Raw genomic sequence first — 72,089 nt, forward strand, 5'->3', positions numbered from 1 at the left:
TGAAGGTCCTCGTGGTGCATAAGTAGGAAGGCTTCAAGCCTTGGTAGTTTATCTCTTGAACAATTTTTTTCGCACTTTTGTGCTGCTGTTCCTTTCAGCTCATTTTCGAGATTTTGCTATAAACATTTTTGTGACATGGTTATTTTTTGAGTAATGGAGATAAATCTCACTTTGCACCAGCTCTGAGATTTTCATAGGAGGCTTTAGCTCTTGGGGTTGGGCCCAACCCAAGTGCTAGTACCTCCTTTGTGTACTATTATGTGTTTTCTTTGCATTCATAGAATAATTTCTGCTATTACTTAGGTTTCTTTTGATGATTAAAATAGCTTTTCATGCCTCAGGTTGAGTTGATAGTTTGATAATAGAAAATATTTGCAAAAAGGCCACCAAGCAATCCTTGATCTCATCTCTCCCTCCTTGGGACCATGAGTTGAGACCAAGGCATACTTGCTGCCACAAAAACATTGTTTTTCCTTTCAATGCAATTTCAAGTGTTGGATTTTTAGTTGGAAAAGTTGATACCAGTTGCACTTGCATATTTAGATCTATTCTTGCTTAGGTTTCCAAAGTTATCTTGCATGATTTCCTGTTCACAACTTGTTGTTCATCATGTTTCTGGTTTTTAGGTCAATTTAGGACAAGGTAGCTAGATCTATGATTTTTCTAGTATTTCTTTGATTAATTTTAAGAGATAGTGTGTAGATCACCTGTAATACATCCCTGCCTATCCCTCCTTCATCACGCAACTTGATCCAAACCTAAATTCTAGATTCATTCCCTTCATTTGCCACACTTTTCCAATTTGACCTAATTTCTACATTTTTGTGCAACATTGCCCCCTCCATCCTTGAACAAATCCAACCATATTAATCACTCCTTAGCCTCATTTATCAGGTCATATACCTCTTCAAATTATCATCCATCTTCCATTTCCACTTTCCCACCATTTTTCCTCCATCTACCCTCAAAATCCTCTCTCGGCTCTTCCTGTAGAACATCCTACAGAACCCCTGTAGACTTCCTGTAGAAGATCATGTGAGCAGTTTCTCGAGATCTGATCGATGTGAAACTCTCTGGAAGGGTGCTAGGGACCCCTTAGGCCCTCTTCTCACCTTCCCAACCTCCTGCAAATGCCCACTTCATTTCCTTTCACCAATAAACCCCTGCATAGTTAAAAATAGTTAAAGCACATGCATAATAATTCTGCAAAATTACTCAAAAATACAAAAAGATGTGTTTTCCATATTTTCCTTCAGAAGTATCTTAGTCACATGCATTTCACCTTTCCAAGGGTCAATCTCATCCATTTCTGCATCTTTCATCTCTTTTCTTGCACCAATAGGGTTAGTCGGTAAAACTAGGGTTTGCTAGGGTTTGCATTTCCTTTCAGCTTTCAGCTTCTTTTTGCAAGTAGATTAGCCTCCTTTGAGTTAGCTTTCATCCATCACAGTTAAAAGATTCTTCTAAGAGCTCATAGAGGTTGGCTTAAGCTCCTAGCGGACTTGTTCCAGCTGAACAAGTGATAGCCTGCGGCGAGAGCTAGTACTTGTGCATACAACACCGTCGCTTCCAAGTTTGTTACAAACTACCGGGTTGATAAAAGTAAAGAAGGGAGTCCCAAGAGTTGTAGCGTCATTGCTACAATATTGGACCCCACCAAAAACTATCCCTAGTTTAGATTTTTTATAGTATTAAGCTTTGTAATGATTCACTTTCATCCATGTCGGTAGAAAATTGTAAATGTGTAAGAAAATAAAGCTTTATATCTTTATCTCAAGTTTCATGCAAACTCTTTTAGCTATTTCCAAATGCTTGCCACATTACTTCAAGTCTTTTCTAGAAATGTTTGTAGGCTAATAATTCAAACAATTAATACTTACAATACATGGATGGAACACATTATTCATAAACATGTGCTTCTCATTTAAGGCAAAGGGATTTCGTGAACATTTACAATGCTACCTACTATAAAATATGCTTGAATGCTTAAGAAATAGAGTATCCTACATTATAAAATTCCAAGGAAGAAAACATAAAACTTCATTACTAGATTGATCTTTAAGATTTTATTAGTTTATCAACATTCGTTGCATGATGTCTTAATCATTATTATAATTTTAGACGAACAATATATAAAGAGTATATGCTAATTTCTATCTAAAAAACCTTGCTAGAGCTACACTGACATACTTTACAACTTCTTCATTGATTACATACTACAATAATAGTGCATGGATCTATGGAATGAAGTCTAGATTAGGAAGTTATTAGAGTATTTATATGTGCTAATAGGAATCATTGTTTTTGAGAACTATGCTAATGATGACAACATAACAAGACCATTGTTACTATTGAAAACATCAGTGGACAAGGCAGTCCAAGTAGACATTGACTTGGAGCTTTGAAATGTTATTACTTGGGTTGGTCACTCATCTCTTGATATTGAAATGATGATATCTCAACCACCTGAAGGAGAAACTAAAACAGGGGACCCTTTTTCTCAAAATACAAGCTTTATGTTTGTTGCACAAGACTCAAAAACAAGAGTGCCATGGGATCCATTGGAGACTAGAAATTTGACAAAGCATAACCTAGTAGTATGACTATTTACGATGGGTTTGCATACATGCCCTGACTGTCTTAGTAAAATTCTTGAATATAAGAAAGCCTGCAACTTGGAATAATTTTCATAATAGGGGAATGAACTAGGTAGGTAATACAGTTATGTTTGTATGGGCCATAAATGCAGCCTTTGTATTGATGAGACAAGGTCAAAAAGGCATTGACATATGAACTCTTCATTGGTCATTGAATTTTAAACATGTACAAAATGGGCAATAGATATATTGCATTCATCACTACTTTTGTATATCTTTGGTACACTGGGCATTGAATATTGTGTTATCACTTTCGTGACTCATTCTATAAATATTCTATCTTAGGGCCTAGACAGAATTAGGAGGGGAGCTGCAGGTCTGTCTATTATTTTTCCACAGATGTAGTAATCTTAAGGTTCGTAGTGGAGGCTTTCTAGGCTAGCTATGCAATCCTACTCTGACAATGGACATCAATGGAGTTGAATCTAGAAGACAAAGTACTCTTTTCATGAATGCAAACATTGAATGGCAGTAGAGGATCAACACTAAGTACATCGAATCTTAAATCTTGGAGACAAAAATATCTGAATGGAGTGGCATATCATGTTCTTTCAAAGACTTAATTATAGGTATCTTTGTAGATTCCATAGAACTCTTAGGTAGAGTTCCTCCATAATTTGCAACTCTTAAATCTCTCTGATCACTTTTAATGTATGTGACCAATCTCACTGGTACACTTTCAAGAGAGATTGGAGATTACAACAACTTAGTGTTGTTAGAGCTATGCAGAAATAGACTAATAGGAAGTATAACCTATGAAATTGGTAACCTTAAGAATCTCTAAGCCCTTATTCTCAACCACAATGAACTTGAAGGAAGCTTCCCTCCAAATCTTGGCAATTGCTCCAGTTTGGTCGATTTAATTATATATTATATTTGATAATAAACTGAGTGGAGAGAGTCAAGATACCACCAGATCTTGTTTGGATATAAAACTTGAAATTTATTTGTGGAGGTGGGTATTGAAACATTGAAGGTGAACTTCCTCTTGAACTTGGTAATTATAAGAATCTTACTATTTTGGGGCTTGAATAAATGAGGATTTCTAGAAAAATCCCTCCTTTGTTTGGAACATTAAGAAAACTAAAATCACTTGGATTTTACACAAATATACTATTAGGATCAATCCATTTGAGCTGAGCACTGTTTTGAACTTGTATATCTATATTTCTATGGAAATAGCCTGTCAGGTTTTCTACCTAAGGAGCTTCGTATGTTGCAAAAGCCGAAAAAGATTCTTCTATGGAAAAATAATTTAGTAGGAAGTATACCATTAGAGCTTGGCAATTGCACAAGCCTGGAGGTGATAGAACTGTCATTGAACACTTTTTCTAAAAGCATTCAGCTCATTGTTAACAATATTACTGGTTCAATCCCTTCTTCCCTTATTATTTGCACTAGTCATATGAAGCCATGTGAAGCAAGATTGAATCAAAGTTCATTGAAAAACTAATGTTATGAACATAGTTAGGTGTTTCTAACATGAAGAAAACCTTGTTTGATCCTTGTCATCCTTTTTACAGAAACCTCTTTTGGAATATAGTGAAATTTGCATGAAAAAGAGTGATGTCAAATTTCACTTTCAATAATGTTGAGGTTGATAAATGAATACATTTCTACAATACTAGGTGAAGAGGTCCAGGGATCAATAAGTGATAATCGTGGAATCAATAATTGTAAGGAATACTAGTAAACTATGGTACCACTAAAGTTTGAAACTTCTATAATGCTAATGAGTCCAACTGACTTGGGAAAAAGGACTTCTACAGAGTATAAGATGGAACAAAAATACTTCTAAAAAGTAAAAGATTATTCCATTTACCTAACCACATTCCAATGAAAATATCTATACTTATAAGGATGTAATATATCATACCCTTCCTAAGAGAATGATAAGAATCTAGATTTTATACCCATGATCTACTCTACATCCTCTAGTGTAGTTGTCATCTTTCTTAGTAGGAACACAAATGTGTGTATACTAAGATTCCAATATGAAATTACTTATACTAACTACATATGAGATGTATAGAGAGTTTGTACTTGGATGGCCCTCTCCTAGCCTATATTTTGTCTCATCTGTCATAGTGTGATCCTAATCAATTTTCTCCCTAATCTCCATATATTCTTTATAACCAGCCACTAGCAAAGATGGTGTTACCTCTCTACTTGGTTTCTCTTAGATTAGTGGAAAAAGAGGTAATGTCTCTATGAACTCTCTTGTTCTCTCAATTGTATCCTTTACTAGCTTGTCCTCCTATCTGCCAACCTCATCATCACCTCTCAAACTATCAACTGTAGGTATATCCCTCTCCATTAGCATGTCCCATAGCCAATCCAAAGACACTAATATTATTAGACTTGCCAACTCACACCTAGTAAACACTTCTGTTGGACATGACTTTTGTTTGCCATACTAGGCACCCTACCTTATTTACTGTCACCTCAACTGTAGGCATCAAAAGTTAACCCATAGATAAACCTGCCTTTGCTAGTGGTACCTCTGTATCTATCTCTGGAAATGTGGTTCTTCAACTATCTCTATATCAACCAAGATATGTTTTAAGACTGAAATTGAAAGGGAATAGATGGCCAATATTCCATATGTTGAGGTTTTAGGGTTTCTTACATAGGCCTGAAATTACACATTTAATGGGAGTTGTTAGTCTATTTATGTCTAATCCAAGGAAGGAGCATTGGGTCACTGTGAATTTTTTTTTTTTTTTTTTTATTATTTATTTATTTATTTTATTTTATTTTCTATTTTTTTTTAATTTTTATTTATTATTTATTTATTTTATTTTTTTTTTTTTCAGTATTTGAAGGAGAATAAGGAATATGTTTTATGTTAGAATAAAATAAAAATGAATAATTCTATTTACAATATCTTATAGATCTTGATTAGGCTAGAGATGTATCTAGCGGAAAGTCTATAGGTGTATTTGACTTTTTTTGGTGGAGCCATCAACTAGATGGCTAAGAAGTAGTCTATTGTTGCTTTGTCAAGTGTAGAGGATGAATATATTGCTACTATAGGGGCTACCAAGGAAGATATAAACAATATTATGTGAACATTTTTTGCTACAGTTAAAGTGCCATTAAATTTAGTCGATCATAGACATATCATGCAAGGACTAAACATATTATAGTTTAGATTCCTTTTCTTAGAGACATGATTGAGGTTGGTTTGGTGTAGCTGGTAAAGTGTGAGATTAAATAAAATGTGATATATTGTGTCATAAAGGTTGTCAAATCTATGCAATTCCAGTTTTGTCGCTAGACCATCCAATTACATGAATGTGACTATAATAGCCCTGGTCCCATTTCCCCGTTATCATAAACATTGAAAAAGAAAATTTAACTGAAAAAACAAGCTGAGTTAGAGACTGAGGTTCCTAGGCTGAGGTGGAGATGCTCTCTAGGATAGGTGGCAAGCCAATGGGTCAAGGACCAAATATCATGAAGAGCATTAGTTAGCAAGAATGGCTAGTAATGACTAAACCAACCACCATAAAAAAAAATCAAAGGATCAAGGACATCTCATAAGTTTTGGTGGGTCTTAAAAATATGGACCAAACAAGGCCTAAACAACTAACATAGTGGTATTTTCTTAAGGGGCCACCCATAATTATTAATTTCGCTAACTCATGAAGTTTTAAGTCCAATTTCGAATACATTGGAGGGACCTCAACCATCATGATGAAAGATGAGCCATATGAAATACTCAAGGTGGGGATCTACACTATTCAAAGCATAGTACACAACTATTATACATAACGAATCTCATCCATGGATAAGGGAACATAATATAGAGATCTATGTAGAAGGGAAGGGAATACTGAGACCTCATAAACCAGGGGATGCTTGTAAAGGAAATCCACACACAGCCAAGGATTCCTCGAGAACTCGCACATGGACATTTTTTTAGGGTTTTGGCACATGGTGGAAGGAACACTTGGGACACCTTGCCAAATTCTAGAAAAAACCCTCGGTAGAGGCCAAATGGGAGGAAACATGTTAGCCAGAGGAAAGGAGTTTCCAAGAGAAAGCCAGGAAGGCCAGGGGGCCTTCGGGGATCGGGCCAGTGAGGCAAGGCCTAACGAACCGGAAGGAGGATGTGAGCAGTAGAAAAGGGCGATATTAGGACTAGCAAGGGACAAGGAAAGCATGAGAGGAAGTGAGTGGGAGAAGAGGAAAGAGAGGAAGAAGGAGAATAATATGAGAAAGAAAGAGCCAATAGGAAGTGTGTGCAGTTTAGTCAAGGAATTGTGGCAAGGAAAGAGGAGACACAACTCAGCATTGCATGGTCGACACCATAAAGGAAATATGGGGACCTCTAGCAAAAAAAATCATTTATTAGGAACTTGCCAAGGCCGAGTGCAATAGTTCTATTATTCCCTGGATCAGAGGGCACTCATACTTACTGCACTAATAGTCACTTCCAATAAAAGGGGTTAGGAATAGTATGTGGATTGAAAATGATCAAACCTCGTGACGACAATGTCCTAATTTATTCATAGTTGGTTAATGGAAGAACACCTCAGTCATCTTCCAAGCCTTTAGTTAAATTTTTCAGGGTCCTCTAGCTCTCCGAAGTCCCTAAAGGCTGTAGAGGATTCCTGAAACTCTTGAGCCAGTGAGGGTGGAGAAATGATGTCTCTGGAACCCCTAAACAATGATTGGGTGGGGGATATTTCCTCTAGAATCTAGGTAAAGTCTTAAAGAGCGGTATAGGGCAGAGGCATTATGAACCTCTGGAATCCCTAGCTTGGTCCCATTCTCAAGGGTGGTAGTTGGATTAATGGCAGATTGTCAAAGGATAGGAGGATAACTAGGGACATTATGCTCACATAACCAAACATCGTAAGATTAGGGTCATGTTAAGAAGATCTATGCTAACGTGGTAACAATAATAATATGTGTTTCTTTTAGAAGACTATGCAATAGAAACCCTACCTACTTACAGTGGGCTATTGATGAATGGACTTCTATAATTACTTTGAATTTCCTTGCATACATAGAGTGAGACAACAAGTGAACCTTGTCGTATTAAAATTTTTGAAGCCCACCACCTATAACACACAGTCACAATGTGTAGGAATTTACAGGGTAAGTTCCTTAGAAAGAACACCAAAGGACACCGCTCACAAACAGATCACTAATCAATACACCAGTATTTTAACATGGTTAAAACCCTCAAAGAGGGAAACAGTCCACAGCCTGAGCCAACGCGGCCACTTCAGGCAATTTATTAATCAAAGAATGAAAATTTACATATGCTTCTCTCATAGACGGATTACCCTACAAATGACCCTCCATGCGCTTTAAATAGAAATCATGGACCAATCGGGTGTTAAGCCACAGATCAAGTGTCGGTAATACCGAGGAGAGAATGAACCGTCAGATCACTACATATCGTGACCGTCTGATTGTAAGTTAAAAAATGTACAAGGTAAAGAAACACACTTTACCTAACTCTATACTAGACCAAGTTGTACTTAACTATTTCCTATGTGTCGGAATATCCTAACATCCCCCCTTAAGAACAACTTGGGATAGGATTTACAAATAGGACACAATAGGAGAAGGAAGGAGGCACTAGAGCCTATCCCCCCTTAGTGACAACTTCCTGAACTCCAACCATAAATCGAAGTTTAGTGAACTTCGCCTCTGTGAGAGCGTTTGTAAAGATGTCTGCAACTTGATCATAAGTTGAACAATATTGCACTTCAAGAACATGGTCGTGAATGAGCTTTCTGATGAAGTGCATGTGCAGTTCAATGTGTTTGCTGCACTGATGTTGGAATGGATATTTGAATAGCTGAATGGCACTTTGATTATCACACCAAAGTGTAGTCGGATGCTACTGCTGAAAGCCAAACTCTGACAGGATCTGACAAAGCCACAAGGCTTCCTTACTAGCTTCTACGACACCACGATATTCTGCTTCTGCTGAAGAAAGAGAAATGGCACCTTGTTTCTTGCAAGCCCATGTAATAGGTCTTGAACCAAGAGTGAACACATAACCTGCAGTAGACTTCCGATCATCAGGGTCACCAGCCCAATCGGAATCAGTGAAACCAACCAGTAGAGGAGATGCTTCGGCACTGTAATGAATCCCAAACTGAACTGTACCTCGAACATAACGAAGTATTCTTTTAGCTGCTTTCCAATGACTTTCATGTGGGTTTTTCATAAACCAAGCAACAAGGCCAACGGCAAAGGAAAGGTCAGGACGAGTATGGGTTAGATACAAAAGTTTTCCTACAAGTTGACGGTATAAGGTAGCATCAACTTCAGGAGAAGTACAAGTGACTGAAAGTTTGACTCCAAAATGAAAGGGAGAAGGAGCTGGCTTACAGTCTTCCATGTAAAAATGACATAAAATATCACAGGCATACTTGTATTGGGAAAGGGAAATACCTTCCTTGGATTGCAAGACTTGAAGACCGAGAAAATAATGTAAGTGTCCTAAGTTTGTCATTTCAAACTTCCTTTTAAGGCTAGACTTCACATGGTTTATAAGAACAATGTAAACTTTGAAACGGGAACTGATACTGTTACCCGTTCCGTAGAGGTGGTAAAAGAATGACCCGATTTTCAAAAGTGGTGATGCAGAATACACATGTTTTTTTTAGAACATGGTTTTTGGAACTTTAATTTTTTTAAATTCTTGTTATGTACATTGCGTTTTAGAATGGTAGTGATTTTCATGCCGATTTAAAAAAGTGGTTATTCTGCATCAGACCCTTTTTTTAAAAAGCCTGTTTTCTTGACTTTAACTTTTCTAATGTATGAAATGTAAACAATTATTTTGTAAATTTAATGATTTTGGAAGTGGTCTTCCTCTTCATAGTTTTTTGTTTTTTGTTTTTTTTTTTTTTTTTTTAAGTGAGGTTTTTATTGATTTGCATATTTAAAGAAGAAGGTCGATATTTTTCATTTTCGATATTTTACATATTTATACATCGTTAATTAAATTTTCAATCCAAATGAAATAATTCTCTCTAAAAAACAAATAAAAAATTATATATAAAAAAAGACAAAAATAAAAAATAAAAAATGTTAAAAAAAATATCTTATAAACCATAAAACAATTTGGAAATAAAAAACAAAATTAATATAGATATATATAAGTCAACAAAAATTGAGAGAAAAGAAAACATGAACAAAAACTAGGGAAAAAAAATTAAAAAACAAACTAATTAAAAAAAAAAAATATTTAATGAAAAAAATTTAAAAAATAGTAAAATTAATATTTAAAAAAAAAAATCTTAAAAAAATTATCTCACAAACCATAAAAGGATTTGGAAAACAAAAAAAAATACAAAATTAAAATATATATATATATATATATATATATATATATATATATATATATATGTTAAGTAAGTAAACATAGAGAGAAAAAAAAAAAAAAAATTAGAAAAAACCAGAAAAAAATAAATTAAAAACAAACTAGTTTAAAAAAAAAAATCAAAATCTAATTAAAAAAAAAAAAAAAAAAAAAAATGTTTTTTTATTATTAAAAACAAATTTTACTTTTATTTCTACTTTTTATTAAAAAATAAAACTATTCAACACATCTTTTATATTAAAAAAAAAAATAACACTATATTTTATATTTAAAAAAAAAAATTTACTTTAAATATTTTATTTTAAACAATGTTTTTAAAATGGAATTTTTTTTTTTTTTTTAACAACAATTTTTTTTTAAAACATTTTTTTTTTTTTGTTATAATTAAGAATAGTTTTTTTTTTAAACCATTTTTTTTTTTTTTTTTTATAAATTTTAAAAAGTATTAAAAAAAAATAAAAATTTTAAAAATGAAATTGTTTTTTTTTTTTTTAAATTAAACATTTTAAAAATTCAAAATTTAAAAATTTAAAAAATTAAATAAAATTTAAAAAATTAAAATTTAAAAAAAAATAAATATCGTTTTTTTTTTTTTTTTTATATTATAAATTTTAAAATTTAAAATTTTTAAAATTAAACTTTTTATTTTTGCGTGGAATCGACGCCCGGCGGCCGGGCGGCCCGGGGCGGAGGGCCTGCACGCAGTCCCTCCGCCCCGGGCCGCGCCGCAGCGGGCCGCCCGATGGCCGTGCGTCGATTCCCAGAATCGACCCTCTGCCCGCCGGGCGGCCGGCGGCAGCGCGGCCCAGGGCGGGGATCCAATTTTTTTTTTTTTTAATTAATAAAAAAAAAAATTTAATTTTAAAAATTTTAAATTTTAAAATTTATAATATAAAAAAAAATACGATATTTATTTTTGAAATTAAATTTTTTTTTTTTTTAAATATAAAATATAGCTCTATTTTTTTTTTTAAATATAAAATATATGTTGAATAGTTTTATTTTTAAATAAAAAGTAGAAATAAAAGTAAAATTTGTTTTTAATAATAAAAAACGTTTTTTTTTTTTTTTTAATTAGATTTTGATTTTTTTTTTAAACAAGATATCTATTTTTAATAAAAATTAATTACATTTTTTTTTTTAAATAAAAAATACACTTTTTTTGGTTTTTTTTTTTATAATTTGAATATTTTTTTGTTCTTTTTTAATATTAATTTTATTAGTTTTTAAATTTTTTTCATTAATTTCTATTTTTTTTTAACTAGTTTGTTTTTAATATTTTATTTTTTTTTTTCCGGGTTTTTTCTAATGTTTTTTTTTTATTTCTCTATTTTTACTTACTTAATATATATATTTTAATTTTGTGTTTTTTTTGTTTTCCAAATCCTTTTATGGTTTGTGATATAATTTTTTTAACATTTTTTGTTTTTTTATTTTTGTCTTTTATATATATTTTTATATTTGTTTTTTAAGTAATTAACATTTTAATCTTAATTTTAATAGCTTATAATTTTTTTTTTTAATTTTCTATTTTTTTTTGAAATTTAGTTTGTTTTTAATTTTTTTGTTTTTTTGTTTTTTTTTTTTTTTTTTTCACCCACTAAATTTTTTGTTTCTTTTAAATGTTTTTTTTTTTTTTTTTTTTTTTTTTTTTTCCATATATATTTTATTTTGCCAATTTTTTTTGGTTTACAAGATTACTCATTTTTTCCCCATTTTTTTAAAATATTTTTTTTACTATTTAATTGTTTATAATTTTTTTTTTCTTTAATTTTTTAGTTCTTATCATTAATTTCGTTCTTTTTACATTTTATGATTGATTTTTTTTTCATTTTTTATTTTTGTTTTATATTTTTCTTTTAATAGATATTTTAATCTATGTTTTGTTTTTTTGGTTTTTATTTTATTTTATTTTTTCTGTTTTTTCATTGTTTTAATTTTTAATTTTATGTTTTCATTATTTTTTTAAATGTAATGTTTTTTCGGGGTCATGATAATTTTTTTTTTTTTTATTCATGCCATTATTTCGAGATGTTGAAATTTAGCTTTTGAAAAAAAAAATCTTCTTCCAGAATCAACCCTTTTCATTTTGAGGGTGTTTTTTGGATAATTTTTGCGCAAAAAATTGGTTTTCACCGGCATTTTTAAAACAGCCGCAAAATTGACACCTAAAAAAAAAAAACATCGTTCCAGTATACACACTTTTCGTTTTGAGCACTGTTTTTGTGGTTTTTTTGGGGTTTTTGGGCCAGAGTTCCCATTTTGAGTTTATAGTTCCCGTTTCAAAGTTTACATTGTTTAAGGTTGGGATCAATACCAGTCAGGATAATATCATCAACATAAAGAACAAGAATGATAAGAGATTTGCCCACTTTCTTGGTGTAGACAGTATTGTCAGAATGACACCTAGAAAAACCATTTTTAAAAGAACGTTATCCATTTTGGCATACCAAGCTCGAGGAGCTTGCTTGAGACCATAAAGGGATTTCTTAAGCCGACACAAAAGGCCGGAGTCTGTTTGTATAAAGCAAATAGGTTGTTCCATATAGATTTCTTCATGCAAGTCCCCATGCAAGAAGGCGAATTTAACATCCGTCTGATGGACTTCCCATTTGAAAGAGGCAGCAAGGGAAAGAACAAGGTGGATAGAGTTCATTTTGGCAACAGGGGAGAAGGTTTCAGTGTAGTCAATGCCTTCAACTTGTGAAAAACCCTTAGCAACAAAACGAGCTTTATGTTTATCAACTTCCCATCTGGTCCATACTTGGTTATGTAAACCCATTTGCATTTAACAAGTTTTCGTCCCTTTGGTAGAGGAACAAGATCCCATGTATCATTTGCAAATAATGAATGATATTCTTCATTCATAGCTACTTCCCAATATGGATGGCCTTAAGCTTCTGCAAAGGTGTCAGGATCATAATTCATTGAAGCTTGAGCTAGTAAAGAAGAGGCTCTATCAAACTAAGAACGTGTATGTCGCTGATCTGTAGGATCACCGGCAAGATCACCTGCTGCATCCCGAGTAGCACGGACCCATTTTGGAAGCTGAGGAGCTGAAGGAGGATCCTGAGAAGGTGGGGGAGGAGTTTCATCCTCGCTTTCATCATCTGAAGAAGAAATATTTTCAAAAGTAGAAGAGATAGGGAGAGGTGGCACATCTGCCGAACTAGGCTCGCAGGCCGATATATTTTCATCAAACTTTACATCTTTTCTAATGATAACATTTTTGGACATAAGTGGAATAAGTCTATATCCTTTGAAATCTTCAGAATATCCAACAAAAATACATTTTTCACTCTTAGGTTCTAAAGCTTTATGTTTCTCATCTGGAATATGGGCCCATGCTTCACTTCCAAAAACACGAAAGTGACTTACATTTGGATTGATTGAGCTCCATGCTTCTTCTGGAGTGATATTCTTTAAAACCTTAGTAGGAGTGTGATTTATTATGTAATTTGCACAGTTAATTGCTTCTACCCAATAATTAAGACTAAGTCCTTTAGATTGAAGCATACAATTAGCCATTTCCTTTAAGGTGTGATTCTTCCTTTCAGCTACACCATTTTGTTGTGGAGTATATGGAACAATATGTTGCATTTGAATTCCATTCTCAGTGCAAAAGTTGATGAATGTGTTTTTAAAATATTCTCTGCCATTATCAGATCTTAGCTTAAGAATTTGGTGTCCAGATTGTTTTTCAACAAAGGCCTTAAAGGCCAAGAACATGTTAAGTACTTCACTCTTGAGTTTTAAGAAGTATTCCCAAGTGCGTCTGGAGAAATCATCAATGAAAGTTAAGAAATACTTGTAGTGAGAGAATGAAGCAACTGGAAGTGGACCACATAAATCACTATGCACAAGCTGTAAAGGGGCTGAGGTGTGCCAAGAGGCACGATTTTCAAAACTGTCCCGATGATGTTTTCTGAGTACACATCTGGAACAAACACCATCTTTTCAAGATACCATTGGAAGACCTGTCACTATATTTTCTTTACATATATTCTGAAGAGAGTGATAGTTTAAGTGACCAAATTGCTCATGCCAAAGTTTGCTCACTTCATCATTATGAGCAACAAATACTGAGGGAAGATTTGATGACCCAAAGTTGTGAAACTTATGCAACTTTGTAGAATCATCAGCAATGCCAGTACTTAGCTAAAATCTGTCTAGGATCTCTTAGGTCCTTAATTACAACATCGTGAGGTGGAAATTCAATGATTTTACCTTCACCTGAATGGGTTATCTGATATACAGACAGAAGGTTGTAGGATAAGGTTGGAACACATAATACATCATTAAACTGACCAGTGTCTAGATGAACAGTTCCAGTCCCTACAACACTAAGAGATCTATCATCAACAACATATATATTTTTGGTGTTACAATCATTTAAAGAAGAAAACATGTCTTTGTTTTTGGCCATGTGATAAGAAGCTCCAGAATCAATGAGACACTCATGAGAATGAGAAGAAGAAGATACATTTAGTGCATAGCCAGACCGAGATGCTTGACAACCACATGAAGAAAGTGCCATTCCTGAAGATGCAGTTGAAGTTGAAGATTGCTCCAAATGGATGTTATGCTTCTTCATTGCTACTTCCAAGGCTTCCATCTTCTTAAAGCATTTGGATTCTATGTGGCCATATCGATTACAAAAGTTGCAATGTCTATCAGTCTTCTTCCCTTTGTTTTTATTTGTCTTATCATTTTGTTGAAATGATTTCTCATTTTCAGGCTGAAATTGCTTAGGACTCTTGTTTGGTTTAGGACCATTCTTTTTAGGATACAACTTCTTAGGATTCTTTGGATTTGGTTGCCGTTGGGCATCTAATGCTTTCTTAGAAGAGTTTCCAAGATGAAGAAGACCAAGGTGTAAGAGTTTTTCTCGTTCTCTTATTAAAGAATCACAAAAAGAATCAAAGGAAGGGGACTTGTAGGTTTGTCCTTGAGAAATGAAGGCTTCTCTTATAGAATGGAAGGTGGAAACAAACACAGAATAGGCTGGTCCCAACTTAGTAAGAATGGAGTAGATAAGGCTACTATCTTCTTTCTTAACCTTAACACCTTCCAAGAGAAGTCTAAGGGTCTTGAACTTGGACAAAAAATCTTCAATGCAAGAAAAATTATTGGGGTCCAATGTAGGCAATTTATTTTCAAGTTGATGGGCTTTAAGTTCATTTTTAATTCCAAAGACTTTAGTAATTTGTTGCAATGCTTCATCAGGAGTATCAAGTTCTGCAATATGGAATCTAAGATCTGGAGAAATAGAAATCCCTATCAACCCACGTGCTTGGTCTTGCCTATTTTCCCATTTAGCTGCTTTATCTTCATCTTTCGGTTTGGTCTCTTGGCCTATGACTATTATGTAAAGACCTTTACTTCTAGGTAAATCCACAATGTAGGGCCACCATTGGAAGTAGTTAGTGCTATCAAGAATGACTTGGGATGGAATTCCCATTTTTAACAGAAACTGAAGCTGTAGATGCTGAAACTAAGTTTACCAATAGAAAGATCTCAAAAAATTAGGCCGTTTGAAAAAAACGGCTTCCGGATGAAGAAGTTATGGCTTTTTGAAAAAAAATTGACGAAGTCGCCGACGAAGTGCGGGAATGTGTGGAAATGAAAAATCCGCCCCCACAAAATGGAGACTTGAACCCAAGACCTCTACTCTCATAAATTAGCTTTGCACCAAGTGAGCTATACAAAAAGTTTGAGAGAGAGAGAGAGGGGGGGGGGGGGGGGGGTGTTGATGCTTTGGGTTGCGTGCTTGCTTTGAGAAAGCTCTTTTTCCCTACAAAACAAAAAAAAACACAAAACCCAATACGGACATACAAAAAAAAACGAACCTTGCGGCTCGAAGTTAGCTTTAGCTGGAAACTAAATATTTTTAAAAATGAACCTTGCGGCTTGAAATTAGCTTTAGTCGGAAACTAAATATTTTCCTCAATGTTTCTGATTTTCCGAGATCACACTAAGGCGTAGTGGAAAAGAGCATACGCATTAGAAAAATCCTTCCTTTCTGTTTCTGATTTGCCCAGATCGCACAGAATCACAGGGCAAAGAGCATACGCAGAAATGAAAGGTATAGATTCGGTAATAAAAAAGTTAAATAAACTGAAACCGAAATAAACAGAGAGAAAATAACTGTAAACTACAAATAAACACTGTATACCTCCAGATCTTAAAAATGACGCAGCTAGGGCTACTAGAAACCTTTTCTCGTGAAACGAAAGGGTTTCCTCACTGGAAAAGATGCTCCCAACACAACAGAGCAGTCCTTTCGTCCCAAAAGCAGTCAGAAACAGTAGATCTAGGAAACAACAGTCGGATGTAGTTCTACCGGCTTCAGATTTGGATCGCCAATGGACGCGGCCCTCAAATAGCTCTGATACCATGTAGGAATTTACAGGGTAAGTACCTCAGACATAACACCAAAGGACACCACTCAAAAACAGATCACAGATCAATACACCAGTATTTTGACGTGGTTAAAACCCTCAAATAGGGAAACAGTCCACGCCCTGAGCCAACGCGGCCACTTCAGGCAATTTATTAATCAAAGAATGAAAATTTACATATTCTTCTCTCATAGACGGATTACCCTACAAATGACCCTCCATGCGCTTTAAATAGAAATCATGGACCAATCGGGTGTTAAGCCACGGATCAAGTGTCGGTAATACCGAGGAGAGAATGAACCATCAAATCACTACATATCGTGACCGTCGGATTGTAAGTTACAAAATGTGCAAGGTAAAGAAACACACTTTACCTAACTCTATACCTAACTCTATACTAGACCAAGTTGTACTTAACTATTTCCTATGTGTCGGAATATCCTAACACAATGAACTATAGATATAATTTGTTGAATAATAACTATTGTAATAAGAATTTTACATGAGATTCTACTACATCTCCTATATCCATAGTCTCTACGCATATTTGTCACCTAATACTATGATAGTGGTTGATGAACAAATGCTACTCGTAAACTATATGTAGAACTACCAATAAGGGTTGCATTCAATTCATGTAGTAGTTCCATAATAGACCACCATGCTTGGATGTGAAATTTGCCTAAGTTTTCCCTTATTCAGTGACAAAGCTTAAGAGAATCACTTTTGTACTAGTCCCTAGTGTCACTTGGGAGGTGAAATTTGAAGTGTATAGTATGTGGGGTAAACATGTTATAGTTTTACATGAGGGATATATTGTCATTACTGTCATAGGAGTTCTAGCATGGGTACGTTCACTCGATAAATCTATATATTTTGGAGGCCATTGCCTTCAATAATTTATCCTCCTTGGCCATACGTTATACCTAGTTTATAGATGATGAAAGTTTTCCCACATGGTGGGTGACTCCTTCTTGTTGAACTAGTGTAGTAAGTAATGCAAATGATGAGTCCAAGAAAGACCTATTGGGTTTGTGACACATTCACTGCATGATTTGGAAATCCATTAATTATTACATTCACTACATAGTTTCTTATAAGACCTTATACTCTCATAAATACCAAATTTCATCACACTAATAATTTCTCCTAAGAATGAGACCATATGAATAAGATAGAGAATACCTAATAGTGCTTACACTACTTCAAGAAGTTTTGCTAATAATACATTAACCCTAGTGGGCAAATATCTTTAACATGTAAAGCTAATACAGGTATTGGAGTTCTGTCTATCATAACCAATTAATGAGACCCAATGGGACTAGAAGAGTGCATAGTTGGACTACTAACTCACTATGGCCAATACAAGGTTAATAAAATGTTTAGGTCACCATGATTCTTACCTACAGATAATGTGTTATTAGAATTGTGAGAATAAGTGAAAATGCAATGGGATGGGACATACACTATGGATCTTGTCCAATAAGGCATCAATAACCCAAGTATCCATGAAAACAAATAATAATCATGTTTAGTTAATGTTACAGATTGGTCTTCTACTTCTATCATCCTAGATTAGAATCCCTATCAATATCACGGTCAATTATCATAGACTATAACAAAGGTGACCGGATCTGAAAACAAGTTTTCTTCTTGTCTTAGTATTTGTACACCATTCTCTCAATCAATATCCCATCGAGTTGCTAGTTCTTGTAAAATTTCATGTGTCTTCCTGTGGTGAAGTTGTAAGGCACTATCTATTACAATGAGCTACATATATTTACATATTAGGCTACTTTACTAAAACGTATGACACAACAACTTGATTTCACTCATTAGATATAACTTTTATAATAAAAAATATGTAAATATGCATATTTAATTACATACAACGAAAAATTCTACATTGAATAGAACTATTATAGATCCTGTTGTGATAGTTCATGTACATATATCTACATAGTAGACTACAACATACATTTCAAACACGTTATTCTTTCTATATTTTTTACGATATAATAGACTCTTAACAGAAATTTCTTCTAAAATTTATCCAATGATGTTGTTGCTTCAGAAATAAGTAATAATACTAATATTAACGATGAACTAGCCTCACTTCAGGTACTCCAATGTTGCATCCAGCACATAAAACAAAATCACCAAATTGTTTAGTGCAAGGAGAGTCAATGAAATTAGTAATCAATCATATGAAACTTAATGACAATGAACTAAGAGTTTCAAGCTCTTTTTGAATTGTCGGTCTATTCTAAGAATCTACCTTAAGTATCCAATCCTAATCTCCTGTCATATCGACCCAATCTTTAACAATTGATATTTTTTTTGAATGAGTTATTATCCACATAACTATCTTTTCATACATGTATAAAGTGAGGACAGCAATTTCACCCATAAAAGATGTTGAAATGTCTCGACAACTAGGGCTTCACATGTATGTTGTTTGTATTTATCAAATACATTATTTATAAGAATCCTTTCCCTAAAAAGATCAGGTGGAGATAAGGCTTTTAGCAATAAAATCAATTTGAGTGACCCCACAGCTAGGATGTAACATGCTTTCTATTTCTATTTATTAAATACAATATTCATAAGTGTCCTGGGGAGTTGGTTCAAGGCTCTCTGAGAAGAAACTTCACATCGAACCCCAAAGTCATCATTGGATTAGGGACCACCTTCACCCTAGAGAATCAGTAATCTCTTTGGAAGTGGTTATTATTATGATCACCCCCTTGTGGTCTATTGGAAACATCGAGAGTTATACTGATTGAATAGTGAATATGAACCTACATTGAAGTGATTAAAAGAGATTTTGACAAAACATATTCCCTTTGAGTGGTCCATGACTTGTGATGAAAAATATTACCTAGTTTTGAAGAAAATATAATAAAAATGTTACATAGTTCTTTGGAGGAATTTCAAGAGTGTTCTACATTTGACCATTGGTATTTTCATACAATCTCCGCAGAATTTTCAAACTGCATGAAAATATGAGTGCTTAATCTCTTTGGAAGTGGTTATTATTATGATCACTCCCTTGTGGTCTATTGGAAACATCGAGAATTATACTGATTGAATAGTGAATATGAACCTACATTGAAGTGATTAAAAGCGATTTTGACAAAACATATTCCCTTTGAGTGGTCCATGACTTGTGATGAAAAATATTACCTAGTGATGAAGAAAATATAATCAAAAGGTTACATAGTTCTTTGGAGGACTTTCAAGAGTGTTCTACATTTGACCATTGATATTTTCACACAATCTCCGCAGAATTTTCAAACTGCATGAAAATATGAGTGCTCCTCTAGTTTAATAGTAATTCTAGTCTCAATACATTTCTTATTGATCAAGTTCTTCATTCTTCTTCCTCAAGGAGAATACTTGCTCCTTCAACTCACTGATTTGTTCAACTTTCTTCTTGCACACAATTCATCTCCTCTGGCAACTGTGATGCCTTTTTCTTAGTGGTTCTATATTTTGTAATTGTTTCATTCACCTGATTTGCACCCCACAACTTTGTAGCTTCCCCTCCATCCTATGCCTCTTCAAAAGATAGTCTAGCCGTATTACACATCTGGATTTGTGATTTCTTTTGTTCTTCATAAGTTTTTTTTTATAATTTCATCAGCATCAAGATGACTCAATCAGTTATGCTATTGAATTTGGTTTGAAAATGCCTCTACCATGGTATAATGCATTTGGCACAGTTCCCTAGATATGTGGTGACATCATTCTTCTAAAGCTCAATATGCTCTATAAAACTCTTCGACCAAATGTACAAGCTCTGGTCACTTTTTGTAGAACTTCTCTGCACATTTGGCAAATTAATCTAGATCCTCTTGAATCAGCTTCAACATGGCTTGGATCTTCATATCCATATCTATTAGGTTTTCTTAAAGCCATTTTGAATTTTTAGGGCTCACATGGCTATCCCACCACCAAGAGTAAGGACAACAAGATTCTGATTGCAACATAGCTAGTTTTATTAGGCCACAATATACAATATGTTGAGCTTATAAAATTGTTTCTCGATGAGGCCACTTCAGTCGAAATTTTTATGCGATAAGAAAAGCACCAGGCCTTGCTGCTACATGACTACTAATACTTGTACATGTTGTAGCTCCCACAAGCTATTGCAATATTCCACTCATTTAGAAAACAAAAGGAACCTTGAGGAGACATAGCTAAATCCATTGATGCTTCGTCCACCATTGTCAATTTACAAGTAAATCATAGTCATGCTCACTTGTAATAACGATGAATCAAGATTGCCAAAAGCTCTAGATATTCTCTTTCATATTAAACTCACTCAATTAATCCACACAAAATTTTCATATGAACTAAACTTCTTCTCATATGCATCATCACTATCATTTTATGAGTTCCTTTCTCGCATTCTCCAGGATTTCCTCACATACAAAACTATATATTCAAGTTCTCAACTTGAAACTTAGATTCTTACTCTTCCCATAATAGAGTTCCTCCCCTCACTTAATTCTTCCAATTTTTATAGGCTTCATCTTTTAAATAAGACATATTCATTCTAAACCACCATTGATTCTGATACACACACAAACTAGAACTTATCAATTACATATACCCAAATACAATATCAAATAACATCAAATTCTGCACATACTCATTAAGCTGAATACTTGTTTGAATTTATGAATGTGCCTGAATTCATGTGTTTGAGACACGATGTTTAAACCTGACTTGAGAAAGACATATAGTTGTTATTTTTATTTGTTTATGTATTATTATTGTTTATTTGAAATATGTTTTTAGATTCCAAAGAAGGTAGTAGCTGAAAAGTACATGTATGTGGATATGCTAGAACTCTTAGTGACATAGTTATAATGAATTTCTAGTTTTGTCATCCTTACCATAGGAATGGTGGGTTATCCCTATCCTTACATTCCAAAAATGGGAATGGTGTTGATTTGTGATCTTCTCAACTACTGATGTATTATTGTACTCATGCTCCTAGTCTCTAGTCATTTGAGAGCAACCGAGTTACTGATTGTTACTCCTAGTGGTAGCGAAGATATAAAAGACACCTTTGTGACTAAGATATTTAGAGTTCTGACTTATGAGAATTTAGATAGAGGCACTTGCCTGAATTGAGTCCTGATCAAGTGATTGAACTCCTGGCCCTAATGATGCTAGATAATTTGCTTTGCTTAGATTCTTTCATGCAATCAGTTTTGATTATTGAATGTTTCATTCTTTGGTAGTTGTTGGACACTAATTCCCAACTCAATTTGAGGTAAATTGGAAGGTTGTCGATGCTTTATTGGTCATATTTTTATTGAATTTGTTGATGAGTGAATTTTGTATCTTTTCATTAGTGGACATTTTCTTTTGTAGGCATTTCTAAAATTTATGAGGGAAAGAACTTTATTTGATGTATCAATGACTTATTAGGAACTCCAGTCCAATGTTCTAGATCTATTGTGAACCTTTGTTTGGAGACAACTGCAATATTCTTCAAAGTATTTTTTTGTGATTTGTGGAGTTGTTTAAGCATGAATCACACTATCTTGTTTCACTTTGTAACTTTTAGGTTTTCTAGGTTCTTCAAGCTATTGTGGGCCAATTAGCGTCATGAGATCTTGTAGAGGAAATGAAATGATTACATTTTGCAACTGCCTGTGTCAAACCCCACTTATTCAGTGTTGGGTGCTTCAAAGCAATGATCATTGAGGTTTTTGTAGCTAATTTCAAGGAATAGGGAAACTCTTATTTTCAACAAAAATATGTTGGACATTTTATGATGTTGTGATGAGAAATCTTGCACATTTCAAGTAGTAATCTAAGAAGAGGTATCTTGCTTTCTAACTAGTAAGTTAAGCTAATAATATTCTTAGTTATTAAAGAACTTGTTGAATATTTTGTCTCTAGACATTGGAGGTTTTCTATTATGAGCTATTTATATTTGATCTCTTTATAATAGTGGCTGCCACATCCTTGGAAATTTAATAAACATGCAGGTTGTACTTTAGCTATATGTTTATTTTGTTATTGATAACTAGAAAAGCAAGGTCTCAGAAAAATATCACTAGAGTTCAATAGTATTAGCTTAGTTTTTCATCATCTCTAATTATAATTGCTTGAAAACAAGTCCATTTCTGGATTGAGAAGTTCTCTTGTCATTATTTTTGTTTCCCTATTCGTTTCCTACTTCCAAGTCTTATCTCCTATAACTGTCTTGTATCTGGTTGATTTACAGCTTATTTGAAAATGTGTATCTCTACTTGAATGTTAATATTATGGTTTTCTTGGTTAGTCTTACAGGGAAAAGGAAATATTTTCTTGCATGATACAAAAAGCCTATTTGATGAATATTTTTCTTTTCCCAAGGTATCCAGAGAGAGAATTGGAGATTACTGCGATTCTCTTTGGTATGTTTTCTAGTGCTGAGAAGAAATTATTCTACATAAATTGTGAAGAGGAAGAAGAAAAGGAGCAAGAAAGGTCAAAAGAAGAGGATATACTCCAGGAACAAAGCCTAGATGAAGAACAATTAAATCCGACCATATCTTGTAATGCATTGGTGGGAATTACCACTCCTCAAACCATAAAGATAGAAGGAAATATCAAGAAGAAAAAGGTGCAAGAAGTGAAAGATCACATCAAGAAAGAAGAAATGAATCCAACCATATCTTGTAATTCACTGGTCAGAATTACCACTCCTCAAACTATCAAGACAGAAGGACATATCAAGAAGAAAAATGTTCAAGAAGTGAAAGATCACAACGAGCGTCAAGAAATGAATTCGATCATATCTTGTAAAGGATTGGAAGAAATTACCACTCCTCAAACTCTAAATATAGAAGGACATATCAAGAAGAAAAAGGCTCAAGGAGTGAAAGATCACATCAAGCATCAACAACAAGTTCTCCAACTTTTAAAGGATAGCGCCACTTCGGTGCAAAATCAAATAAAACAATAGGTAGATCAACATCATAGTGAAATTGTTTTTGATGTAGGCGATTGGGTATTTTTACTGCTACATCTAAAGCAAGCTATTTATGAGAAGGAATGTTGGCAATACTACATGCACTTAAAAAATGGCGACCTTACCAAATGGGAAGACTCTTCAAGGATGAGGATGCGGAAGCATTGTTTTGTGCTATTTCTATTATCCAACCAGATTGGATAAACGAAACAAGGGATGAATGGAAGAAGGACAAAGAAGTATGGCCACTTATTCAAAAGTTGCAAAAGATCCAAATTCAGAAAATATTGCTAGATATTGAAAAGGAAGGAAAAATCATATTGGAACCTAGAACAATCACAGAAACAAGAACCCGACAGCTACGAAATTGATCAATTTCAGAGTATCTCATCAAGTGGAAGAACTTACCCTCTGGAGATTCCACATGGGAGGACAAGAATTTTATACAGAAGCATCAAGAACTACTCAAGCGTTGAGGACAACGCTTTTTGAAGGAGAGGGGCATGTTAGGCCCCTATACTACTAGTGTAACCCCTTATTGTTATTAGTACAACCCACTTATTATATTGATGTACCCATGTAGTGCCCATATTGTTACTAATGTGCCCCATAGAAGCCCACTATTGTTATTATTGTGCCCTTACATTATTATTGTTATGTCAGCTCTGATTATGTTATGGCCCCTTAGACTCCTATATATAGAAAGGAGGTCTTTTCATTTGTATCATCAAAGAATTGTTCATTTATGTAATGTAAAGGAGGTTTCCCCCTCGAAGAGGCTGAATTCTAAGGCGTTGATCTATCTTTTCTATCTTTTTTTGAGCTGGTTTCATAACATGCTTCTTTCTGAGTGAATCCCTTAGCAACAAGTCTTGCCTTGTATCTCTTAATGTTGCCCAATGAGTCTTTCTTTGTCTTAAAGACCCATTTACATCCAATGGATTTTGCACCATTAGGCAACTCAACAAGATCCCAGGCTTCATTACTCTTTATAGAATTCATCTCTTCCTTCATGGAATCATACCATAATTCTAATTCTTTGCAACTCATGGCTTGTGAAAAGAACTCGGGATTATTTTCGGCTCCATTGTTGTAGTCAGATTCTTGTAGATACACAACATAATCATCAGGAATTGCTGATCTCTTTGGTCTAATAGATCTTCTAAATGTTGTACCATCATCTTCCTTAGAAGTATGTGGTTCAACTCATTGTTCAAATGTTTTTGGTAACTCTTGAACTACCTGATCTACTGAAATGTCGTCAGTAGCTTGTGGAACTTCAACAATTGGTTGTTCAACACCAGTTTGTACTTGAGGGGTGCTATGAACAATAACCAATATATCACTTGAGGTGGAAGGTTGAGATTCTGAATTATCCTTCTTAGAAACTATGTTCCTCATTTGATTGCTCCCACTGATCAATTCATTTTCAAGAAATTTTACATTTCTTGATTCCACAATCCTAGTGCTATGAGATGGACAATAAAATCTATAACCTTTAGACCTTTCAACATATCCAATGAAATACCCACTAATGGTCCTTGGGTCCAGCTTCTTCTCTTGTGGATTATATATTCTCACTTCATATGGGCATCCCCAAACGCGCATATGTCGTAAACTCGGTTTCCAACCTTTCCATAATTCAAATGGAATTTTAGGAACAAACTTGGTTGGAACTTGGTTTAATATATACGCTGTCATCTTAAGTGCTTCAGTCCATAAGGATTTAGGAATATTGGAGCTGCTAAGCATACTCCGTACCATGTCCAATGATGTTCAGTTTCTTCTCTCTGCTACACCATTCTAGTCGGGTGAACCAGGCATGGTGTATTGAGCAACAATCCCATGCTCTTGAAGAAATTTTGCGAATGGCTCAAGTGCTTGTCCATCTTCTATATATCTACCATAATATTCTCCACCTCTATATGATCTCACGATCTTAATTTGCTTGTCACATTATTTCTCTACTTCATCCTTAAAGATCTTAAAGGCATCTAATGCTTCGTTCTTTTTATGAAGCATGTAGAGATACATATATCGTGAGTAATCATATATAAAAGAGATGAAGCATCTCTGACCATGTGAGTCCATGTCTGGACTACATATGTCAGTATGTATGATCTCTAATATGTCTGAAATCCTATTGACACCTTTATTTGACTTGTTAGTCTGCTTTCCTTTTATGCAGTCCACACAAGTCCCAAAATTAGTAAAATCCAGAGTATTAAGTACCAGTTCATTTACCAATCTTTTAATTCTTTCTATGGTGATATGACCTAATCTTCGGTGCCATAATTTAGAGGAATCTTCATTAATAACACATCTTTTAGTGCCAGTGTGAACATGCATTGAATCATAAGTGACATTGTTTTGTAAATTAATGCAGTAAAGACAATTAGATAAAATACCATTCCCAACACAATCAGATTTATAAAATAAATTGAAGGATGTTTCTGAAAAGTTAAAGGAATATCCAAAAGGTACAAGCCTTGAAACTGAAATCAAGTTTCTAGAAAAACTTGGGACATAAAATGTATTTTCTAATTCTAAAACAACGCCACTACTTAAAGTTAAATAGCATGTTCCTATAGCTTCCACATGCAAGCCCATCTTGTTTCCTCATAGGATGCTTTGCTCACTTCCCACTGGCTTCTTTAGGTTTTGAAAACCATGCAAGGAATTCAAAATATGAATTGTTGCTCCAGAATCAATCCACCAAGTGTTAATATTGACATTAGCCATATTAGATTCATAACAAACAAACGAGATTGGATTACCTTTGTCTGCAAGCCATTTCTGAAATTTGGTGCATTCCTTCTTCATGTGTCCCTTATTTTTATAGAGGAAACACTTGGAATCCTTCTTGATATTAGCTTAGGAAGGTACTTTACCTTTCCCTTTTTCATTGGCTTGAGATTTTCCCTTTCTACATGTTGCCAGCATTGCACTTTCTCCCAGTTCCATCACTAGTCTCGATTCCTCTTGAACACACATGGTCATGAGTTCATTAATTGACCATTTATCCTTATATGTGTTGTATGAGATTTTGAAGGGTCCGTATTGGTGTAGAAGGGTGTTTAGGATGTAGTGCACCAGGAAGGACTCTGATATTTCAGCCTCGAGTTTCTTCAATTGATACACAGTGTCTCTCATTTGCATGATGTGCTCACGTACACCTTTTACACTGGTGAGCCTTAGGGATGAGAACTGCATGATTAGGGTGCTTGCTAATTCCTTGTCTGAAGTGATGAATTGATCATCAATGGCTTTTAGCAAGTCCCATACCTTTTCATGCTGATCAATGGAACCACGAATATGAGCTGAAATTTTAGTCTTAATGAACATCATGCTTAGGTGATTAGATTGCTCCCATCGTTCATAAAGTGTGATGTCTACTGCAGTGTTGGTATCAGTGAGTGCCAGTGGTTCATCTTTTCTAATAGCAGAGTTGATCTGATAATCACCCTATGAGTGACCTCAGTTGAAGATTTATTAAACAAAAAGGTATTACAGACCCATGTGATGGTGTGTGTGTTCTGTGTTATTTAAGCAACAGATCGATTAGATTTCTAGTGTACAGAAAATAAATGGAAAGACAAAAGATAACTACAGTAAGCAACAAAAAGAGACAAAGACTTTTTAATAAGGAGTTCACCCTATTCTCTAGGGCTACTTCTTCGGTCAAGCTTCAGTGGTGGCCTTGTTTTATTGTGTCTTTCTGCAGAGAAATTACAATACAGGGATTCAATATGAGTTCTTCTGAAGTAGATTTTGCTTGGTGGGGTGGTTTTTCGATTTCCTAAGCCACTCGAAGTACACAGACTCTTATTCTTCCTACCAAATTTGTTACTGTTGGTATACAGTGGAAAGAGCCAACTACGGTGCTCAATCCGGATAGATTCCTCTATGGGAAGGCTTGATTCTTCAAGCTCTCTGGTGCTCGATGCTGCCTGTGGTCAGCTCGGCCCTCTGTCTCCTCTGCTTGGCTTTACTGCTCTCTGTGCTTAGTCCTCCTCTCAGGGTTCACTGTTCACTGTCTCTCTTGGTTGCTTGGACTCTTCTCTCTTTTTCTCTTCCTCTTCTCCATTCATGGCTTTAACCATTCGATCTCCATGCCTGTTCGTGTTCCTCTCCCGCCTATGTAGATTCGCCTGCAGCCTGTGTGCTTGGAGTTCCCTATTCGGCATTAGCATGAATGCTCAGGTAGTAGCCACACGTACCCATCAGAACAGCACTAGCCTGCTCGTCGATTTGTTTCTTCGATTATGTCGTGGATACGTTCTTTCTCCACCATGGTGGTCAACAGATTCCAAATCCCCTTAAATCGCGGCTTAATTCCCTGTCGATTCCGCTTTTGTCTATTGGGCGCAATCTTAGCCATCCGATCTGGGCTCCTCCCGATCCAACGTCATACGCATGTCAAATGCGGTTGACTTGCTCGACCGATAATGCGCGATCACAGTGGTTTTTCTTTCAACTTCGCTACCATGCGTCGATCACTGAGTAGGATCCCTCCGCTCTCCTCCAAAACCTCTTACCATTCAAGGGCTCCCCGATCAAAACTGCCATTTTCTGGGTTGTGGGTCCCACCTTCGTACGCTGGTGCTTTTTATTTCTCCGCCCGCGGTTCTTCGGCTCCCCACGTGACCAAGGGCTTAAGGCCCCTCCATTTCGGTTCTGTTTTCCTAGTGATGCATGATAATCGCGCATCGAAAACTAGCTCCTTTTTCCATTCCGGGGCTCGCAGGGGATACATCGATCTCCTGCGTAGTCTCCATGGGCCTCGGTGAGCGCACTTTGACCGAGGTCCTCATCGTTTCGCACTGGCTGCCATGGCCACTAGTTCAGGGTGTTTTCAATTACTGTTTTGGATTTCATTCGAGATTTGTTCAACCTGATTTAGTCACGGTTCTTTGATAGTCATTTATGGATTCGATTTGGATCACAGCCTCCCTACTGAAAAGCAGCTGGTTTTCTTCAAGCATCGACTAAGTGAGGAAACTGTTGTCTCACTTGTCCAATCTCAATCCATTTCACACTGCTCGGCTTTGAACATTTAAGCCCAATCCTAAGGTATTCCACCTGTCCACTATGCGTCGTCCTTACCTTCCTATCCAGCACTGTATCTTCTTGCAACTGATTAAGATATTCAGGTAGCAGGTCATCAAAAGAAGGCAATTGACTCTGCTCTTCAGGGTCCTCAATCATTGAAGGTTCAAACAACCTCAAGCAATCTGAGTTCACGACTGAGTAGATGTGCATGTAAGCTAGCAGATCAAGGTGAAAAGCATTTTCACCAATCTTCTCAAGTATCCTAAAGGGTCCATAACTGATAGTTTTTAGCTTCTTACCTTCACCATGCATCATGTCCTTGCTGATATATAGCCAGACTTGGTATCCAACTTGAAAACTATGCTCCATCTGATGCTTATCATGCCTAGCCTTGTATTTGGTCTGGCTCTTTTCTAGCTATTCTTGTACTGCCTGGTGGATCTCCTGGATCTGTTCAATGAACCTATTTGCCCTGTCCACATCAATGTGTCCATCAACCATGGTATATTTACCAAAGACAAAATCCAAGGGAGACCTTGGTATGAAACCAAAGCAAGTCTCAAAAGGATATCTCTGGGTAGAAGAGTGTTTGGCTCTATTGTAAGCATGCTGCGCATAACACAAGTGTTCATCCCAAAGCTTGGGGTGTTTGCTGCAATATCCTCTGAGTAACTGGATCACTATCCTGTTACTACTTTTGTCTGGCCATCTGTTTGTGGATGAAAAGTTGTGCTTTTCTTTAATTTGGTGTCCATTAGTTCCCACAGACGGGACCAAAACATCCCCACAAATCGGGTGTCTCAATCAAATACAATAGAACTGGGTAATCCAAAATGAACCCATACATGTTCAAAGAATAATTTTGCAGTTTGTTCAATTGTAATCTGTTTACTACAGGGTATCAAAATACACGTTTTACTGAACCTATCCACAACAAAATATAGATAGTCATGACCTTTCCTATATTTGGGCAGTCCTCAAACAAAATCCATGGAAATGCTTTCCCAAGGGTGAGAAGGAACTGGAAATGGAGTGTACAACCCTAGTTTTCTGTTGCTGGGCTTGCTTTTAGCACACATAGCACACCCCTTTACATATCTAGAAATTGTCTCACTCATTCTTGGCCAATAGCAGAACCTTTGCAGCTGTGCAACTGTTTTACTTACCCCAAAGTGACCTGATATCAGAGAAGTTTGTGCTTCCCTAATTATCATTGCTCTCTCAGTTTGTGGAATGCAAAGTTTCCCACAATGATATAAGTGTCGGTCCTTCACATGATAGTCCAATTCTTCTACTCTTTTGCCTTGACTCAAAATTGCATATACCTCTTTAAAGTCCATATCCTAAGCATACTGTTCTATGTAGCTTTCATGCAGCAAAAAATTATGTTTAAGTATGGTAGATGCATTTATAATGGGTCTAGATAACATGTCTGCAACCTTGTTATGTATGCCCTTTTTATATCTGATGACTAAATGAAACTATTGTAGAAAACCCATCCATCTATAATGTCTTGAATGTTGCAACTTAGTTTGGGAGTGTAGATATTGAAGTGGCTGATGATCAGTATGTATTACTGTTTCTTTGCCCATTAAATATTGTTTCCACTTTTTCACACTCTAAACTAATGCATACAATTCCTTATCATATGTAGGATAGTTAACTACTACAGGATTGAAAGTCTCAAAATGATAACATATGGGTTTACCGTGCTGTGCCAACACTACTCCCATGGCATAGTCACTGGCATCAGCTTGGATCTCAAATGGTCTTTGTAGATCTGGTAGTGCTAGTACAGGTGTTGTACTAATTTTTTCTTTCAAGGTGTCGAAGGCTTTTTGTTGTTTGCCTCCCCACTGAAACACCTTGTTCAATCCTGTCAAATCATGTAAGGGAGTTTCAATTGAGAAAAAATTTGAAATGAACTTCCTCCAATACTATTCTGCTCCTAAGAAGCTTCTCACTTCTGTAGCAGACTTGGGTTTAGGCCAGTTTACAATCACTGCAACTTTAGAGGGATCTATTTTCAATTCACCTCCCCCTACTATATGACCCAAATAATTTAGAGAGGTTTGGCCAAATTCACATTTGGAGAGTTTAACATAAGTTTTTTCTCTTTTCAAAACATCTAATGTCTTCTTAACATGCTTTAAATGTTCTTCCCATGTTTTACAAAAAATCAAAATGTCATCCAGATACACAATAACAAAATCATCAAGAAAAGGTCTGAGTACATCATTCATTAATCTGATGAAAGTAGCAGGGGCATTGGTCAAGCCAAAAGGCATAACCAGCCATTCATACAATCCCTGCTTTGTTTTGAAAGCAGTCTTCCATGCATCTTGTTCTGCAACTCTGACCTGATGGTATCCACTATGAAAATCCAGCTTGGTCAAATAAACAACTTCCTTCAGTTGATCTAAGAGATCATCTATGCGAGGAAGGGGATAACGATTTTTTATTGTTATTTTATTCAGTGCTCGATAATCAATGCACATTCTCCATGATCCATCTTTCTTTCTCACCAAAACAATTGGTGACCCACATGGTGATGTGCTAGGCCTGATGAACCCTTGCTCGAGAAACTCCTGCACCCGCTTCTTGATTTTAGCATTCTCTAAAGTAGATAACCTGTACATCCCAATGTTAGGAAAAGGAACATCTTGCTGTAAAATAATATCATGTACTATTCCCTTTTTGGGTGGCAGACCTTGAGGTTCTTGAAACAAGACATCATACTCTGAAACAATCTCTTCTATATCAGCTTGCTGATCAGAATTACAGGCTTCAAATACATTGGTTTTATCAGTTTTCTTTTCCTTTACAACCATTAGTAACAACTGTTTGCATGAATTTATCATTCTTTTCATCTGCCCTGAGTTTATGAGAGTATAATTATTCTTGAGCTTATGAGCTCTTACAAAGTATTCGATTCCATCTTTAACAAGTAGATACTTGTTCACGGCTCTATAGAAAATAGCCTTTCTATCATACAAGTAAGGACTTCCTAAAACAATTCCACATATATCCAAAGGAATTACATCTAACTCAACCTCATCTACAAATGCTGACCCAAAAGAAAACTTGAGTTTGCACTATCTAGTCACTTGTAGTTGTGCTTTATCATTCAACCATGCTAATGGGTATGGCTTCTTATGAGGTGTAGTTTCTAATCCCAATTTATTTACAATTGCTTCAGAAATCAGATTTACTTGTGAGCCACTATCAAACAAAGTATCAATATTTTGATTTTTGGAAACAACTCGAATACGGAAAATCTCATGCCTTTTTCTCTCATGTTCTTCATCAATAATAGATTGAGCAGAATTACTAGTAGATGCTTAAGAATTCTTACCTTTTATACTTGTGGCTGCAATGATTGTTTCATCTCCCGAGTCTGACCCCAAATCCTTCTGAATAGCTGCAACAACCTTCTTCTTCTTTCCCTCGAACTTCTTAGGCCTCAGCTCTGGATGCAGAATCCAACAATGCTCATCATCATGCCCCTTCTTTTTACATTGAGTGCATGAAGCTTTGCCTTTCTGTGTAGTGTTAGCCTTCCTTGCTTTCCACTTCTGCTTTCTTTTCTCCTTGCTCTTGCTTATAGTGGGTTAGGATGGTCCCCCAACTTCTAGATTTCCATTCTTTCCTTTAGCCTCTAGATGAGTAGCTTGCACAGATACCTCATCTATACTAGTGTGATTAAACATGAGGATGGTATGCCTCATGTAGCTGTGTAGACCACCAATGTACTTCAAAGAGTTTCTCGTGAGTCTAATGAAATACCCAACATCAATGCTCTCTTTCTGAACTCTTGAGTATACCCTTGTACACTTTGCCCTTTCAACTGCCGAAGAGTTTGCCAACTCACCATGGCTTGTTTCATGTAGGCCAATGTATAGAACTGCTTTTTGATTGCAGTAACAAATTCACTCCAGATAGAGATGGTCTTACCATGCTTCCTCATATCAGCTTAGGTTCTGCCTTCCCACCAAACCAAGGTAGTGCCTGCTAGGCGAAGGCAAATACACATAAATTTGTCTAATCCAATTGTCCAACTTTTCAGCATTCAGCTTTCCATCATATATAGGCAAATCAAATTTAACATCTCACTTAATCAAAGATGCCTTCTTATTATGCACACGGCTACTAGGAGGTGTAGGGAAGCTTTCTTCTTTTCCCTTTCTTTTGGAGTGGTCATGGGAATGAGATTCATCTTCTTCTTTATCTTGCTTAGAGCCTGATGAATCTTCACCTTTATGCTTTCTAAAGTCCCTATACATTTCTTCTACCCATAGACTTTATAGCTAGGAAACTTTCTATGAATTGAGAGTCTGGCCGTATAGAACCTTCCTCTAACATCATCTTCCGAGAATAGACTCTCCCAATTTCAGGATTAGTTTCCACCAACTCTCCTTCTCATAATTTGAGCTTTGATCTAGTGAGTATTCACAACTAAACCAACACAAGCTTGTCTAACCTTACAACCTAGAGCTCTGATACCACTTGATCTGATAATCATCCTATGAGTGACCTTAGTTGAAGATTTATTTAACAAAAAAGTTTTACAGACCCATGTGATGGTGTGTGTGTTCTTTGTTATTTATGCAACAGATCAATCAGATTGCTAATACATAGAAAATAAATGGAAAGACAGCAGAGAAATATAGTAAGCAACATAAAGACAAAAACACTTTTTAATAAGGATTTCACCCTATTCTCCAGGGCTATGTCTCCAGTCCAGCTTCAGTGGTGGCCTTGTTTTATTTTGTCTTCCAGCAAAGAAATTACAATACAGGGACTCAATATGAGTTCTCCTGAAGCAGATTTTGCTTGGCAGGGTGGTTCTTGGATTCCCCAAGCCACTCGGAGTACACAGACTCTTTTTCTTCCTACCAGCTCTGTGACCCTTGGTCTATAGTGGAAAGAGCCAACTATGGTGCTCAATCTGGATTGATTCCTCTATGGGAAGGCTTGATTCTTCAAGCTCTCTGGTGCTTGATGTTGCCTGTGGTCAGCTCGACCCTCTGTCTCCTCTGCTTGGCTTTACTACTCTTTGTCCTTAGTCCTTCTCTCAGGGTTCACTGTTCACTGTCTCTCTTGGTCGCTTGGACTCTTCTCTATTTTTTTCTTCCTCTTCTCCGTTCATGGCTTTAACCATTCGATCTCCAGGCCTGTTCGTTTCCTCTCCCACCTATGTCGATTCGCCTACCACTTGTGTGCTTGGAGTTCCATCTTCGGCGTTAGCATGAATGCTCAGGTAGTAGCCACACGTCCCCATCAGAACATCGCTAGCCTACTCGTCGATTCGTTTCTTCGATTATGTCGTGGATACATTCTTTCTCCACCATGGCGGTCAACGGATTCCAAATCCCCTTAAATCGCGGCTTAATTCCCTGTCGATTCCGCTTCTATCTATCGGGCGCAATCTTAGCCGTCCGATCTAGGCTCCTCCCGATCCAACGTCATACGCACGTCAAGCGTGGTTGACTTGCTTGATCGATAACCCGTGATCACAACGGTTTTTCTCTCACCTCCACTACCATGCGTCGATCATTGAGTGGGATCGCTCCGCTCTCCTCCAAAAACTCTTACCGTTCAAGGGCTCCTCAATCAAAACCGCTGATTTCTAGGTTGTGGGTCCCACCTTCGTACATTGGTGCTTTTCATTTCTCCGCCCGCAGTTCTCCGGCTCCCCACATGACCAAGTGCTTAAGGCCCCTCCATTTCGGCCCTGTTTGCTCAGCGATGCGCGATTAGCGCTAGGCGCGCATTGAAAAAGAGCTCATTTTCCCACTTCGGGGCTCCCAGGGGCTACATCGACCTCCTGTGCAGTCTCCATGGGCCTCGGTCAGCGCTTTGATCGAGGCCCTCGTCGTTCCGCACCGGCTACCATGGCCACTGGTTGAGGGTGTTTTCGATTGCTGTTTTGGATTTCATTCAAGATTTGTTCGACTTGATTTAGTCACGGTTCTTTGATAGTCGTTTATGGATCTGATTCGGATCAAGAGTCTATGTCCATCCACCCCAAATGAAGGAGAACTCTCTCCTTCTAGACCTTATAGTTATCTCCCTTAAGTTTAGGGATATCACAATGAGTACCAAAGAAATTTGCAGGTTGTACAATTGCATAAAATTAAAGATTACATGATTATGTTAAAATTGAGGCCTAAATAAAATTTCATGCTTTACTAATGTAAATCATGCTTAAAATTGAATCTAATGATATAAAAATTGTCTGTGAACTAAATTTTCAATTCAAGCAGATTCAATTATTCTTTATGATAGAATTTATCAAATTATTTACTTAATTCATAATTCTAAAGGGTATATTATGATTATAATTTGATATAAATTCTATCTTAGATTTGAACTTTATGATAAAACTATTAATTCATAATTCCTATGGGTAAGTTATGAATAATTTGATATTTTATCCTATTTAATTATATAAATATAATAAAAATTCCTATGGGATAAATTTTATTATATCTAGTATAATTAATTACAATTAATGTCTAAATATTCTTTATGTGATCCTAATCAATCGTAATATATAATATTCTTTAATTAGAGATGTTGCCGCTATTCTCTAATCAATTAAAAGTTATATGGATCACTAGACATTATTTATTTCATGCATAAAAATTAACCTGATATGAGAATAATTATAAATTGCATAAGCAAAACTATAATATTCATGCATAACATTCAACGATGGATCTCATATACTTATCCAAAATAGCATGTATTAATTATAGCAGATATAGTCAATTCATGCAAATTAAATATGAGCATAGTTAATAAAATTTCACAACAATTATCCAAATTGCTTTAAAGCAAATAAATATTATAAGCATAAAAATTGAGCAAAATTAGACATATTTCCAAATAAATGCCTTAATTCAGAAAATTCTCAAAATATGGCATTGAGCCAAACAGAGCATGTCTATAAACACCAAGGCAGAGATAACAAATTGCTCTGATACCAAATGACAGCATATAATGCGGAATAAACACTTAAAAGAATTAAAATCTTGAATACCCAAGAAAATCATACCTTTGGCCATTGATGCTTGCTCACACTCTGATACTATTTACCTAAACTCAAAGCTCATGCAATACCAGACTTTCTGCTATGCTTCGAGGCAGTCCCTTCCCTTTTGTTTGCAAAGACGAAGTATTCCTCTAGAAATCGCTGCTTCCTGGGCCTGCTGCAGTTATTGCAGTAGCTATTATTCCATCAGAAAATGGCATGGAAAAATCTTTGTGAATGGAGATATTGGGTCCTTGAACGTTGTTGGAATCCTTGGGGGAGAGTATAATGATCAGAGCTCCTGCAAAGCCATTCAAAACACATACAAATAATAATGCTAATGCCAAACAGTATAGTGCACAACACAATGTATTTGACTACTCAAAGACACAAGGCCATTCACCCTCTGCAGAGATTTTCTCTCATCTGCGTGGCACTTCCAAGCTTTGCTCACTCTGACCTGATGGTGTAAGGCTGAAGGAGATTGAGTAGTGAGTTTGGGACCAAATAGAAGTATTTATAGCCAAAATTCCATCAAGATTTTGTTGGCTATGTGTCAAGTGTTCCACATAACATGGTAGAGAACTCTAGAGGGAGTAATGGACCACTCTAGGAGCTCCCAACAAGAAATTAATCAATGACAGATGGTTTTTGTAATTATTGAAATAGGTGGCAGACGGTTTCCAAATCATCGGTGGCAGTGAAGGGAGCTAACATGGGGTTTTTCCATTGATTTCTTGCTCCTCGATCGGGTAGTTTTCCCCTTGATATTTGGTATTGGGATGTCTTTTTTTTGTACCTTGCTACAATGTTTATGGTCGTATTATGAGAAAAAAGACTTTGACTTTGGTCTTTTGTTTTGACTGATAATGAAAGAGTTTTTTGTATTAAAAAAAAAGTTAAAAACAAAAACTTGGAAACTTATTTTTGGCAATTACACGTTTGTTTTTTTACCCTAATCTTTTCAAAATTCAATTGCATTCATTTCAGGATTTGCTTAGAGAAATTATAAATATAATTTATGATAGTGAGATGAAACTGGTAAAAATAAATATTAAAAGTCATATAAGTGATTGAGTGATTGAGTCAAGTTGAGTTAAATGATAGACGACTTTTAGTCTGTGGTACCATGTAGTCGCATGTCAAGATATTTTAGTCAAGTCGCTAGTTGGAAAAGGATAAATACCCTTCACTGAGTTTATTGTAATCATCACGTTTTGTGTAATCAATACAAGAGAAAAAATTAATGTTTTATGTGTGAATTCATGTTTTATCTCTTACGCCTTTTCAACAAATTGGTATCAAAGTGAAAAAAAACAGATTTGCAGCAATCCGTATGATAAGATAATTTTTTTTTTTTTTAGTGTGGTTTGAACATTAACGCATCCTACAATTATACACAAGGTGCTATAACAAATTCAAGCTAAGAAAGAGCCGCGGTTATAGTAAAAAACTGCCCGTGATTTGCATGCATGCGAGTTACGTAAATTTTTGGAGCGTTAAAGCATTAACGTGCTGCTCCCTATCATGCACTCTATTTAATCGCATGCCATTCTCATGAGATACTCGTTATTGTAGTTTTAAAAATTACAATCAAACATTTTAAAAATCGTTGACTTCATATATGTTGGGAAGATATATTAAAAAGGAGCCATGTTCATATACATTGAGTGGGAAGATTTATTAAAAACGAGCCACATTGGATTGGTTATATAAAGGTGAGAGTGAGCTTTTTAAGGTTTTATATTAAACTGGTTGGGCTTTACGATAAAAGTTTCTTTTTCAATGTATTGAAATTTTTGAAAAAGATGGTTTGAAAAAGGTTTTTTTTTTTCTTAATAAAAAATTGGGGTTTTATTGAAAAGAACATTTAAAAGAAAAGGAAAAAGTTTTGCAAAGATTATAAAAAGAGAAATTTTTTATTTAAAGATTTTTTTTTTGAAGAAATATGGCTTTTTCAAATTTTCACCCTCACTTTCTATTGTTTACAAGGAAAGATTATGATGTGTGGGTCATTAAGATGGCGACCACGTGGCGGGCACATGATGTGGGCACATGATGTCTCGGATTATGTTCAATTTGAGTTTTCAGAACCTATGGATGAAGCAGAAGCACGAGCTCTCAGTAATGTAGAGAGAATAATGGAATATAGACAACAAGAAGAATGAATAAGTGTTGCAACTTATTTAACAGGGAGTGGACCGAGCAGTGTTCCAGAAGATTATAATCACCTCTTCAGCAAAAGTAGCATGGGATACTTTGGCAACAAAATATACAGGTATGCCCAAAGTCAATATTGTTAAGTTGCAGAATACTAGGAGAGATTTTGAAAGTCTATAGATGAAGGAGACAGAGGACATATATGCTTTCATGAATCAGGTCATAACTATCGTAAATCAGTTCAAGATTTATGGTGAAGAAATTAAAGATCAAACAGTGGTTGAGAAGGTCCTTAGGTCTTTGTCTACCAAATTTGATGTTGTTCTAGTAGCCATAGAAGAAGCCAAGGATTTGGCATCATTGGTAGTTGATGAGTTGATGGGATCACTTCTATAGAATAAGGCAAGGATAGACAGAAATAAGGATTCCACTATAGAGATCGCTTTGAAAAGTCAGGTTTCTATTTTAAGAGACAAAGGTCGAGGAAGAAGTAGAACGGGAGGCATAGGACGAAGCAGAAGATATGGTGGTCAGAGAGATGGCCTAGAAGAACATGAACATGAAAGTGGAAGCAATTACAGAAGCTTCAACAATAATCAAAGAGTTGAAAAATGAAACATGAGATGTTATAATTGCAATAAATTTGGTCACTATGCTCGTGATTTCAGGAAGAAGATAGTTGATCAATGGAACGAGAGAGCTAATGTCCCTACATAGAGTAATAACTCCATGTTCCTAGCTTGTCATACCATGCATGAACCTTTTGCTAGTCTATGGTTGTTAGACAGTGGTTGCAGTAACCACATGACAGGCAACACGAATTTGGTTGCAAATTTTGATCAATCTGTGAAAATAGAGGTAAAGTTGGGCACTAACAACACTGTGGAAGTAGATGGAAAAGGAGTGGTCAACATTTTGACCAAGAACGGGGAGCCAAAGACAATTTCAGAGTTATATTATGTTCCTAGTTTCAAATATAATTTGTTAAGTGTTGGTAAATTAACACAGAAAGGATACAAAGTTATCTTTCAAGGTCAAGAATGTGTTATATATGAAAATCCCCCAAGCAAGTAGTTGATAGAAAAGGTGCAGATAATGAGGAAAAAACTCTTTCCTCTAATTATGAATTACAATGATCAAGTCAGTTCGTTTACAGTTGCATGCTCTGATGATTATTTGTTATGGAACTTTCAGTTTGGACACCTGCACTTTTTTGGTTTAAAACTGTTGTAGCAGAAACAGATGGTCATAGGATTACCTCCCACCAAAGAACTTGCTAGTACTTGTGAGTGTTGCATCTTTGGAAAGCAACACCGTGAAATTTTTCCAAAAAGAGTTGCATATAGGGCAAAGCAACCTCTTGAGCTAGTGCATATAGACTTGTGTGGACCTATGAGGACACAGTCAATTGGTGGAAGTTGTTACTTCCTCACTTTCATTGATGACTACAACAGAAAGACTTGGGTTTACTACTTGAAGGAGAAGTCTAAAACTTTTGCAAATTTCAAAGAATTCAAAGCTTTAACAGAGAACCAAAGTTATCGACAGATCAAGGAATTGAGGTCAGATTGTGGTGGAGAATATGACTCAAAGGCATTTCATGATCACTCCAAACAACATGGGATCAGAACATAGTTTACAACCAGGTACCAACCACAACAAAATGGTGTAGCAGAGAGAAAGAACAGGGAAATTATGAACATGGTAAGAAGCATGTTGAAATGGAGGAAACGTGTCAAATGAGTATTGGGCAGAAGTAGTTGCATGTGTTATTTATATGATCAACAGATCTCCTACAAAGAGTGTGATGAACAGAGTACCAAAAAAATCATGGTCGGGTATGTATTGCACTGTATTTCACTTCAGAGTATTTGGATGTGTAGCTTATGCACATGTTCCTAAGGAGAAAATAGGAAAATTGGATGATAAAAATGAAAAATGCATATTCATTCATTATAGTGAGGAATCAGAAGCTTACAAATTGTATAACCCTGTCACAAAGAAGACCATAATTAGCAAAGATGTGTTCAAAGAACAAGAGTCATGGAATGGAACTATAGACAAAACAGTTGATGCACAAGTGCCACTGATGGAAGAAGATGATGTAGCAAAAAGGGAGCAACAAGAATCACATGTGAAGACACCAAACATAGACACACCAATAAGGACTCCAAGATTTTCAGAGCATCGTGGATCTTCAAGCAGATCAACAGATCAAGATTCTCCCAACAGCGAATTAGGTGATGAATCAAGCAATGGTAAGAGAAAGATGAGAATTCTGAAAGATATTTATGATGATTTGGATGTTAGTTCAAAATTTTCCTTTGTTTTCATTCCAATCTTCTTCGTTTGACGAAGCAATCAGAGATGAAAATTAGATGCAAGTCATGGATGAAGAAATTCAAGCTATTAGAGAGAATGATACATGAGATTTGGTTGATTTACCAAAGGACAAAAATCTCATTGGTGTGAAGTGGGTGTACAAGAGAAAGTTGAATAAAAAAGTTGAAATTGACATATTTAAAGCTAGACTTGTAGCAAAAGGATTCTCACAGCAACTGGCAATAGGTTTTCAAGAAACATTTGCTCCAGTAGCCAGATTGGATATTGTAAGAGCGGTTCTAGCCACAGTAGCTCAAAACAAGTGGAAAGTATATCAGATGGATGTGCAATTAGCCTTCTTGAATGGAATTCTAGAAGAAGAAATTTATGTGCAATAGCCTCCAGGAAATGAATTTTTAGAGTAATGAAGAGAAAGTTTACAAGTTGAAGAAAGCACTCTATGGACTGAAGTAAGTGCCTAGGGCTTGGTATAGAAGAATTGGTAGCTACATGATCAAGAATGGATTTTTGAGAAGCAACATTGAACCTACCTTGTATAGAAAGGTAAATGAGGATGGGAAAATTTTGATTGTTTGCTTATATTTTGATGACATGATTTTTACAGGCGGTTTTGAGATAGATGAATTTAAAGCGGCCATGCTGAAAGAATTTGAGATGAGAGATCTTGGTCTCATGAAATATTTTCTTGGAATAGAAGTTGAGAAATCTGAAAAGGGAATTTTTATTTGTTAAAATAAGTATGCAAAATATTTGTTGAAAATATTCAAGATGGAAAATTGCAAACTTGTCCCTACAGCAGTTGCAATAGGTACAAATTTAAGCAAAGGATGATGAAGGATCAAATTTCAATCCAACTTTATTCAAAAGATTAGTTGGCAGCCTCATGTATCTCATAGATACAAGACCGGATATCATGCAAGGAGTGAGTTTTATTTCCAGATTTATGGAGACTCCAAAAGAAACACATTGGAGTGCAGGAAAAAAAATTATGAGATACATAGCAAGAATTAGAGAATGTTGAATAATGTATGAAATCACAGGAAAGAAAGATTTTATTTGGTACACAGATAGTGATTTTGAAGGTAGTTTTGATGATAGGAAGAGAGCCTCTGGTTTTGTGTTCCATATTGGTTTAGGTGTGATTTCATGGGCATCTAAGAAGTAGCCCATTGTGACAATTTCGTCAGTAGAAGCAAAATATGTAGCAGCAAGATCAGCAGCATGTCAAGCAGTCTGGTTAAGAAGAGTATTTGATGGAATCAAGCAAAAACAAAAAGGATCAACAACAATATATTGTGACAACACCTCAGCGTTTGCACTATCCAAGCATAGTGTGTTTCATCAAAAGAGCAAGCATATTGATACTAGATATCACTTTATTAGAGAACTTGTGACCAATGGAGAAGTTCACTTAAAGCCTTCTAAATCTAGTGATCAACTAGCTGATATATTTACTAAGTGATTAGAAAAATATGTGTTTGGGTTTCATAGAAGAAACTTGGGTGTTGTAAGCCTATGTGAGACATAGACGAGCAAACATGTTTGATTTGCCATGAGTCATGTTTTAGTTTACTAGTCGTAATTAAGGGGGAGTGTTAAAATAAGATAATTACTCCTGCATGAGGAGTTGGATAAACATAGAAAGTCAGTTAACTGAGTGATTGAATATTTGAGTGTTGAGTCAAGTCATGTTAAGTGATAGATGACTTTTAGTGTGTGGTTACATGTCAAGATAGTTTAGGTGAGCCACTAGTTGGAAAAATATAAATACCCTCCACCAAGTTCATTGTAACCATCATGTTTTCTGTGATCAATAGAAGAGCAGTAACTCATGTTTTAAGTGTGAATTCATGCTTTGTGTCCTCCGACTTCCAACAAGGGGACCCGTGGGAAGTGTTGGTTTCTCGATTCTTACCATTCCAAGCTAGCATGGAAATGTTCCAAGTTAGAGTTGGAATGAGTTGTTTTCCGCATATTTAGGTCTCTCCTATACATAAATGACCGAGACGATGAATTTGAGACTCGTAATTGGAGTACAATCTAGGTCACAATGAATATTTTAAGTGCCAAATAATACTTATGTCACACATTTTATATTTTAGTTTTAAGCAGAGTAGGAAATATAAAGATGATTTTTAAGATTTTATATCATATAAATTTAGTTTAGGTATGTAACCTATGAGTTAAGTTGTTTGTAATGTATGTATTCAAACACTTCATAATATATTACAAATTTTAAAAATAGTGAATTATAGGTTTATTTTAAATTATTATTATTATTGTTAATTATAAAAATCATTTATATACATAGACATATACATACACACACACAGACACACACACACACACACACACACACATATATATATATATATAAAATAAGTGGAACAAATTCTTATTCATGGAGATTTATTTTGATTAAATATACTTTGTTACAATATCGTGAATTAATACCAGCATTTATCAATACACATGCTCAAAAAACCATAACTCATTCCATGTAACATTTTTTTAATTAATCAACTTAATTTGATTTGTGTAAACTACTAAGAATATTCATCTACCATCCATCTTAATAATTATTGATAATTAAATAAAATTCCGAAAAAGTATAACACAATAAACATGCCTATTAACATAATTAAGTGGTTGGTAAACTATAAACTACAATCAATTTCAAGACACTTATTTCAATATACATATCACATTGCTAAAAAATAAATCGTAAAAACTATCTAAATTATATTATTATTATTATTTATAAAAAATAATGTAACTTAAACACACATACATTTAAGAAAACAAGAAACAATAAAAATTAGCGAAATTATTATTTTATTTCAAATTAATATTACTATCTTTGTTACTTTAAAAAAATTTAATATATAAATTGAACATATATACATTTAAAAAAGCACGGAACACAATTATTAATTATGGAAGCTTATTTCCACTTTACCATAGAGATTCTTACTTCTGAATAGGATTTATTTCAACATTATGGATAATTACCATGACCTATTAAAATGTTATACCCAAAAACAATAATTCACTTCATGTAACTCTCATATATATATATATATATATATAAAGTGAAAAAAATAGCATACCTATAAATCTCAACATTTAGTTTCGTATACTACTATGAATATTCTAGAAATTAAAATTATGGAAGCCTTATTCCAAACAGGATGGGCTTATCAAGGTGATTATAATTTTTAACCGAAAATATGGAGTTATTTTTATTGTTATTTTTATTTGATTGTCTTACGATTGTAAATGTTAATATTTATAGAAAAGTCTAACTGATAGATCGAATGAGTTTTTTTTTTTGGTCCAAGTAAGGCAATACAATTTCGGGAAAGATTGTGATCCTCTTTCATCTCATGGTAATTTGGAAATTTAACAATGCTTTTCAACCATCTTAATATCACAAAGGTGACCAAGTAAGCTCATGAGAATTAATCAATTGGTAGTTCATGAGTGCCTAGTTTCATTTTGAAGCTCCTAGTTTCATTTTAAAGCCCATGAGAATTAATATTTTGGTTGATTATCTAGTTATAATATCTTAGTTTCCTTTTATTTTCTAACTCTTTATTACATGTAATATTTTTTTAATATTACATTTATTTTATAAAAATAATTTCATTTAATATTTTAATTAATATTAAAGATATTTTTCTTTTTGTAAGTTTGGTAGGACTACATCTTCACCATTTCCAACTTCTCACATGGATAACACAAGATATTTCATCCAACTTTTCACATGGGATAGCACAAGATTTAAACCCGAGACTTCCAGTTTAGTAAGACTTCATTCCAAATCCATTACCAATTAAGCTACTCCAAATAGACAATACTAAATATCTTTGAATTGTAGATAATTAAAAGTTATTTTATTTTATATATATATAATCTCATATTTTGTTTAATATAATCGTTATTTTATTTTATTTGATTATATTTAAAATATCTGATCATAAATGTACTTTCTTTGAGTGAAGAATAACTCGATTCAATGGAAATGGGATAAGACACCAACAAAGAATATAATGTAGAATAATAATAAAATTAAACTAAAAACTGAACGCATATCAGTGCAAAGTGAAGAATAACTTGATTAAATGGAAATGAGATAAGACAGCAACAAAGAATATAATGTAGAATAATAATAAAACAAACTAAAAACTCAATAAAAACAATGAAAACCTTAAGTGCCATATAAAATATTGTTTGATATGTAGAATAGTTGGTTGTGATATAATGAATATGATTTTAAGTACCCAAAATACGAAAATTTAAGGTTTTTTCTTCTTCTTTATCTTTTTCTGGTATATAAATGTTTCACTGTTATAAATAATTAATATGAAAGTAAAAAATCATTAAGTATTAATAATGGGTATAAAGTAAAATTAAATAATTCATATTTACTTATTTTTAAAATAAAATAATTTTAAATTTACAAAATTTAAATAAACAAATTAAATAAAATCTTATGAATTTATCTCTACCTACCTTGAAAGTTACATAAACTATATAAAATTTTAGATTAAATAGATTAATAAAAAATAAAAAGAATGATTCTGATAGAAAACAAAAATTTCTCAGAAATTTATTTTTTGTGGCCAATGCCACCCCTACTAAGAGTGAAATATTATGTATTTTTTGAAAGAATAAGATTCTTCGTATCTCTCCATAAGATGGGTTATCATAAATGACCTCATCAAGAAAATACCTAGGAAGATTCTAACATATCATAATGTTAGATTGAGTAAGATGAGAAATTTCTTCGATCAACACTATGCATAGCATAAACAAACACCGAGGAGAAGGAGATTGCTTTCCAAGTATAAAATGTTTCTGACAATTCCAAACTCTCCATACAAAAGAGGGTGGAATAGAATTATATTTTTAGATCTTTGAATGTTAAATTAGGAATTGAGAGCATCTTCACTATGCATAGCATAAACAAACACCGAGGAGAAGGAGATTGCTTTCCAAGTATATAATGTTTATGACCATTCCAAACTCTCCATACAAAAGAGGGTGGAATAGCATTATATTTTTAGATCTTTGAATGTTAAATTAGGAATTGAGAGCATCTTCACTATGCATAGCATAAACAAACACCGAGGAGAAGGAGATTGCTTTCCAAGTATAGAATGTTTATGACCATTCCAGACTCTCCATACAAAAGAGGGTGGAATAGCATTATATTTTTAGATATTTGAATGTTAAATTAGGAATTGAGAGCATCTTCGATTGTGTCACCTTCCTAAATGAAGGAGTCTCCTAGAAATTTTTAGATTTCCTTCCAAACATCAGAAAAGGTGGGACATTGAATTTTTTTAGTAGATTTTTTAGAAACTAACTGAAGGTATGTCTTCTTCTCATAAAAAATGTGATTTCAAAAACAAATCACTTGAATACTAAGTCAAATGAGTAAGATACACTACTTTGAAATTCTTCTCTCTTTTAAGAGATTTTTTATGATGGTCACATGTATTATAGAACATATATTTTTTAAAGAATGTTTAGATTTGACCTAGACCAACATTATTTGACAGATAAATTTTAGGGTTTTCATTTGATACATTATATGATAATTTTTTTTTATCATATTCAAAATGTTATATCTCTTGAAAGTCATTTCCCCCAACCACTATTGGAATCATACATGGATATAAAGAATCTTTATAAAGTGTTAGAGATATTTGAGAAGATGGAGATACTAGTAACCATTGAAGGGGAGTATACCAATTACCTACATGATTGGTGTGATTTAGGGGAGCATTTGTTGGGGAGGTGGTTTTCACCCACATTGGGTTTCAAAACAGGTGACCTGGGGAAAATCGTCATAACTCTCTCTCTGAGGATCGGATTGAAATTTCGTAAAAAGGTACAGAAAGAGGACGAACTGTAGTTTCTTGTATGTGTGTTTCAGATTCAAAGGTTGAAACAGTGACTCGTGGCACGTCGTACAAGTTTGCTCTACTGAACCAGTCTAAAAGCAAGTCACTGTGGGCGATTTCGCATAACTCTTACTTGGAGAATCCAATTTGGCTCAGACTTGTGGCATTGGAAAGAGGACGCAGAAGGCTACTACAGGTAGCAATTTCAGAACTGGATGATCCGAAATTACAGAGATACATCAGATTCAATATCAGGCTTCTATAAAGTGAAAAAAGGTGTGTAGTTTTTTTTTAATTTTTTATCTAAGCTTGGTTTAACGGAATTCAAAGGGCATAGTAAAGCATTATTATCGGTAACTGATGCCCCGAGGAAAGAAAATGCAAACACCTAGTAAGGAACCTGAAAGCTCTAGCATGACTCATGAAGAAGAGGAAGAAATGCTACATGATATATCAAAATTACAAGAACAAGTGCAACAAATGTCACGCTCACAAAAGCTAACAGAAGCTAAGATAAGTGGCGTGGAATCTAAGATAAATGGCATGGAATCTAAGATAAATGGCATGGAATCTAAGATAAAGGGCATGGAAGCTAAGGTGGAGGATTCGATGGTAAATTTGAAGGTAGATTTGAAGACAGACATGGAAGAATTGAAGAACTTGCTACAAGAAAGGGTCACTAATGGTGAAAAGGTAGTAAAGGAAACTCATGATGAGAACAAAAGAAATGTTAATCATGATTCCATAGACTCTAATGTTGGATCGAAGACTCACCATGTTCCAAAAATCGATATGAGGAAGTTTGATGGCAAGGATCCCGCCACATGGATATTACAGATGGAGCAATTCTTCGATCTCAATAATGTGCAAAACACACAAAAGGTACGTATGGCAACTTTATATTTGGAACCAAATCAGTTTGTATGGTATCAATGGCTTTGTTCTCGTAAAAAAATTATCACTTGGGCAATTTTTACGGAAGAATTGATAGCACATTATGAGGATACAAAAAGCAACACTTTTTTTAGCCAATTGATAAGTCTCAAACAAAAGGGTTCAATAATGGAGCACATTGAGGAGTTCCAAAAATTGAACATAAGGGTAAAAGATATTCCAGAGGAGCATAGGATTGATGTGTTCATAGGGTCTTTAAAGGATAATATCCAACATGATGTGTGCCTTTGGGAACCTGATTCATTAGAGAAGGCATTCAGGTTAGCAAGAAAAATGGAAAGCAAAATTATGGCAACTAGGAAGCATACCATTCACAACTATAAAGATGGAAGTGTTGTTGCCCATAGTCTTCCACAACCTACAAGGTTGACACCACAACAATTGGAAGAAAAAAGAGCAAAAGGGCTTTGTTACAATTGTGATAGCAAATACACAAAAGGTCATAAGTGTGTTGAGAAGAAATTATTCTACATAGATTGTGAAGAGGAAGAAGAAAAGGAGCAAGAAAGGTCAAAAGAAGAGGATATATTCCAGGAACAAAGCCTAGATGAAGAACAAATAAATCCGACCATATCTTGTAATGCATTGGCGGGAATTACCACTCCTCAAACCATCAAGATAGAAGGACAAATCAAGAAGAAAAAGGTAATAGTGTTGATTGATTCAGGAAGCACCCACAATTTTATTCATTGTAGGGTAGCAAAAGAATTGAATTGCTTCCTATATCCAGCACCAGAGTGTCAAGTGATGATTGCAAATGGAGGAACAATAAATTGCTCTGGAAAGTGCCATAATATCAAGCTATCCATGGGAGAATATGTATTGACTAGCCCAATGCTTTCCATTCCAATGGGAGGTGCAGATGTTGTACTAGGAGTCCAATGGCTACAATCCTTGGGTACAATAGCTTTTAATTTTCAAGAACTTTTCATCAAATTTTCTTCGGAAGGAAAGGAAGTTGAATTAAGGGGTATTGTAGGGAAACCAGGAAAGATAATCAGCTCTCATGGTATGACAAAGCTTCTAAGAAAGGAGCAAAGAGGTGTAATTGCACAATTATGTTCGCTAGATGTTTCCACATTGGAATCATCTATTTCTCCAGATCTCCAAAAAGTCTTGGACAATCATTCCAAGGTATTTGAGACTCCCAAGGTCTCCCACCTATGCGTGATCATGATCATGCTATTCATCTGATTCCAGGAAGTGTTCCTCCAAACATCAGGCCGTACAGATATCCCTATGTCCAAAAAAGTGAAATTGAATGTATGGTTGCAGAAATGCTAGAGGCTGGTATAATTCAACCGAGTCAAAGTTCTTTCTCAGCTCCAGTAGTATTGGTGCACAAGAAGGATGGATCATGGCGCATGTGTCCAGATTATAGGGAGCTCAACAAGCTCACTATTAAAGATAAGTTCCCCATTCCTGTTATTGATGAATTACTGGATGAATTGCATGGATCAATTTACTTCACCAAGTTGGATCTTCGTTCGGGATATCATCAAATCAGAATGAAGATTGAAGACATTCCAAAAATGGCATTTAGAACTCATGAGGGTCATTATGAATTTTTGGTCATGCCTTTTGGCCTTACCAATGCACCTTCAACATTTCAAGGTTTGATGAATTCAATTTTCAAACCATTCCTTAGAAAATTTGTGTTAGTATTTTTTGATGATATACTAATCTACAGCAAGTCTTGGAAGGATCATGTTGAACATGTTGACAGGGTGCTACAACTATTGGAGGAGAAACAATTATATGCAAAAAGATCCAAATGTTTCTTTGGAGTCCAGGAGGTGGAATATTTGGGTCATATTGTATCTCATGAAGGAGTTAAGGTAGACCCTAGCAAAATTAAAGCCATTAAGGAATGGAAAATCCCCACATCCATAAAGCATCTGCGAGGATTTCTTGGGTTGACAGGGTATTATCGCAAGTTTGTTAAGAATTATGGGAGAATAGCAGCACCTCTAACAACATTATTGAAGAAAGATTCATTTTCATGGACTTCGGAAGCAACAAAGGCCTTTGAACATCTTAAAGAGGCAATGTGCCAAGCACCGGTCTTAGCTACACCGGACTTCACAAAAACCTTTATTGTGGAATGTGATGCTTCAGGAAATGGAATTGGTGCTGTTCTAATGCAAGATGAAAGACCCATTGCTTTTGAAAGTCGTCCAATCAAGGGAAAGTTTTTAAGCAAAGCTATTTATGAGAAGGAAATGTTGGCAATACTCCATGCACTTAAGAAATGGCGACCCTACCTAATGGGAAGACACTTCAAGGTAAAAACGGATCATGATAGCCTTAAATACTTTTTAGAACAAAGATTATCCTCTGAAGAGCAACAAAAGTGGGTCACAAAGATGTTGGGTTATGACTTTGAAATCATCTACAAAAAAGGGAAGCAAAATGTGGTGGCAGATGCACTCTCAAGAAAGGATGAGGATGTGGAAGCATTGTTGTGTGCCATTTCTATTATCCAACCAGATTGGATAAACGAAGCAAGGGAGGAATGGAAGAATGATGAAGAAGTGTGGGCACTTATTCGAAAGCTACAACAAGATTCCAGTACTTCTGATACATTTAGCTGGCAAAATGATTCGTTATGGTACAAAGATCGCTTATACCTCTGTAAGAATTCCCAGCTAAAACAAAAGATTCTTATGGAATTGCACACTTCTCCCTTAGGAGGGCACTCAGGATTTTTAAAAACTTACCACAGGGTTAAGAAGGAATTTTTTTGGGATGGCCTTAAATCAGATATTCAAAAGTTTGTGGCGGAATGTTTGGTTTGCCAGCAAAATAAAGTTGAAACAATTAAGACACCGGGTCTATTACAACCTTTATCCATTCCAAGCCAACGTTGGGAGGAGGTTTCAATGGATTTTATCATAGGTTTACCCAAGTCTGAGGGAAAGAGTGTCATCATGGTGGTAGTTGACAGACTTACCAAGTATGCACACTTTTGTGCATTATCACATCCATTTAAAGCCAGTACAGTTTCTACTGCATTTATGGAAACAGTTCAAAAGCTACATGGAAACCCAAAGATTATTGTAAGTGACAGAGATCCCATTTTCACTGGAAATTTTTGGACAATTATTTTCTTGTCTTGGTACTCAGTTAGCTCATAGCTCATCTTATCATCCTCAATCTGATGGGCAAACTGAGATAGTAAACAAATGTTTGGAAGGATATCTTCGTTGCTTTGTATCTGATAAAAAACACAATGGGTCAAATGGTTGCCTCTGGCTGAATGGTGGTATAACACTTCCTTCCATACAGCAACAAAAATGACCCCATTTATGGCACTTTATGGGTATCAACCACCATCCATCACATCATATTTAAGAGAAAATTCTAAGGTTCAGGCAGTGGAACATCACATCGAACATCAACAACAAGTCCTCCAACTCTTAAAGGATAACCTCGTGTTGGCACAAAATAGAATGAAACAACAGGCAGATCAACATCGCAGTGAAAGAAGTTTTGATGTAGGTGATTGGGTATTCCTACGGCTACAACCATATAAGCAAATGTCCCTAAAGCAAGCTAAGAAGGATAATAAATTATCACCAAAGTATTATGGTCCATACAAGGTGTTGCAAAAGATTGGTACTATGGCATACAAATTGGAGCTTCCTGCAGCTTCTCGATTGCACCCAGTCTTCCATGTTTCATGTTTAAAGAAGGTTATAGGTGAAAAGCTCCCAATTCAAACAATATTGCCAGAACTTGATGAGGAAGGAAAAATTATATTGGAACCGGAAGCAGTCACAGAAACAAGAACTCGACAGCTACGAAATCGATCAATTTCAGAGTATCTTATCAAGTGGAAGAACTTATCCGCTGAAGATTCCACATGGGAGGATGAGAATTTTATGCAGAAGTATCCAGAACTACTCAAGCGTTGAGGACAACACTTTTTTGAAGGAGAGGGGCATGTTGGGTCCCTATAATACTAGTGATTACCCCATTACTATTGTAGTTATACCCCTTATTTATATTGTTGTTCCCCTATTACCCCCATATTGTTATTTCTGTGCCCCATTGAATCCCTCTATTGTTATTTTTGTGGCTTTATATTATTATTGTTAGGTCGGCTGGATTATATTGTGGCTCCTTAGACTCCTATATATAGAAAGGAGGTTGTGTCATTTGTATCATCCAAGAATTGATCATTTATGTAATGTAAAGGAGGTTGCCCCCTCGAAGAGGCTGAATTCTAAGGCGTTGATATATCTTTTCTATCTTTTCTTGAGCTGGTTTCATAATAGCATTACATGGAATGGTATATGGATAGTTGTCATTTATTGAAAGGTAACTTCTTTCAACTTTTCTTTAATGCATAAGTTACTATTTATTTCTTTGAAAAAAAACTCTTTGATAGATATGCCCCTTCATATAGAAAGCATATCATTAAGGAAAGGCATGGGAAGTTGGTGCCTACCAATTTCCAGTATGCATCTTCTTCAATGGTAATGTTCCTTGTAGAACCACTCTTTTCTGGCTACATGGAAGATATTTTTCTTGGGAGGGTTCTTCTATTTGGATGAATATGATCATGATGAACCTTTTGAGAATAATTTTTGACCATTCATGTATATTTAGTTGGGAATTTGTGTGGGCACTAGTATGAGGGACATTATCTTATCGATAAGCTTCATGAACTACTTCAACATTGAGACAAATACTTGCACACATTGTTGGCATTATGGCACAGGTTTGGAGCTATGGCATAGGTGTTGTCCTTGATGGCAACTCTCTTCGGTAACAGACCTCAGTTCAGGATTTCAGAATGAAGGAAAAGACATATACGCAGGTTCATCTAGACGAATACGTGTATACACGCGGGTTAGATGTTTCAAAGGCGCGTATGCGTATACACGCACTTTCATGCAAGGAAAAGCACGTATATGTTGGAGAACTTACCTTTTCTCCGTGGTAGTTAGTCCTTCGTATTTGAACCTATGGTTTTGGACCATGGTACCTCGTCAGAAGTGTTGATCCCAAGAATTGGGTCCGTGGTCTTGGTTTATTATTGTTTTGGACCGTGGTATTGTGGAAGGCCTAAAACTATAAAAGAGGAAGGAGATCATGTGGCAAAAGATCATCTGAATTATTATTGAATATCTAATAATGTGCTAGATCTGGAATACTGGTATTTAAGTTATGGTGCAGATCTAGATCTGAATGAAGGAGGAACCTTAGCGCAAAGAGAAGGATAAGTTCTATTGATGGATCATAATCTTTAAGCTCGAATGGTAGTATCGTTGTATGATTTTGATCTGTTATATGTGGCGCTTGCTTGATCTATAAAACTGATAATTTGGGTTAATTAGTGTTTAAATATATGAAAGAGTGAATTATCCTTTATGGATCTGTACGCAGGCTTAGTGAAGTGAAGGCGCGTATATATGCTGGTTCAGTGAAGGAAAACAACATATACGCAGGTTGTTCCATACACAGAAGCTTATGCACGCAGGTTTCAGGCTATTAAAGTAGCGTATATATTTTGAGTTGTGATCTAGCTGCTTCTGTTTATTACTGCAGTGTTCTGGGTTCAGATTTGGTGTGTGGTTACTATTATTGTGATCTGGGTACAGTCGTTAGAGAATTGTTTATTTTGATTGGTGAAAAAGTGATTGGTTGATGCAGAAATTCTTGATGTTATTTGTGGATCCAGTCTGAAAATTTATGAAACGTGGTCCCTGAAAGAAAGAGAAGGTTATAGCCTTCTCTAGCCAACATCTTCGTACTAGTATCTTGGCTAGTGCAAGAGCTAAGGGGGTTGTAGCTCCCTTCCAGGAGAAGCTGGAAAACAAGAGAGGGTTGTAGCTCTCTGTAGGTTGCAGCTTGCATACTGGTAAAGGACTACAACAGTACATTGTAAAAGAAGTTTCTAATTTAAAGGAAGATAGAGACGAATTGTAGCAGGTGGTTTTCACCCACATTGGGTTTCCACCTTATATCTTGTGTTCTTGTGTGCGATTGTCTTTCTGCTCTGTTTTATTGTTTCTGGTTATTGGTTATTTGATTATGAAAACACAGATTACCAATCAACATTAGAAAGATAAAGTAAATTAAAATTTTGCCTTGTATATGCTGGTTTCCTTCTGCATAGTTGCATATATACGCGGGTTTAATTAACTGAACTAGCATATATTATTTGATTTTGAAAAAGGAATATTTGACTTGATAACACTGATTCACCTCCCCTCTCAGTATTATTTCCAACAATTGGGATCGGATCAGGTCCTTCAAAAGAAGCTTGATCGCTTGAAGGAAGATCTTTCATCATGAGCAACTACGAGAGGGAAGCATCAATCAGGCCACCGATTTTTGATGGGACAAACTTTGTATATTGGAAGGTAAGAGTTACTGCCTATCTTCAATCTCTTGGTACAGAAGTCTGGGATATCATAGAAACAGAGTATACTTTTCGATCAGCAACTCCTACAGATCCGGCTGAGAAGAAGAAATATGAAACAAATGCAAAAGCTGTCAATACTCTATTAGGATGCCTATCTCAATCAGAATTTTTCAAGGTTATGCAGTTTAAATCTGCAAAAGAAATATGGGACAAGATTGTACTGAGCTATGAAGGAGATGATCAGGTAAAATGGGCAAAACTTCAAACCTTCAGAATTCAGTATGAAAATCTCAAAATGTACGATGATGAAAGTGTGGCTAACTATTTTCTTCGTGTAGATGAGATTGTTAATTGTATGAAAAACTTGGGTGAAGAAATAAAAGAGGTTGTTGTGGTTGAAAATGTTCTAATATCTTTGTCCCCTAGGTTTGAATCTAAGGTTTCTGCAATAGAAGAAAAGGAGAATCTACAAAATCTTAAAATGTCACAGCTGCATGGAATTCTAACTGCTTATGAAATGAGGAAAGGAGGTCCATCAGACAGGAGAGAAGCTGCCTTCAAAGCTTCAGGCAAAGGAGAGTACTATGAGTCAGGACACGTGTCAGAAGAAGAAGAAGAATCAAATTTCGTCAGAAATCTTCAACGGGGTGCTGGATGATTCCGAGGTAAGTTACCTTTCAAACGCTTTGCTTGTGGAAGAGTCAATCACTATGTTGCTAAATGTCCTCATAAGGATAAGATTGACAAGGGGAAGGAACCTGTTAGATGGAACAAGAAACAGAATGCAAATAAGAAAAGTTATTACACTCATGAAGATAGTGATGGACTTTCAAATAGTGATGAAGATGAACGAGGTAATAATTATAAAATTTTAATGCCTTTTGAAGATGATGATTACATGGATGCTATAGATGAAGAAGATTTTTATGAAGAAATTTGTAAACTCAAAGTCTGTTTAGAAGAGAAAAATATGATTATTGATTGTCTGCAATGTCAATTGGCTAAAAGGGAAAAACATCATGAAAAATTGGAATGTGAAATTGTTGGTCTTAGAAAAGAGATTGAGAAAACAAAATCTCTTAATCTTAAATTTGTTAAATGATCTGAAACTCTGGATGAGATTATCAATGTGCAGTGTTCTCCACTAATCAAGACAGGTCTGGGATATAATGGAGAAGCATCACAAGCATCCACTTCCAAAAGTTATCCTGATGCAACAAGGAGGAGCGAGCAAAGGCCTAATAGACATCATCAGGTAAATCAGGGATAGTTTTCCTCCAGAATAAACAAAGACTATCAGGAAAATCGGGGACAATCTACTTTAAGGACAAACAGAAGCTACAACCAGCCATAGGTAACACCTTCTCAATTTGCCTCAAGAATGGATGCTAATAGAAATTACAATCATTTGGCTGGTAGATTTGAAAATCACAGGAGTTTCTTCAATGGCCAATGTTTCTCTTGCCATAACTTTGGCCACAAAGCAGCTCAATGTGTTGCCTATAAGACAATCATGACTAGAGAAGCTCAAAAACAAAGAAGTATGCCTGGAATCACGAAAAGAAACTATAGCAACTTTTTGTCCCTTGAAAATGAAATTGAATGTTCTATTTGTAATAACTTCGGTCTTGAAGATTCTGAATGCAGGAGCAGGTTTTGGAAGAAAACTCAGAAGGAACAAACCTCAAGTGCCAAAACATGGAAAATGAAGGAACCGTAATGAGAAAGATGTGGGGTAGCTTTATATGCAGAAGGACAAGAAAATCAATGGTACATCAACAGCAGATGTTCGAAGCATATGACAGGTGATAAATAAAAACTTGAATCATATAGTGTTTTAGAAAAGGGAAAGAAAGTTTCTTTTGGAAATGATACCCCTGCAGTCATAAAAGGAAAAGGCACTGCCCAGTTGGAAGAAAAGGTCAAAGCAAGAAATGTTTTGTATGTTGATGGCTTGAAGCATAATCTTCTGAGTGTCAGTCAGATGTGCGATCAAGGAACCGAGGTAATATTTCGATCAAATGGATGTAGTGTTTGTGATCTTGATACAGGAAAAACAGTGATCAAAGGTAGAAGAACTGCAAATAATTTATACATATTTGAAGAAGGACAACAACAATGCTATTTGAGCAAGGATGATGAACACTGGTTGTGGCATCGGAGGTTGGGGCATCTAAGCTTTTCACAAATAAGGCAAGCATGCAAATACCAGGCAGTACGTGGTTTTCCAGATATCAAAATTCCAGACCACACTATATGCAAATCATGTCAGTTTGGTAAACAAACCAGAACTAACTTCCCTGAAAAGGAAGGATAAACTAGCAGGCCACTTGAGCTAGTCCATACAGATGTATGTGGTCCATTTAGGACAAGGTCACCTTGAGGAGAAGAATACTTTATATTATTCATTGATGACTTCTCCAGGATGGTTTGGTTAGGAATTATGAAGCACAAAGACGAAGCATTCGACAAATTCAAATCTTTCAAAGCCTTGGCTGAAAACGAATCAGATCACAAAATTAAGTGCCTCAAGTCTGACAGAGGTGGGGAATTTACCTCAAATGAATTTTTTCGATTTTTGTGAAGAACATGGAATAAGAAGGGAATTCTCTACAGCTAGGACTCCTCAGCAGAATGGAGTGGTGGAAAGGATGAATAGAATAATCCAACAAATGGCTCGTGCTATGCTTGATGAGTCTAGAACTCTCGCAACCTTCTGGGGTGAAGCTGAATTTGCTATGGTTATTATTCTCAACAAAACAAACGTCCGAGTGAACAACACTCAAACTCCTCATGAGCTCTGATATGGTGAGACTCCTTCGGTAAAGCATTTCAAAATTTTTGGAAGCAAATGCTATATTAAGAATAATGATGAACAGCTTGGCAAAATTGAACCTAGAGCAGATGAAGGCATTCTCCTTGGTTATTCTCCCCACAGCAAAGCATATAAGTGTTACAATAAAAGACTTGGAAGAATTTTTGACAACATTGATGTAGTGGTTGATGAAAAAGGATACATTCCTAGGAAAGTAAATTATGAAAATATCGAAGAGGATGAAGACTACTCTCCAAATTAGACTGATGATGAAGAAGAACCTCAAGAGGCACCAGAGGAATGGATAAGGATAGAAGAGAAGACTCCATCCAGGTATGTTAAGAAGAATCATCCAGAATCTCAAATTTTGGGGTAGAAAGAGGCAGGTATACAAACAAGAAGAACAACTGCAGAAGCCTCAAGCTATTTGGCTTTGCTCTTCTCCACTGAGCCACAAAATGTAAAATAGGCATGCAAAGATGAATGCTGGGTCAAGGCAATGGATGAAGAACTTGAGAAGATAAAAAAGAACAACACTTGGGAGTTGGTTCCTAGACCAAAAGATAAGAATGTCATAGGGACAAAATGTATCTTTAAAAATAAGTTGAATGAAAATGGAGAAGTAATCAGAAACAAGGCCAGACTTGTGTGTAAATGGTATGCTCAACAAGAAGGAATAGACTTTGAAGAAACTTTTGCTCCCATTGCTAGACTTGAGGCCATCCGAATATTCCTTGCTCTCTCAAGCTTTCAGAAGTTCGAAGTATTTCAAATGGACGTGAAATCAGCCTTTCTGAATGGTTTCATTGAGCAACCAGATGGTTTCATTTTTGGGAATGATACAAATCTTGTATGCAGACTAAAAAAGGATCTCTATGGTCTTAAACAAGCTCCAAGAGCTTGGTACTACCGTTTGGACAAATATCTTCCTCAACAAGGTTTTTCAAAAGGATCAGTAGATAGCAATCTCTATATAAAAATTGAAAATGACAAATTGCTAATACTTTTTGTGTGTGTAGATGATATTATCTTTGGCAGCAATGAAGAAGCTATGAGTCAAAGCTTTGCCTTGGTGATGCAGAAAGAATTCGAAATGTCCTTGCTTGGAGAACTGACATACCAAGGATAATTTTAGGGGCGAATGTTCGCCCTTTGGCGAAATTAAGGAGTTTTAAATTTTTAGTGGGTGAATATTTTGTATCATAGTACATTTTTACAAATCACCTCAAATAGCCCACCTTATTTTAAGGGAGAGGGTAAAAAAGGTAAATTTAGCCCTTGAAATTAGGACTTACAACCTTCAATTCGCCCATTTTCAAGAATAGGTTTTATTTAAGTGAATCCATTCGCCCATTTTCAAGAACAGGTTTTATTTAAGTGAATCCTATGGGCCAAATACCATATTTATAAAAGAGGTATGGTAAATTAATAAAAATATAAATAAATGAGAGGTATGGTAAATAAATAAAACATTTTTTATATTTACTCCATAAGTCATCTTATATACATGTAAGGGTGTAAACAAATAAAAATATAAGTAAAGTGGAGGTATGGTAAATAAATAAAACGTTTTTTATATTTACTCCATAAGTCACCTTATATACATGTAAGGGTGTAAACAAATAAAAATATAAGTAAAGTGGAGGTATGGTAAATAAATAAAATGTCTTTTTATACTTACTCAAAAGGTATGGTAAATAAATAAAAATATAAATAAACTAGACATATCATAAATAAATAAAACCTCTTTTTATATTTAGTCCATAACCCTCGTTCTATTTATGAAGGCTCAAGAAAGAGGTTTTATTTAAGTGAATCCTATGGGCCAAATACCATATTTGTAAAAGAGGTATGGTAAATTAATAAAAATATAAATAAACGAGAGGTATGGTAAACAAATAAAACATTTTTTTATATTTACTCCATAAGTCACCTTATATTTACGAACAATAAAAAAATGGGTTATATTTAGGTGAAACCTATGGCCAAAATACTATGGGACAAATACCATGGACTAGATTGTTATTAATACCATGCAAAAAACCATTATTAACCCTAATATTAGAATTAATAAAAACAAAAATGGCACATGGTATTGACCCATGGTATTCACCAAAATGGCACATGGTATTGACCCATGGTATTCACCTAGAATGTAGCCTATTTAAATGGGGAAATTAAACCAGCATGTAGCCTATGCTAAGATTCACTAGGACTTTACAAAGTTTTATTATTTAGTGAAAGACTCGCCAAGATATTACAAGATTTTATAATTGAGTAAAATATTCGCCATGCCTGGTGAGAGATTCGCCAAAAAATTATATATACATATTATATTATTGATAAAATCGCCTTCCATTTTTCCTATATACCATGGAGATTCGCCCATTTATTATATTTATAAATTTAGGGGGGGTTCTTAAAATTTTCCCTGTGACATACTTTCTTGGATTGAAAATCCAACAAAATGAAGGTGGTATCTTCTTGTCTCAAACCAAGTACCCCAAGCAGTTTCTGAAGAAGTATGGCATGGAAGATTCGAAACCAGTATGTACCCCTATGGTTACAGGATGCAGTCTCAATGCAAATGATTAATCAGCAGCAGTACATCAACCAACCTATAGATCTATGATTGGAAGTCTACTTTATTTCACAGGTACCTGACGAGACATCATGCATGCAGTGGGAATAGTTGGAAGATTTCATGCAAATCCAAAGGAATCTCATCTTCAGGTAGTGAAGAGAATTTTCAAGTATCTTCAAGGAACTCAAAACTATGGATTATGCTATCATAGAGATACATATCTCACTCTTCCTGCTTATACAAATGCAGATTGGGCTGGAAGCGTGGATGACAAGAAGAGCATAAGTGGTGGTGCATTCTTTATGGGTTCCAGATTAGTATCTTGGTTCAAAAAGAAATAGAGTTTGATTGCTTTATCTACAGCTGAAGCGGAATATGTGGCTGCTGCATCTTGTTGCACTCAACTTCTTTGGATGATGCAAACCTTGCAGGACTTTCAAATCACTTATGCACCACCTATCTCCATCTTATGTGATAATACAAGTGCAATCAGCATTTCAAAGAACCCAGTAATGCATTGAAAGACCAAGAACATACCGATCAAGTATCACTTTCTCTGGGAACAAGTGTTGGAACAAAAGGTAAAATTGGAGTATGTTCCTTCTAAGGAACAAGTTGCTGATATTCTCACCAAAACACTGCCCAGGGAGACATTTGAATACCTCAGACAGAAGTTGGGAGTAGTTGATGCATCATCTTGCTATTAAATCTTGTTTGTTTCAGAGAAAAATGGGTGTACGTGAGTTGCCTGAGGAGGATCCGCGTACATACGCCGGTTTGTGCAGAGACAGTCGCGTATATGGAGGTTTGATGGATATCAGTAGGGACAGGCTCTGGTTGAAGATATTCTGATATGGGTCTGATAGAGACCATCTGGCACAGGTTCAGGGGGAGCAGATAATATTCTAATAATGCATTGTTGCCATTATCTTAGAAGCTCTTGGTTCTAGTTCACAACTGTTGTGTGGTTTTAGGTGGAACAGAGGTAGAGGGAGAACAGAAGGAAATCTTGGTTGCTGATCTGAATGGTGATGGACAGATGTTGCTGCTATCAGTTATTGGTGACTTTCATAAGTCTTGTTCTAGATATTTCGTCTCTATGTCATGTATCTTTTTGTGTGGTATCTCTTTTATGGTGTCAAGGTCATGTAACAGCCTATTTTTGTTTCCCCACTATGCTTTGGATGAACATGTAATGAACTTGGTTGTCATATGTAAATTTCTAATGTATCCCCACTTGGTTGGGTGGATTGGTTGGGTGATGGATGTATGTATTGAGTCTTTTGGTGATAGGAAGGTCTTTTATGATGTATAAGTCATGGTTCTTCTTGAAGAACATATTTTGCAGATCTTGCCTACAGTCAGGGGGAGCATGGTCAGCACAGCAGGGCATAAATTTCAGCATGTACTCAGGGGGAGCACAACCCTTTGCCCTTGATGACAAAGGGGGAGAATGACTTTAAGGATTTTGGGTTGCCATCAAGTCCAAAGGGGGAGATTGTTGGCATTAAGGCACAGGTTTGGAGCTATGGCACATGTGTTGTCCTTGATGGCAACTCTCTTTGGCAACAGATCTCAGTTTAGGCTTTCAGAATGAAGGAAAAGACATATACGCAGGTTCATCTAGACGAAGACGCGTATACACATGGGTTAGACGTTTCAAAGGTGCGTATGCTTATACACGCACTTTCATGCAAGGAAAAGCGCGGATATGTTGGAGAACTTACCTTTGGTCCGTGGTAGTTAGTCCTTCATATTTGAACCTATGGTTTTGGACCATGGTACCTCGTCAGAAGTGTTGATCCCAAGAATTGGGTTCGTGGTATTGGTTTATTATGGTTTTGGACCGTGGTATTATGGAAGGCCTAAAACTATAAAAGAGGAAGGAGATCATGTGGAAAAAGATCATCTGAATTATTATTGAATATCTGATAAAGTGCTAGATCTGGAATACTAGTATTTGGGTTATGGTGCAAATCTGGATCTGAATGAAGGAGGAACCTTAGCACAAAGAGAAGGATAAGTTCTATTGATGGATCATAGTCTTTAAGCTCGAATGGTAGTATCGTTGTATGATTTTGATCTGTTATATGTGGCGCTTGCTTGATCTATAAAACTGATAATCTGGGTTAATTAGTGTTTAAATATCCGAAAGAGCGAATTATCCTTTATAGATCTGTACGCAGGTTCAGAGAAGTGAAGGCGTGTATATACGTTGGTTCAGTGAAGGAAAACAACGTATACGCAGGTTGTTCCATATGCAGAAGCGTATGCACGCAGGTTTCAGGCTATTAAAGTAGCGTATATATTTTGAGTTGTGATCTAGCTGCTTCTATTTATTACTGCAGTGTTCTGGGTTCAGATTTGGTGTGTGGTTACTGTTACTGTGATCTGGGTACAGTTTTCAAAGAAGTGCTTATTTTGATACAGTTTTGATTGGTGAAAAGGTGATTCGTTGATGCAGAAATTCTTGATGTTTGATTGATGTTATTTGTGGATCTAGTCTGAAAATTTATGAAACGTGGTCCCTGAAAGAAAGAGAAGGTTGTAGCCTTCTGTAGGCCAGCACCTACATACTAGTATCTTGGCTAGTGTAAGAGCTAAGGGGGTTGTAGCTCCCTTCCAGGAGAAGCTGGAAAATGAGAGAGGGTTGTAGCTCTCTGCAGGTTGCAGCCTGCGTACTGGTAAAGGACTGCACCAGTACATTGTAAAGGAAGTTTCTAATTTAAAGAATATAGAGACGAATTGCAGCAGGTGGTTTTCACCCACATTGGGTTTCCACCTTATATCTTGTGTTCTTGTGTGCAATTGTCTTTCTACTCTGTTTTACTATTTCTGGTTACTGGTTATTTGATTCTGAAAACACAGATTAACAATCAACATCAGAAAGATAAAGTAAATTAAAAGTTTGCCTTGTATACGCTGGTTTCCTTCTGCATAGTTGCGTATATAAGCGGGTTTAATTAACTGAAGTAGCATATATCATTTTATTTTGAAAAAGGAATATTTGACTTGATAATACTGATTCACCCCCCCTCTCAGTATTATTTCCAACACACAGTACCTTCATTTATGGAAAACATTTGTTGACTACATTTTCATTAATACCTTTACTTGTACTTGCAACCTTGGCTTATGGATGAACTTCGTAGATATTTGAATGTTGACAGATATAAATACACACCCATTAGACAAAGTATAACTTTCATAAAAATAGACAAAGAAAAACACAAGACTCCACATTAAAGTACCAGAGTCAAGAAATGTCATAGCATTGGTCTCTCAGAAATAATCATTTACCAATATCCACAACAATTACACACATATGATTGATAGGATGTGAACCCACAAAATGTAGAACAATAGATGACACGTATTATGTTAAGGCACTTCTTGTGTGGAGGCTTCTATTTTGAAACCTCATTTACACTTCCTCTACTAGATTCCACTTCTAGAATAGTTTTCATATAAAAAACCTTCATAGATTGACCCAAGACCACCTGGTCCCAACCAACTACACTCTAGGGCCTTTAATGTTAGCACTTAGGTTTTAAATAGAGTTCCATTGGCAAACTAGATCAATTATTTTGCATTCTAGTAATGCCCTTCCTCCCTCTGCAATGTCCTGCTAAAGGGTTTAATATATTTCCATCTCCCTTCTTCTTTGCCTCAGGTTTTCTCATACCCTATTATCTTTTATTCACCAACTGAGATGATTCATCCTCTTCTCTCCATCATCCTCCAAGCACTCGATAGACTTCTCATAACAATCCACATTAGCCTTATGAAGGTACAACCAATCCATACTGAGAAGCATGTTGTATGATCTCAATGGAAGCACATTTAGGTGCGATGGTGTAGGCATACCATTTAGCTCAAATGCACAAGATCTTACCGAGTGATGAACTCTTTTCTTGGTACCTTTTTCCAACTTCACCAACCAATACTCCGCATGCACTTATTTTCTAAAACTGCAATTATCCACTAGTTCAGGATTAACATAAATATAATTAGATCCTGGATCAATTAAAATGGAAACAACTCAACCATAGAGATTAGCTTACATGTCAATCATAAATGTCTGGTGATTCACCTGCTTGTTATCAAATGCTACATAAATATGAGGAATTCTTTGGCCCACATCCCCAATTGTTTGCGCCTCGTGAGAAATCTAGATTTAATGTTTGCAACCATGATATAACGGACAATCCTTCTTGTGATGATCTTTGAAAAAAATCCAACACTACAACAGTTCTATGCCACAACCCTTATTCCACTGCTCTTCAGGCTGAGACCCATGTTCCTTCTCTACCACATTAAAATTCTTGAAAAGAGAAACATTTTCTTTCTCACCTGCATCTTGAAGTCTTCCCCACTTCGGTGGTCACTTTCCTTTGGTCTTGTTATTGCATTTGAAATCATGCTTAGGCTTAATTTTATGCTTCAAAAACTCATAACAGTGCTTCAACTTCCTAATGACTTCCTCCAGCGACCCAGGTTCATCATACTGAATCTGATCCTTGAATGGTAATGGAATTCCAGTGATGAATAATTGAACCTTCTTCTTCTCATCCTTGAGGTAAGTCACATACCTAAACAACACCAAGAACTTAATCATGTACTCCTTTTCTGTCATAGATCCCATCTTCAACTCATCGAACTCTTATGTATATGTGCAACTTTCATATATGCCCATATCTTTTGTATATGTATAATTTTCATATATGCACATATACAAAAGTTGTGCATATACAAAATTTGTGTGCAACTTCCGTAATATGCATATACCATAGTCTCCATATATGAACAACTTTTGTATATGTGAAACTTTCATATATGTGCATATCCTTAATATATTCATAACTTTCATATCGTGCATATTTTCCATATACGCGCATCTACCGTATATGTACATCTATTGTATATGTGCAACTTCCAGATATGTGTATATACGAGAGATATTCACATATACAAAAGAAGCGCATATACAAAATATTTGAGCATATACGAAATATGTGCATATATGGAAGTAGATGCACATATACATAATTTATGCACAACTTCATCCATTGTATATACACAGTCTCCGTATATGCATAATTTACATATATTCACAACTTCCATATTGTGCATATCTGTTTGTGCATATACAGAAGATGCACATATATGGAAGCTACGCTTATACAGAGGTTGAATTTATACACATATTTTGTATATGGGAATATACTATGTATATGAAAATATCTTCTATATATGTGCAACTTCTCTATATGTACATATCTTCCATACATGCGCAATTTTCATATATGCACATATACAAAAGCAATGCATAAATTTCGTAATATGCATATATGAAAACCTCCATATACACATGAATTCTGCATATGTGTACATATTTTGTATATACACAATTTCCATATATGTGCATCTCTTCCATATATGTGTAACTTCCATATATACGCATTTATATATATATATATGTGTATCTACAATATATGCACATATATGAAATATCTACATATACAAAAGTTACAAAAATTCTATATATGTGCATCTCTTGTATCACATTTCTTCTATAGATGCGCAACTTTCATATATGCACATATATTCTGTAAGTGTGCAACTTTCATATATATGTGTATATGGAAGTTGCGCACATACAAAATATATATGCATATATGAAAGTTGTGTATATACAGAGGGTGAAGTTCTGTACAAGTATTGCATATAAATAAATTGCACATATACAAAAGGTATGCGCATATACAGAAGTTGTGCATATATGGAATATATATGCATATACAAAATTTATCCAAATACGAAAATTACACATATATGAAAGTTGTATATATATGAAATATATGTGCATATACTGAAGATGTGCAAATATATGAAAGATTTACGTATAAAGAAGTCGCACAACTTTTATATATGTGCATCTTCTGTATCACATATTTTCCATATATGCATAGCTTTTGTATATGCAATAGACCCGAGATTGGCTACGTAGTGGCCAACAAAAAAATGCTTAGCATTAGGCCTTTGGTAACACCCATGAAGTGAGTGAAGTCTCACCTAAGAAGCTTATGGGAGAATAACCAAAATATGTTTCTGCAGTCTAACAATATTTCCTTTGACTTACAACACTAAACTCGTACCATGAAACACTTGACCATCATTCTAGTACTCTGTACTACGCAAGGATTTTTTCCTTTTGGCTTACCATACATTGCATAATTAGAGACTGAAAGCACATTAGAGGTCCCAATAGTTTACAGTTTCAACCATTAGGTGTTGTACCAATGTTTTCCCAAGAATATTCCCTCTTACAAATAGGCAACATATTCTATTATCTGTGACTTCCTTAAAATCATTCAACCCCATAAGCACATTTAAATACATTAAAAATTATAACAAGCTAGTCGGCATACATAAATTCCACACGTCATAATCATTATGAAATTGAGACCATTAAACGTAAATACAAGTGTTCAGAACTATCATAATATCCTTTTAACATGCAGAAATATAATACACATAAACAATATTAAGAATTCATACATTGATACAAAACATAGAAGGAAACAAATTATCCATTAGTTCATATTATCATGAACGAAAAAAAGGCACTAATTGTTGAGTACATCCATTAGACCAACAAGCCCACCCGTCATTAAAATATGTGTCATGCAAAAGCATGACTAAAAATCATAGCAGGAAATCCAAACATACAAATAGACATGAACAATGCAGTAATTCTACTCTATAGCTACCAACTCACATAGACCCGTCTATAAATCTAGACATATAGAAACTACAGAGAAATGACATAGCGAGACAATATAACTTCGGTCTCTCTTCTGTCCAATTTCCAACATTTCTCGACCAACTTGTGTTATGTCCTCAACAACTTGGTTTATCCTGGCATGGAAACCTCTCAAATCCTCTCATCCCTATACCTGATTGCATGAGTTGTCCTGCCCTACACTCCATAGAAGATTGGTGTTACAAAAAGAAAAAATAGAATGTTGGTGGAGTGCGCATGAAGTATGATTACAGGTAAGAATCTCTGAAATGATTTCCAGGTTGAGGCCATTAGCACTATTATTTATTTAACAAAACAATTCGAACAAGGTATCTTGATCTCAAAACCCCATTCGAAGCCTTTTATGGTTCTAAACCAACAATTCATCATTTGAGGTTATTTGGGTGTAGGCATTTGCACATATTTTGAAGGAGAATAAAAAGAAACTTGATGTTAAAGCTATCAAATGTATTTTTGTAGGGTATGTTGAGAATTCAAAGCTTATAAAATGTTTGATCCCTCTACTCACAAAGTATTTGCAAGTAGAGGTGTAATCATGCGTGAGGAGGTAGATAGGGTGACAAGGAGAACAAGCATGAAATGTTTCATATACTTCCTAAAGTTGAAGATAACATTAAAGAAGAAGTTGACGACAAAGAGAACTAAAAACATGAGAAAGAATCCAATTGGAAAATAATTCAGTTTATCATGTAAGAACAAAGCATGTTGATACTCAGTTTCTTTTTTGCCAAGAGAAGATACAGTCTAAAGAGATTACTCTAATGTATTGTAATACTTGTGAAAATATTGTTGACATTTTCACGAAGCCTCTTAGGAAAATAAAATTTGAGTTGTTTAGGGAGATACTAGGTGTCAGAATAAATCCTTTCTCAATTAAGGGGGAGACTTGAAATAATGGAGAAAACAATTTTTATTTGTTTAGATTGTGTTTTTATGTAGGACTTACATCCTAATTTCTAGGATTATGTTTTGATCTCCCTAAATGAATGTAATCTTCAAAATATTTGTATCTCTGATTGATTTAATTAATGACTAAGTGACAACATTGTTTGGCAACCTCAAAGTGCAGCTTGTCTCACCTATGAGCTTCTTGATTCATTCTCCAATTTTTTATTTTCCAATTTTTAATTGATTTAACTCCTACTTATCTTATGCATATTGAGTGATATTCTTTATCATAAATGTAAATTTTGTGTGAGTTGTTTGGTTGTTAATTATTTCAATTTTAGAGATTTAGTCCAACTAAAATAACTCCTTTCTTAGTGTTTGGTTGATACATTTTCTCAACTAATTGATTGTATGGTTAAGACCGTATTTCTATCTTGAACCAATACTTAATGTATTTATATGTGATGTTTAATAGAATAATAAATCATTTTTTGGGGTATATTTAATGGTTTTGTTTGAGTGTAAATTCACTGAATCTTCATTATGTTCAACAAAGATACGTAATTTTATGCATGGTACATCGAACCACCATCCAACATTTGGTTGCTTGTAGCCTCCCTTCTTCCCAATTCAGTTACTCGAGATGCTTTGTATGCATATTCTTTAACTACCATAGAAGGTTCATCGGTAGCCCTAATAATAGAATAGTGTGTCCTCTCCTTAGCAACACTTCGTCCATCTTGAAGAGAGAAGCTAAACCAACATAACATAGAAATTTGATTAGTATCCTTAGTAATAGAATCATCTGTCTTCTCCTAGTCAACACTTCATTCATCCTCAAGAGAGAAGCTAAAACCAATATTCATAAAATCCCCCAAATATTTAAAACCATGCAACAAATATTCCATAAGCATAGGGTTATTTACTCGTTATTATCATTATTATCCAAATAAACATTTCATTTATTCATTATTATTATTATTATATAACCAGGCATGGTATTACGTGTCAAATTTTTCATTTGGCTCAGTGTTACCTTTCCTTTGACAAAAAATTTCAGGAACTTTTTCATAGTTTAACATTATGAGTTGAATTTTATTATTTTTTATTAATATTAAAATTTCTTTATCTGTAATGTGATTGGTTTAGGTTGTATTATGTCATTATTACATTGAGTACGCCTAATACTATCACCAAAAACATAATAATGTCACCTATTTATCAGTGTAACTGCCTCATGTATAATGGATATAGGACTAGAAGTGGTGGTAGACACAGATAGATATTGTACCTACCAGTACTCTTAATTCATAATAAGAAATGGACACTACAACAATGCTTAAAGCAACAACCATTAATGGCCTACACTACCCACTTCTCCTCTTCATTTTCACATAATCTTTTCTAACTATCAACAGTTAATTTAATGGTGTCCATTAAATCCATTCAAATGAACCCTTATTGCATTGTGGAATAGGATCCTAGGATGTTTTGGAGCAGTGAATACAACACAGAGGTGATGGCCATGGCATTGAGTACGAGAATAAATCATTTGGGTTCTGCAACTATAATCTTCATTATGTTACACATAGTTGTTGTAGATAATGGCACATAACAATGAATCTCTTTATGTTTGTGTAAACCTAATGGCTGAAAGCATAAACTACAAGGACCTCTCGTGCACTACCAGTCTTGAATTATGCACTGTATCATAAGCTGAAAGGATAAAATCCTTTTGCAGTACGTAGTACCAGAATGATGGTCAAGTGTTTGACAATAGGATTTCAGTGTCAGAGGTTAAATACATTCTTGTCTAACTGCTAAAACCTCGTTCTAATAGTCACCCATAAGCATCTCAGGTGAGACTTCACTCACTTTGTGAGTGTTGCCAAAAGGGATGATGCTAAGCAGGTTTTTGTTGGCCACTGCATATCAAATCTCAGGTTTATCGGATATACAAAATTTGTGCATATATGGAAGATATTTGACGTACAAGATGCACATACATTAAAGTTGTGTGAATTATATATGCACATCTTTTGTATGTGTGCATATCTTCAGTACATTCACAACCTTTGATTATGCAAATATCTTTCGTATATATGCACCTTTCATATATGTGCAATTTTCATATATGCACAACTTTCGTATATGCACATATCTTCCGTATATGCACAACTTCTATGTATGTGAAACTTCTGTATATGAAATACTTGTACACAACTTCAACATCTGTATATACATAACTTCTGGATATGCACATATTTTTCGTATGTGTACAACTTTCGTATATACGCATATACCAATGTTGGGCATTTACAAAAGATTTGTGCATATACAGAAGTTGCAAAGATACAGAAGAAATGTGATATAAGAGATTCACATATATAGAAGTTGTGTGACCTCCATATATGCATTTCTTTCGTATAGGCACATATTATTCGTATATGCACATATATTCTACATATGCACATATATGAAAGTTGTGCATATATTGTATATACACATATACATAAGATGTGTATATATGGAAGTTATACATATATGGAAGAGACAATGTATATATAGAAGCTGAGCATATACAAAAATTATGTATATAAAAATATGTGCGCATATGTGAAATTTGTGCATATACGGAGGTTTCCATATATGCATATTATGAGAGCTGTGCACTATTTTTGTATATGTGCATATATGGAAGTTCCACATGTATAAAAGATATGCACATATATGGAAGTTTCAAATATACAGAAGATATTTGCATATATGGAAGTTGTGCATATACTAAAAATATGGACATATATATAAGTTGTGAAGAACTTCAGTATTTTTATAGGTGAAACTTCCATATATGTGCATATTCCGTATATGCACATATCTTATGTATATGCACAAACATATATACGCAAATATGGAAGTTTCACATATACAAAAACTACACATATAAAATGGATGAAATTGTGCATAAACTATATATATGTGCATCTTCCATAAATGTGCAACTTTTATATATGTGCATCAATTTCCATATATGCAAATATTGTGTATATGTGCATGTCTTTCGTATATGCGCAACTTCTGTATATGTGCATACCTTTCGTATATGTGCATATCTTTTGTATATGCACATATATGAAAGCTGCACATATACAATAGATCTTCACATGTGAAAATTACGCATATACAAAGGATATGTGCATATGTGATAGTTGTGTATATAAAGAAGATATGCACATAGAAAAAAGTTGTGCATATATGGATACTGTCATATATGCATATTATGGAAGTTGTATATAAATTTTGTGTATGCACAACTTTCATATATGTGCATATACGAAAATTTCACATATACAAAAGATACTCATATAAGAAAGTTACACATATACATAGGAGGTCTATGAGCTAAATATTAGATCTATGATAGACAAGGAATACACAACGAAGTTGCTAGAGTTTTTGAGGTATGTTCCTTACCTCAAGGATTAGAAGACGCAGCTTAAAAGCTTCATAAGTGGACTTACATTAACAGTCAAGGATCATATTGAGTATGATAAGGCTCGTTCATTGAAGGAAGTCATTGGGAAGTTGAAGCACTGTTATGAGGAGTTGAAGTGAAAATTTGAGCCAAGTGTGACTGTAAATGAAATGATAAGACTAAAATAAAGTGGCCACAAAAATGGAGAAGACTTCATGATGCAGGCGAGAAAGAAAATGTTGCTTCTTATAAGAAGTTTAATGCAGTAGAGAAGGCATATGGGTCTCATCATGGAGAGCAGTACAATAATGGTAGTGGAAGAGAAACATTGTGGTCTTGGATTTGTGGCAAAGATAATCACAAGAAGGATTTTCTATTGTATCATGGTGACAAACCTCATATCTATAGTTCTCATGAGGCATAGACAGTTGGGATGTGGGTCAAAGCATTCCTCGAATTTATGCACCATTTGATAACAAACAGGAGGATCACCAGACATCCATTATTAAGATGGAATGTAAGCTCTATGATCAAGTTGTTTCCTTTTTTATTGATCTTGGATCTAATTATAGTTGTGTTAATCCTGAACTGGTGGATAAGTGTGGTTTGACAAAAGAAGTAAATGCAGAGTCTTGGCTGGTGGAGTTGGCCAGAAGTTCTAAGAAAAGAGTTCATCACTCTGTAAGAGTTTGTGAATTTGAGCTTAGTGGTATGCCTACATCATTGCATCTAAATGTGCTTCCAATGGGATCATACAACATGCTTTTGGGTATGGATTGGTTGTACCTTCAGAAGAATAAGGTGGAGTTTTATGAGAAGGCTATCGAGTGCTTGGATGACGACGTTGAGAAGAGAATAAATCATCTCAGTTGGTGAATAATAGCTAAGAGGGTACGAGAAAAACTTGAGGAAACTAAGAAGGGAGATGGAAATATATTAAACCCTTTAGCAGGACACTATAGAGAGAGGCAAGATGCTACTAGGATGCTAATGTATTGATCTAGTTGGACAATGGAACTCTATCTAAAACCTAAGTGCTCATATTAAAGGCCCTAGACTATAGATGGTTGGGACGAAGTGGTCTTGGGTCAACCTATGAAGGTTTTTGATCTAAAAACTATTCTCGAAGTGGAAGTTGGCATGAGAACTGTAAATGAGGTTTCAAAACAGAAACCTCCACAGAAGGAGTGCCTTTATGTAACATGTTGTCATCTGTTGTTCTATATCTTCTGGGTTGGAATCCTTTGAATCATTAGTGTGGTATCTTTGTGGATATTGGTAAACTATTATTTCTGAAAGACCCATCCTATGACATTTCTTAAGTCTAGTACTTTAACATGGAGACTGGTGTTCTTCTTAGTATGGTTTATGAAGGTTATACTTTGTATAATGGGGGTCTGTTACATTTTTGAACACTTAAATATGTAAGAAGGTCATACATATGCTAAGGTCACACGTACAAGTAAAGGTGTCAATGCAAAAGTAGTAGATGAATGTTTTCCATAAACCAAGGTTTTGTGTGCAAGTGTTTGTCTCAATGTTGAAGTAGTTCATGAAGCCTATCGATAAAATAAGTCCCACATATTAGTGGCCACATTAGTTACCAGCTAAATATACATGAATGATAAAAAATGATGCTCAAAATGTTCACCATGATCATGTCAATCGAAATAGAAGAATCCCCCCACAATAGAATATCTCTCATGTGTCCAGAAAATGGTGGTTTTCAACACTACCAATGTAGAAGACTCATATTGGAAATCGGTAGGCACCAAATTCTCATGCCTTTCATTAATTATATTTTTTCTATATGAAGGGGTATATGTATCAGAGAGAATTTATTTTTTCCCGAAGAAATAAATAATAACTTATGCATCAAAGAAAAGTTGAAAGTAGTTATCTTTCAATAGATGACAACTAACCATATAACATTCCATGTAAGCCTCCCCTAAATCATAGAAATCATGTAGGTAATTGGTATACTCCCCTTCAATGGTTACTAGGATCTTCATCTACTCAAATATCTCTAACACTTTATAAATATGATTTCTATCCATTTATGATTCCACTAACAATTGGGGAAAATGATTTTCAAGAGCTATAACATGTTGAATATAATAAAAAAATATCATATAATGTATTAAATCAAAACACTGAAATTTCTTTGTCAAATAATGTCGGTCTAGGTCAAATCTAAACATTCTGTAAAAAATGTATGCTCTATAATACATGTGACCATCATAGAAAATCTCTTAAAATGAGAAGAATTTCAAA

Source organism: Pinus tabuliformis, chromosome 8 (genome assembly GCF_031772625.1).
Source record: "Pinus tabuliformis cultivar Carrire ecotype Pingquan chromosome 8, CPIR1, whole genome shotgun sequence".
Classification (NCBI taxonomy): Eukaryota; Viridiplantae; Streptophyta; class Pinopsida; order Pinales; family Pinaceae; genus Pinus; species Pinus tabuliformis.